This window comes from Lathamus discolor, chromosome 1 (genome assembly GCF_037157495.1).
Source record: "Lathamus discolor isolate bLatDis1 chromosome 1, bLatDis1.hap1, whole genome shotgun sequence".
In the NCBI taxonomy this organism is placed as follows: domain Eukaryota; kingdom Metazoa; phylum Chordata; class Aves; order Psittaciformes; family Psittacidae; genus Lathamus; species Lathamus discolor.
In genome coordinates, this window is record NC_088884.1 from 111,947,899 (window position 1) to 112,019,828 (window position 71,930).

General features: G+C 44.7%; 1 protein-coding gene and 1 long non-coding RNA gene across 2 annotated transcripts; both read left to right on the plus strand.

The window, feature by feature from the left end:
* The first annotated feature begins 21,149 nt into the window (after positions 1-21,149).
* On the plus strand, positions 21,150-35,169 carry LOC136020154 (uncharacterized). Its single transcript, XR_010615227.1, has 3 exons — positions 21,150-21,271; positions 29,069-29,200; positions 31,559-35,169. It is a non-coding gene; the product is annotated as an uncharacterized LOC136020154 (long non-coding RNA).
* Positions 35,170-54,657: 19,488 nt separating this feature from the next.
* CXXC4 (CXXC finger protein 4) lies at positions 54,658-56,028 on the plus strand. The gene has a single exon (XM_065690889.1). The coding sequence runs from the start codon at positions 54,727-54,729 to the stop codon at positions 55,936-55,938; it is 1,212 nt and encodes a 403-aa protein (XP_065546961.1). The 5' UTR covers positions 54,658-54,726; the 3' UTR covers positions 55,939-56,028.
* Positions 56,029-71,930: the final 15,902 nt, after the last annotated feature.

Genomic DNA, 71,930 nt, shown 5'->3' on the forward strand with positions numbered 1-71,930 from the left:
TACCACTTCCATGAGAAATGGGAAGCAGAGAGCTGAAACTAAAGCTATCTATTGATGCACATCAAGGCTTGTCTATATTTACTGAATCCAAGAGGAGGTTCGGAGGGGCAAAAGGGGCAAAGAGAAACCAGTGTCTGGTGTGTAAAGGAGTTATTTATGTTAGCTGCAACGGGCACAGGTATTTATGTTGCACATTATAACGTTCTTTATTGCCTGCTACCCACTCTCTTCACTGAACCTAATAAGTTCCTAGAATCTGTATTCCCCTTTGCTCAGTTTCTGTAAATGCTAAGTAGAATTTTGCCATGTATAATGTTTTCCAGAGAAAACATCATTGCCTTTTGTTATATTATTTTGAAAGAATTTTTGGCCTGTTGGGACTTAGAACTGCTTTTCCCTGTTCCCCATCAAACAGCCTACAATTCAGCTCTCCTTTGTATAATCCTATTTCAAATATGAACAATATGAATCCTTCAGTTTATGCTAGCAAGGAAATTTGGGTGGTTATATTTCATCATTGCCTTAAAGAAGAAGGGCAGGGTGGCTACCAGGCTATCTTTTTACAGCTTTTTCTCTGGTGAAATCTAGTGAAGAAACTAGCCATCTTGGTAACATATTCAAACTTCCCCCCACTTTTTGCTAGCTTACAGTATCAGCAAGTTGTGGCTGAGCATTTTTCACTTGCAGTAGATAGCAACAGCCTGCCCACCTCATCCTCAAAGGGTACAGGTCAGTAAGGTCCTGCTGTCTCTTTCTCTGGCTTCATTCCTGATGTATTTGCCACTATCTTGATGGCCCTCAGATCACTGTAGTGATACCTGTATAACCTGTGGGATTTCTAGTAAAAGCTTTATCGAGCTTTTCAACACAGAAAAGGGGTGTTCAGCTCAAGGATAGCAAAGCCTGGAAGGAGATGTCTGTAACAGCATTGACCAGACAAACCTGTAGGTCGGGAAGAGGCAGAAGCCTTCGTGAGGAGCTGTGGGAGGTTGGGGTGGTTGATCTGCATCTGGCCTCTGCCATAGAGACCCCTCCTTTGCCAGGGAGCCGAACCATGCTCTGCAGGGTTGATGATCAGCAGAGCTTCTCCAGCCCCGCTCTTCATGTACAGCAGGCAGTGCTGGAGCTTGTGTCTCGTTCAGGTTCCCATGCTGCAGCTGGACCTTGTAGTGTGGGAATCCTTGTAGGTGTGGTGTCTTCTGGACTCCAAAGAGCATGCATTGGTACTTTTAGTCAAGAACATAGATCAGTTTTGTTCTTTGGAACTTTCCTCTTTTTTCCTTACATACAGAGTACATTTTCCTTCTATGCTTTGTCAAGTCAGGTAAGAAGAAAATGTCCACTTTGCAATATGTTTTGGCAGACTGACCCTTTTTTCCCAGAAACAATTGTGCCAATATCCAGCTACTCCACCAACTAAATATACATGGCTAATGCATACAAACTTATTCATGCTGATGTCCCCTCCTTGCTGAAAGCATTCTGTTCACATCAGACGCTGCAGCCCTGATTGTACATTTGCGGATTAGCATGCTTGATTAAACATGCATAGAGAACTGGCGATCGCAGCACAAGGGCATGGACTGTCTGAGCCTGTAAACTCTCCCCATGGGTAAGGTAGATGGATTAATATCATCACATGTAATTGTATTTTACCTCTCAGCCCTCTTGGTTGCCCTCACTTTGGGAATCCCCAAAGATCCACAGTCGTGAGGCTGTGGGATGCCTGAATTCACACAAGCAAGGATGCACACTACCTGTAGTGGTTGTTCTTTCCACCAAGGGAGAACTAAGGGGTAACTCAGCTATTTCTTTTTGGGTGCCTGCTTTCAAAATGGTCAAAGGCAGTGGCACTTGGAGTGCCTGACGCCCTGCTGTTTGCCTGTATCTGACATTGTAATTTCTTCTCCAGAGTAAGCTGGCTAAATTAATTTGATTTTAAAGAAGTGAAGCACTGAGACTGTGCCTGACATTTTCAGGATACCAGGACGCTGTGTTCCTAGATCAATATGCTGATTTAGTAACATAACTTATGCTCAGGAAGGCCATGTGACACTTCCAGACCCATCCATCTTAGTCAAGCATTTCTATTAAAGCTGTGCAAATCCTTTCCAGGACAGAAAGCGAGATTTTTACAAGTTTCCCATTAGAAAGAAATAGTGTGGAATTACAAACACCCCGCTTCATCTCTTCTCCCTTTCCCTGACCCTCAGACTTGAATATACCTCTTTTCTCACCTTTGACTCTCAAGCAGGCCCTGACACAAGACTGTCTCTGTATTGCTAGCAGTCAAACAGACAGGCACACATATACATAGATATGTAGATACAATAGCAGTAGCCTACTGTCCATAAAATGTGCACTTGCATATGCAGATAAAGAAGATGCATTTTTAAGCAAGCACTTTTTTGGATTAAAAGATGCACTTGAAAAGGTAAAAGGGCACCTCAAGTACCAAAACATCACGTAGTTAAAACCTAGACGAGAACTGAGTTCTTCACAGACTTAAATAGAGTCAAAATAATGCACAAATATAGTCGAGTTTATCTACATAAAACCAAAAACTAAACAAACAAAGAAAACCCAACAGATATCATTTGGTCATGTAGCTCATTTAATATATATGAAAACTAGTTGCCTTTAGGCCATTCATGTTTACGGTACCCACAGAAACAGCACATTGGAGACAGCAACTATTGTGTCAGTCAAACAGTGACTTTGAGATACAGACAACACGATCAAACTTTTTATTCTGACAAAAGTCATGGTAAAAGTATATCAGAAAAAAAGACTACTCTCATTTTCTGTGTTAAACAGGAGGCATTGTAGCTTTCTTACACGATGCTTAAGAGTTCATGCTTCCATTTACTGATAAGGTGCTGGCAGCTGAATCCCCTAATAATGCTAGAAAAGTCTTCATATTTATTTCAGGGTTCATGGAAACTTTTAAATAATGAGCCAGCTTTCTCTGAACAGAGCAGAAATTAATGTAGTTTGTTGATGGTCACAGTGAAGTTCCCTGTCTTCTAAACCAATACCACTTGTTTCCATATTTGCCCAGCTTTCATTTAGGGTAATTCAGTATCATACTGTTTACCTGTACCTGGACATTTGCCTGACTATGGCTTTTAAAAACAGGTTTAAATTTATGCTGGAGAACATCTGCTCCTTAGCAAAAGATATAATTTTAAAACCTTATAATTTTATAAAATTTATAAATTTAAAACCTTTATAATTTTAAAACCTTAGCAAAAGATATATTTTTTCCTCTAAGTGCCCTTCCTACACCAAGTAGCCCAAGTACTCCTGAAAACATCACATCCTTTATGCCCCACACCCTCGCTGACACAGCTTGCACGTCAGAACCTTTTGTGCTCACCAGGGAACCAGGATTTGAAGGATCACTAAACTTAGCCATTTTGTGTATCAGTCTACACAGCAGCACTTTAATCATTTATTCTCAAGGTTAGAGTGTTCATTTTTGGCCTCATACTTGCTAAGTGGCATAGGGATGTTATGTGTGGTACATGATAATGCTATAATCTATTGCTTTCTAAAAGCCACCCAAAGTACTGCACTGTAATTAAATAGTATTTCTTGATGACATTGCGTGCTCCAGATGTATCCTGAAACAGACTGACACAAATAAGCCATTTAAGGATGCAGAGCCAATCAGGAAATCTTGCTAAATGGAGAACTTGCGTATAAACTATTTTCTATCTTTTTAAATTATGGCTTTGTTTTAATGAAGCATTTGCTAACAATGAATCTATGTACACGCATTTGGTCTGTCCCTGGTATTCTCAACAAGATAACTGATGTAGCCATATTCTGATGTGCAACATGGGACCAGCCTGAGATGAATTTTTCACTATGAGTAAGAAAATAAGCCTGTTACTCCTACTCTTTACTTGACTTTGGTTGCTGATCAAAAAAATCACATTGTTTTTATACTGGGGGAATAAAAATTAAAACAAAAAACTTCAGAACCTACAAATCTTCCAAAATCTAACTGCTTTCTGCCGCGGGTGGTTCTTACAAACATTAGCAGGCTACTTTAGATAGTATGGAGGACATTATCTTTTGTCAGTGTTGTACCACTGAAAATGTCTCCTTTTTCTTTTGTTGTCCTTTAAATGTTACTCATAGGACAGCCTTCCTCCGGAATTCACCTTTTTGGGAGGAGTCTCAAATGACCACTTCCCACCCTATTCCTCCAGGAGTGCTAGCTGAGTGAGCTCAGTTTTTAATGCTTCACCTCTTACCTTTGCTGATGTGCTTCCGACTCCCTGAGTGGCCAGTCTTCTGCCTGTGCTGCCTTCTTGGCTCTGCCAGACACCTCATGCTAAAAATCAGCTTGTCAGCTGGGGCATTGTATGGTCCAATCCAGGTGTCCTTCCTGCCACTCCATCCTATCATTGTCCCACCAGTTCTGGGAGCTGCTTTTCCACACCTCAAGGTACCTTGTTCAGGTACCTTCAGGTATGAAAGCCAGTCTCAGTTTCTTTTGATTGCACGAGAAAGGTAAATCTTGGCACATCTCTTTTCTGAATTTCTGGCTAGTAAAGAGGTGTTTGTATGGGTAGGACAGCCTTTGCCTCTGTGTGCAAGGGGCAGGCCCATTTACAAAGTATCAGGTAGATTTTTAGATCTCTCTGGGACAGGCCTGCCTTTAAGTCTTGTGTCGAATACAAAGCACATACATCATCATTACCTCATTACCAATTACTATTGATAATGAGCAAACAAAGTTCATTATATATTCAATATTACATCTAATTCTCAGTGTAATATTGCTCTGGGTCTCTGTAGAAATGTAACTTGTATCTTGAGAAACAGTGGACCAGTTTGACATTGTGAGTGTGTCCAGCAACGTAAATATTATTGTCGCACATTCATTTGCAGAAATGTAATATTTATGTCTGATATATTTTAAAATGCTTTTCATACTGTTCACTTGATATATTTTGTAAGACAACTTGGCCAATGCTACAATTCTAGGAGTCCCATGTTCTGCAGCATAAAGAGGCACTAGCCTATTTATGCCTTCTGAAGCCAGTGCAAATCTGTCTGTTGACTTTCATGGAGCTCTGGATTAGATCTTTAATGAACATCTCCTGATATCATTATAGGAGCAAATATTGGAACAGCATCATGAAAACTTCAGATTTAGTCGATACGAAGGATTTATTAAATTCTTTTTGAGCATAAAGTAGTTTGAAAATTGCTTCTTGAAAATTGCTTCTTCACCTGCTGCTCTGTTCATGCTTATCCCACAGTGACCTGAGCCACCCAAAAGAATATTCTGTCAGAAAGAAGCTGAGGCCAAAATCAGGACAAAGGAAGAAAGCATGCAGTACAAAATCAAGAAGCTGCTTTGAAAGAAATAGACAAGCTGCAGATTCAGAAATGAAATCTGAATGCACCCAAAGAGATGGGGGGAGAACTTCTTGAACGTGAAGATTTCAGAAGTGTGGTGTGTTGAGTTGGAGAGAACCTCATAGTTTTGAAATGTAAACACACCATATGTAAAACACAAACCACAGAATTAATGAATCATGTTAATTTCACACTGCCCCCGCTTTGGACTAATTAGTGCAAATTAAATGCCGCACTTGTCAGGCAGAGCAGTTTGTGCACCATGTATTGCATTAAGAATTATCTGTGGATCCGTTTGCACAATGTGAAAATAGTGTGAAAATATTTTTATTTCAATTAGTGGTAGTTTTACAGTCATTAAAAGATTTCTTTAATAGGCTTAGACTCCCATGGCCTGCACAGCTGCATGAGTTCTGGTTTGCATTTAAAGGTGGGAAAAGATGTAGTGGGAAGGAAGACATTTAGCTGACTGGATTTACTTAATTAGCCCCCACCCCATTCTAAAATGCCAAACCAGGCTGATCAATTATCTGTCCTTTCATCAGGGGCCAATTGCTTAATTGCAAATTATCCCTAATAATTACACAGTCAAATAACTACCGGATTTATTTTTAATGAATATGGGAGCCCTTAACAAGGATTTAAACGTACCCACCAGGATTACTCAAAATCGACAGCTATCAAAGGGCCAGAATCTGCCACTCTTGCTTACATGGAAGAGAACCTCATTCTGCTTATTTTCTGTTCAGTTTCAGTGAGACTTGGGGAAGTAGAGATGCTGCATCTCTGTGCTCAGTAATGCTTTTAGGGTCTAACGTTTCCATTGTTTCAGTGAGATGGACTGAAAATGAGAACGGGTATCAGAATGTGAGATGCTGTGAAGGCAGGGCAGAATATAGGACAGAGTGTGGAAATACTGCCTTTGCTGAAATGAGATGGAGCTCTGCGAGGCAGCAATGAAAGCTATTGTCAAAACAGCAGCATGCTCATCCTCGGAGGCATTCCGGGTGCAGGGAGTGAGGTCTGCCAGGGTGGGAGGCCTTTCCCCTTGGTGGGAAGCAGTGCTCAGAACTGGCCGGCAGCACAGGGTTGTAATTAGTGCTGACAAAAACACAAGGCAAAGCTTCTGATGCTTGTTTTCCAGTTTTGATGAGGTATGAAATATAAAATGGGGGGGGGGGGGGGGGGTGAACTTTCCTTTTCCCCTTCCCTTCTCTCTCTTCCCCCTTCAATAGCTTTCTCTCTCAAACCACCGTAAGTCACTGGGTATGTGGGCTGTGTTCCATGGTGCTGACCACTTCTCAGCAGACTGTCAGCCTGGAAACAAGAGGCATACTTTGTTAAAGTACTGTGCCCAGTGAGAACAGAAATTTGAATATAATGCTGTGTCTGCTTGAGGCAGGCAGAGAAGATTCAGTAGTTGAGTAAGTAGCAGGTAATTTGGAGTGTGAAGGAGGAAATAAACTGAATGCAAAGGGGAGCTAAACCATATATGCTTTCTGTTGTGGTGCGGGTAAGCTAAAGTGGCTCAACTGTTCTTGAAACAGAAACTCAACATCTGTCTGTTCTTTATCTTTCTTGTACTGACGTCCAGAGGTCCAGTTCAGAAGTCGGGGTCCCACTGTGCTAACCACAGTAACAATACTGTGGCTCAGTGACTCTCTTCACCGTTGCCCAGCATCTAAGCAACAGCACTCTCTCAGTTCTGATTTGCCTTTTCACTCCTATGTTGCCTGCTCTTTGTAGGTCATGTGTAAGCAATTTCTTCTGCAGCTTTTTGTAGGAAGATAAGTAATTAACTTGGAGGAGAATGGAAAGCTGTGATCTCGCCTCACTTTGAAGGGCCTTTTCCTGAGATTTCTGTAGTGTGCCTCTTCCTCCTCGGAAACTTCTTACTCTGGATGCTCACATGGGGAGTTGATATTCTTGACATCAAAGCTCCAGCTGGTACTTTTCTTGATTGTGAAGTATCCTCTGGTATATTACACTCCTAAAGAGATTTTAACACTGACACAGTGAGGCAAGAGGGAATATTGGACAGTTTTGTTCTGTGAGTTGTTTGTGGGTTGCGTTTTAATGCCTGAGCGCTGCCTACTTGTACTGTGCTATCGTGGGTGTCAAAGTTCGCTAATGTGATCACAGCCTGAAAGTTTCAGATTGTGCTTCATGGCTCAGTGCCTTAAGGATACAATCCTGAAGCGGCTGGATCCATGGATGGATCTTCTGGTGGTCACTACATGAAACAGTGACCCCAGGAGTGGTGTAAACTCATCTTGTCATCTAAAATCAGGATTTACTTAGAATGTAGATGATCCCCAAGAGATAAATTCAGTAGTAGTCATCATTTTCACGTATGACTTTGAATATCTTCTGTAGTCTGTATGTGCTGTTGTCAGTCTGTTGGGTTTTTCTTTACAGGGTTAATTTAGAATACACTCTGGTTCATACACATGGAATAAGCACAATGATGTGGATTTCGAGGTACATCCCTTGTTCACATAAAGGAAACCAAGACTTTGCACACTGAAAGCAGTTGCTGTTCTCTGTACCAGATGCCAGCAATGGAGTGGAGGTGAGGGGGAAGAATCATCCACCCATCCTTTTCAACTGAGCAGATCTTTTCTTTCTTATTATTCAAATTGACTTACTTTAGCCTTCAATGTTTTTATTCTTAGTTTCTTATTCCCTCCTTTTTAGTTTCTTTTTCCCTTAAATATACATCCCAGCCTGTTTGCGCTCTTAAGTTGTGGCAGCCTTCACTTTTATTTGCATTAAGAATACCTTTTTCCAGGAATTGCACACCTGAGATAAATGGCCATGATGATTATTGATGCCAGAATCTGGTTCAATATTAATAAGAATATTCCAGGCCTGTTGTTCTTCCTCTACTTTTCTTTTTAATCTGGAATCGGCACGTGTTCCATCTTCCTCAACTCCCTTGTGATCTGTTCAGCGTGATCACTTTTTGAGAGCAACACTTGGTACAGGCACCTTACTTTGTTAAGATCTCTCATTTCCATCCTTTTGCCTGATGTGAATTTTTTGTGCATCAGAAGGGATAGTGCAGAGCAGCTCTTCTTCAGCCTGGTTTGAAGCGTTTCTCAGTAAGTCTTCCCTTCCCGTGGTCTTTGTCCTGTTGCAATAAACAACAGTTGCAAGGAATGTTGAATTAACGTTTCTGCAAGGAATAGTTGCTCTTATGGATACCATTAAGTGTACTGAGAAGCGTAATGGGTTACTGAGAAAGACAATATACTAATATATGGTCTTTTGGCCCGGGGGGCGGAGGAGGGCAGGTGCAGTACAGATGTGCGTTTTATCCCTGTAATGCATCCTGGCTGGAGCACAGGGCGCTGCTGCACCCTTTGGGAAGCGTGTTCCAGCAGCACGGAGCCCGGGTGGCAGGTGGGAAGGGGCGTTGTGCTCTCGCAGTCCCCTAACGGGGGCCCGTGGCTCTGTCCTGGCCGAGAGTGTCTGGGGAGCGTCTCACCCCGCGGCCGCCACGCCGCGCGTCCTCGCCGGAGCCGAGCTGTCCTCCCCAGCCGCGATGCGAGAGGCTGGGCCGCGGCCGAGTGTGAGCTCCCGCGCTGCTGGAGGGAGGCGAGTTACCGGAGCTCACCCGCGGGCCGGCCAACCTTCCTGCTCTCGGTGTCCCGGTCGTCGTCGCTGCGAGCGTCGCAGCGCCGCCTGCGTCGGGCGCCTTTGGCTGCTGATGCGGAGCCCGGAGGGTAGCTGGGCAAGCGCGCTTTGGAACGGCAAGGACACGGTGTCACTTGGGTTTTGCCTGCCGGCACCGCTGACAGCCCCGGGAGGGTCCGGCAGATTAAACAGTACTTTCTGTTTTTCAAGGAGGACAGCACTGTCCTCACTCCATTTCCCTAGCTATAGCTTCAACCACATTTGCCTGTGCTAAACTACGGCTTCTTAGCCACAGATGCATATAAACTTACTTTGCAGCATATTTCTTTTTATAAATATCATTAAAATTTGGCAGAAAATAGCAGGTTTGTTATCTGCTCAGCCATTTAACTCTTTGTATTCTGTTATATCGTTTAAGCCAACCCATCCACTTTGTTGATTTAGTTGCTACCCTGTATTTTTGCTCCTCCCAATTGAAAAGTAAAGGGCAGTGCAGCAGCATTTTCTGCTGTGAATATACATTCAGAGAATCACTTTGCAAGATAGCTAACAGTTCACCCAAGGCAGAGAAGCTTTGCTTCTGCACGCTATTGCAGTGTTAGTGCTGCTGGCCCTATAAAGGGCAGCGATCTGCCCAATGATTATTTAAAATGTATAAAACCAGATTGCAGAGAAGGAAGGAAATGACCCTGGGACATCTTGGGAAGCCCTGGAAAGACCTATAAACAAAAGCAAGAAAAGTCTGGAATGAACTATAAGGAAAGATAAAGCTTGAAAAAACAATTAAAATGGGGAGAGCACAGAATGGTTTCTCAAGTGCTGTGGAGGCCCCTTGTGTTTGAATACCTCATTAGGCAGCTGCATGGGAATTGAGCACCTAAATACCCTAAAATCTGGCCCCAGATAACTGAGATTTTAAGCTGTCTGGAAAGGGAAGTGGTCTTCTCTTTCAGGATATGAAAATACGGGATGAGCGGTTACTTTCCGCCCCATATATTTCAGATTTGTCTCATCAATCATGAGCCCAAGAAACAGTAGTGTATATTTAAATTCTGTATGTCTGTGTGGTGGTTTAGTCTCAGAAATGCAGAATGAGAAGGAATGTAGAGGTTATACCTTATGAATTAAATATCTTGTAAATGGAGGTCATAGCCTGCAAAGCGTTTGGCTCTGAGCATGTGTAGAGCTCTGTGGGACTATCCCTGTGCTCGTTTAGGTGGGTACATGTGTGTCCTGTGTTTGATCAAGGCGCATCTTAGTTCAGCCTCGAGGAGCTCACAGGCTGGCACAAAAGCATTGATGCTCTTACCTGATGGAGATATTTCAGATTTCTGGTCTTTTGAAAAGACAAACCCAACCCTTTTCATTCAGTTCTAGGTATGAGAAATCTGGAGTTTTAGAAGAAAATTGCTTTTGGTGTATGATGCTGAACTGAAGTGGGAAGCGGAGGGGCAGCATTTGAAAGGTACAGTTTGGAGTTAATGCTGAAAAATTTGAGCATATTATATGTAGCTAAAAATAGGAATTTAAAAACTGCAGTGCCCTCTCAGCCATGCCATCAGTGTTGCTACCATAACATAAATATAGTAATTTATTGTTGCAGAACATTCCCTCCTAGAACACTCTAAATATTTTAAGGAATTTCTATTACATATTGCAGGGGAACATCTTTAAAAGCATTCGGGTTTGGTAGTTTTAGGGATCTTAGAGGAATCCATATGCAGACAAGCAGACAAAACCAGTGAGAAATGTACACTATTTCATTAAAATACCAGGTTTTGGCATGTTCTTTTTCTTGCTAATCATGATTTATTAAGGAAAAAACCCTGCATAGAATCCTGTAAGCATACACATAGATTTTTTTATTTCCCTTTTTTCTTCTGAGGTTTGTTCCAGTGGATTGTACTGTCATGAGAAAAAAAGGGGAGGAAAACCCAACAACATAGACTTGGGTTTGGGGTGGGGTTTTTCTGTTCTTTTCATGTTAATAAGTTATGGACTGTTTTGGACTGTTTATGTGATCAAAATTTAAATGCTCATTGTCCTGAGAAATGTTGACTTTGTTATGACAGAGAGAAGTAACAGATTCAGTCTCTTCATCTCTGTAATCGGTTGTTCTGATAGATGTTCCACTACTGTGGATGCAGGCAGGCAGGAGAGCTGCTCACTGAGGAGTATGGCCACCGCTGATGCCAGCCACAAATCACTGGCTCTCACGTTTCATATGGAAACACACAGGTTATTTGCTACATGCAACTAGGAGGTATAGTTTCCAGGTTGTTGCAACAACAGAGTTGTACTTTCAATGCAAAACAACTCTACTCTTTGCACTCTGCATGAATCTTTAATGATTTCAAAGAGTATGATTAAGAAGCGGAGGAAGGCTTGGATGCTTCGGTAAAGTTGTTAGGGACCTTTTGTAGCTTGGTTATGGGTGGCAGTCCTGTATCACCTGTCTCTGCAGTGCAGTGCAAAGTACTTCACAGCAAAGCAGTCCTATGTAAAGCACACTTCAGCCTGGGAGGCAGTAAATAGAGTTTTTGTTCTCTAACTGGTTTTAGTGGGAGCCAAACTTTTCTTGATTTCTGTATGACTTTGGTCTCTAGATTACTGCAACATTCTCAGCTTCCCTTTGACCTTGGACTCCGCTTTTGTCTGCTTTGTGAAGCTGCATAAGATAAGTGATATATCTCAATCTTTAGAAATAAGTGTTTGCTTCCTTTCAAAGTCCAAACTGAGACCGATGCTGTTACATTAAAGTTAAAACGAGTTGTGAGGAGGGTAAGCCTGCTACCATGATGACAGGTAACGGAGGCCTTTTGGAAAATAGTGCAGATACCTTGGTGCATTAGGAAAATGTGCTCATTCCTTGTTGGTTTCTATCTTATCAGGAAACAACGCAGGGTGCAGAAAGGGAGAGCAGGAGGGAAGATCCTGGACACAATTCTGGACCTTGTGGACTTGACCATGCAGCTCAGTGAAGTTCTCCATCTCCGCTTGCACCAATATAGCTTCTCCCTCTGGGTATACCAAGGGATATGCACTGCAGGAGCTGAGGTGTCTACCTCTTATGTATGATAAGTATTAAAAACGTGTTCCAAGTATTGCTCTCGGTGACGCCAGTGTTCTCCTAAAGTCAGCTGGCAAAGAAAATGTAGCTGAAAGCAAAGTGTGGCTATTTTTACATTCCCTTGTGTCTGTGGTCTCAGTGTTGGGACCTGATGCTATCAGTGCCTTAATTCTGAGCACCTATCTCTCTGCAGTTTCCCAGTTCACCAGCCTGGACCAGGCTCTACAATACTAATTAATTCTAAAGAGGGCTAAATGGGTTCTGGGTATGATATTATTAGTACTGAGGTAACTGGGTGACACACCAGAAGAGTTTGAAATTGCTAGCTCAGCTATGAGCATAGGGAATTCTGTCTTATTCTTCCTTAAATACACTCGTTTTGCGTTCCCTTGATTGCAACTAAACTGCAGAATATTTACCTGCCTAATTGTTATTTGTAAATCTAGGCTTCCCCCTCCACTCCCCTTCTAAATCTTCCATAGATGCTGGGAGGAAAAAATAGCATACAAGAAAGTGGCTGTAAAGCAGCTCTTTCCTGCTCTGCCTCCCTGTATAGAGCTTTTTTATGGCACTCGAAGGTTCAGCAGGGCTTGAGCAGTCCAGAGGGTGTGCCAAGGCGTATTCCTGTAGGACATCACTAGAGATCCCTGCTCGTAAACCCTGCCTGAAGAGCTGCGACGGGAGAGAGAAAGAGGGAGAGGGAAAGAGAAAGGGAAAGAAGTGAAGCAGGGAGGATACAGAGGTGTGATGAAGCTCTTCCAGAGAAGGCAGAGAGGGAAAACAGAGAGTGAAAAAATAGTGGAGGGATAGAGACAATGGGAAACGGCAGCATTCAAGGGCCAGGCTGAAGACAAAGGGGTTGAAAACAGAGACTAAAGGGTAAAAAGGTAATTGCAATCCTGGGGTGACATGTTAAGATGAAAAGCTGGGCCAATCACAACCAGCTTGTATGGAAAGTCCACGAGCTGTCTGGGAATTGGCATGCAGAGGCTGTGAGAAAAAGGGAGAGGTGGAAGAAAGAGGTTGGCTGTCAGAGCAAGAAAATATGCTGTGCTTTGTGAGGGACTGAGAATCGTTCAACCGGGTAGGTCTGTTTGGTGGTGGACAAAATGCTCAGGAATCTGCAACAGGCCCTTTCCATCTCTCCCTGTGAAGAGGCAGTATGAAGAGCTTTGCATAGTGATAATTTTTAACAAGGTAAAAAGGGCAGCGATTTCATTAAAAACTGTTGGCTGCTTAGCACAGTCGAATCTCAGGCCACTTACCTGGGTATCTAAATATGGATTTAAGGGCACAACTTTACACATGTGGCAGAATAAGAAGTGAAGCGGTGGCTTAGTCTACCTTCTTTGCTTGTGTAGATGCCTAAAAACCAGAAAGGCAACCGGAAGGCACTGATTACTGCTATTATAATAGATTGCTACCAAATCAGCTTTTCATTCTTAAAACCAGAAGACTCTCAGCTGGTGGAAAGAGAAGCTGGTGGAGCTCTTGCAAGCCTGGCTAGCGTGGAATCTGCCTGGATGTTTTTAATTAGGAATCAGCTTCATCTTAATTTCTAATGAATGATTTGAAACTGTTGCACATTTGTGAGAAGCATTTGTATACTGCTAATATTCTCATCTGTGTTACCTTGCTAGTCGTGTAATTTACTTCTGCATTTGGCTAGTTTTCCTCAGACATGCATAGTCTAAAATGGAACACAAATTCTATACCGCCTATGGTGTTAAATACCAATTTTAATGCAGGCTTTTATTGTATTTGGCTGTGACTGAACAGAAACGTAAGGATTGAGGCAGCATTAAGAGATTCCTGAAAACTTCAGCAGCTCTCGTTCTGACCTCCAACATCATGAAAAATTAGAAGTGGGATGCCTGGGCCTGATTAGGGCAGTTTGAGGGCTGCTGTTCTTCCCTTCTGCACTTCATCACAACTTGGATAAACTGTCAAAAGAGTGAAAGAGTGGCAGCTGAATTTCCAGGTCCTGATGTCCTAAAAATTACCTTAAAGACATAAGGAAACATAAAGGATTGAAATGTATGACTGTAAACATCCAGAGGCACATTATATTGTCTTTTTTTCAGATAGATCCAGGTTCTGATATTCGCATTTGTGAATAGCCCATTTCAGTGACATTGCTGTGATAAGATCCCTGTGGGTATAATTCCTATTACTTCACTAACATCAGTGCAAGTCAGCATCTCTATGTAGATTTGAACTTCCTTGATGAATTTTGTGAAGTTTGTGTTCTGCAGATGAAACAAAATGTGGCTGTTGTCTTAAGGTCCTTTCCAACCCTAGCTATTCTATGATTCTGTGATTCTGTGTTTTCACCAAACGGACATATACTGGAAGCTGGTGGCAAGTACTACCATGATGGCAAGTACTGTCATGCTGGTTGAGCAGGGAGAAGGCTGCAAAGTGCAGGCAGAGTAGTCCTTGACCAAGCAGCAAAGGAACCTGTGAGTCATCCTGTGTGGCAGGGAGTGGGAAGGAAGGTTGTGAGAGGAGAACATCACAGAACAGCAGCTAAGGGCTCCCAGGGAACAGGTACTCCAGAAAAGCAATGAATGCCCAAAAGCAGTTCAACAAACACCTTTTTATGAAGTTGAATGGAGCTTCCAAGAGGGAGCCCAAGCAACAGGCTTTATTAATGCAGCTTGTTCAACAAGCTAACATTGTTTAATATGCTAAATGAGGAAGTAAGAAACTGTTACCAAACAATTGCAGAAACATGAGAAGTATTGTAGTTGGAAAGCATAAAACTCTGAAACTACAATAGTTGTTCCCTGTGAGAGACCAAAGGAAAAGGGAAGAGTTGAAACACAACAGGTTTAAGACTTAGGAGTCGCACAGGTAATTTGGAATCTTTTGTTCAGTAATAGATGGTAATGGATTTCAGAGACCCAAACTGTGAGCAGGGTATTAGAAGATCCTGAATTAACCTTAAGAAACAGTGAGGATGCAGGAGGTCACAGCACAGAGGTAGACCAGACTGCAAGTGCTGGAAGGAAAACCAAGGTAACAGTCCCCTGAACTGGGACTGCAACAATCACAAGCTCACGGGAGTGCTGGAGGCAGAACAAAACTGATGGCTCCAAGGGGAAATCTGCCCAATGTACCCAGAGCTCCCTCTAAACGCTGCCCTGGCACGCTGAGCTATCTACATGAGATGGCTTTCAGCAGGCTGTGTGAAATGGTTTAGTAGTAGCCTTAGTTGACTCCCACCACAGAAATGCCAAGCTTCTTAAGCTGCTTAACAGGCTTGGCGAAGAGGATAATGATTAACCGTTTATTAAAGTCATCCCCTCCAGGTCAGGATGAGAGATATTGGTAGTGAGAAAGCCTGCACGGCTCTTCCTTTCCCAGTGCTTTTTATGCAGATAGGGGACTTCAGCCTTTGGGATACAGTTACTGGTATTAAATTTACTTAAAAGTATGAAGTGGCTTCATTTCTGTTCTGAATACCACTGTGGGCTATTGTAAACTTCCCCTGTGCAGTCTGAATCTCCTTAAAAGCAGACATGCACTGGTTTCTAAGAATAACTCTACAGAGAGCATGCAGTGTGCATGTCAACTTAATTAAATGAATTTGTTTAAAATAAGATCGATGGTGTGTGAAATTATGTAATTATTCCATAAATACACTTTGTTAATTAATTAATATTTTAATTAAAGGGTAATTGGAAACCCTTCACACTGCTACCTTTTTTTGGAGGATGTGAATGTGTCTTTACCTCATACTCACTGATCAGACAAAAAAAATAATGTTAAAATAGGTATTATAGTAGGAGCCCAGGAGATTAAATAAATTAATAAATAAATAAGAAAAGCACAGATGACAGCTATGTCCCAGTTTGCCACAGGAAGGAATTTGGCTGCCCTTTAAAATCTTCCTTCTCAGTCGGCCTTTGGTTTTCCTAATATCCTTCACGTCTCTCATTCTGGGAGCGTGATTGTCTCTCTGGGAGCTTTGCCTTGAAATGTCTCTCTGGAAAAAGAACTTGGAACAAAGTGCTGTGGAGTAGCTGTTGGTTCAGAGAGGTGGTATTAGCAGTTTGTCAGAGCCAGACATAAATCCCTCTTTCCCCCTCATAAGACTTTTCCTCTGGTATCTTTCAGTTTACCTGTTTATTTTGAAGAGTAGCCATATTAACAAGCCCAGACTCCCTATTACTCACTGCCAGAATGGCACTCCAATCCCCAGACCACTTTTTGTGACTGCTGGTGTGGAATAAATGAAATGAAATGACTGGAAACCGAGAAAAGAGAGAAATGACTGTGGCCCTTATCTTGCCCCTGGAAATTCGTATATAATTCACACTGAAGCCAATAGGATAGGAAGGGCAAATTTGAGGCCTGTCTGTGAAAAATTATCAAGAGCTCCCAAATTAAGGCCCTGTGCAAACTTGCATAGTTAAATGCGAATGCCTCTCGTGAAGGCGATGGACAGGATGCTGCTTACAGGTCTAGAGTAAATTCATGCTTCTGTTTGCAGCTTTGGGGTATAGATGAATATGAACCAGGAAATTCTGGACAGTAAATAGTTATCCTGCATGTTTCGATCTGCTGTTTTTATGGCAAAATTAAACTGATGACTTTCTGCAGCTCTTCTGCAACTACTCTTCAACTGCTTGCTACTCCTGAATGCATTGAGCTGGTAAGTGTGGTTTAACTGTGACTTATCTAAAATGTCAGTGCTTTTGGATTTCTAACCTGTCCTGCAGTACCATACCCAGTGTAGGCCTAGAAGGTCCTAAGAGAAATCATAGTTCATTGCAGTGACAGCATTTTAGCGTGTGACATAAGAGGATTATATGAGACTAGCACAGAAAGAACAAGGAGCACCGTAACTAGCATGGGGACAAGTAAAAGCTTAGTCAGTCAAGAGTAGGTTACAGCACATCTAAGACAGGCAAACCACCCAGTATACATATATTTGCACAGAAAAAGTTACACAGATACAGGGGTTTACGGAAAACAGTTTGCCAGGGAATATTCTAAAAACAAAATCTAATCTGAGATTTAGAATATTTATTCCTAATTGCAAAACTGAGCTCACTGTGTTGTATCCTCACAGAAAGCTACTCTGATTTATCTTTGAATTCAACAGTGAATCACAAGCCATGCCTGACTTATTCATGTGTGAGATGTCAGGTGCATGAGAGCTTACATCACATGCCATGCCAGTGCATAAAATTTTTAAACTGCCCTTGACAACTGAACAGTTCAGCAACCTGGACGCAAGCTGCAAGGATCCAAAAGTAGGACGAAAATTACAACTGTTTATACAGCTTTGCACAATGCCATGGCAATGCTTTTTGCAAGAAGAAATATTTACTGACGGTAAACACAGTTTAGAACGAGATTTAGTGTCTGTGTCTTCTCTGTGGGGATCCGCACACAGCGCACTGGGTTTAATGCTGCTTGAAAAGCCTGAGCTTTTACCTTGGTGAGTGCTCTGTTTTTCAGTGGTACAGGGACAACTAGGGTAAAAAAAAGTGTCCATAACGTAAAGAAAAATTTGCACAGGCAAAAGGGAAATTATTGTAAGTGCTGCTTCTGGGGTATTGTGCTGTGCTGCAGGTTGTTTGACAAGGATGATACCAGTTATTGCCAACCGTAGCATAGTTTATGATACTGACATCTGTCCAGCAGAAATTGGCCGGAAAACATCAAACTTATTTGGCAGATGTCCCTGAATAACCATTAGGTGGTGATAACTTTCGGTTGCCCCATGGGGAGAGGTTCTAGCGTATTAGATGGATGAAAAGTTTCTGAATTTCAGAAATACCATAGTGCGATTTTCACTCGAGACACCAGGCTGAGGATCTGCAATCCATCTTTCACTTCCTTGCAAAGCGTAAGCGCAGAAGGAACGGTCCTTTCAGCAAGGCTGGAGAAAGTCTGAAATATTTGTGGGGATCTGTGTCCTGACTGGATTTACACATCCAAATTTATCTTGGGGCTAACTCCGCTGGCATCTCTGAAGTCATGCCTGTTTATCACCAAGCTGAATTTGCACCAGCAGAAAACCGATCGCTGTCAGGGGCATTTCATTGCATTCAGGAACTATCTAAATGTTGAGGTGATTTTAGTTGATACCTGTTCCACATCTCTTTATATCACCTACAAACATTCAGACTTGCAAAACTGAAATTACAAACCTCCATCTATAGGAAGTCACCTAATAAATGGCTTGATATTTCTCCTCCCAGGAGTGCCATAAAGAGAGAGCTCAGGGAAAACCGTAGCCACACAACAGCTCTGATCATTGACCTTCCCATTTAGGTGAATAAAAATGAAGTTAGGTCACAGTGGACATTCATGTGGCTTGAATTTAGATATCTGGATATGTCCTCAGTTATACTGGGAAGAGTATATCTCTATATATTCTTTATGTTTCTTTGTTTAACTCTAGAGTCATCTCCATAAGAAAGAACCTCTCCCATTATTTCAGACAAGGCCTTAAATTTGGAAGGGACAAGTCTAAGCAATACTTACATCAGGCCCAAACTAAGAGATGAGTCTGAATAAGTCTAAGCTGCTATGTTGTGTACTTCTAGATTCCTCAGCCCCTTCCTGACAATGATAAAGGGATTGGGATTCCTTTCTGTGTAAATCTAGGAGGACAGCCAAAGCCTGCAGGGAAAATCTTGTCCCTTCTCATACCCTAGTGTAGAATTTACACCTTCTTACGCATCAGCCCTGAAATTAATCTGCTTGGTCTAACTGACTCTGAAGGAGTCTAACATGGAATAATTTACATGATGAGGGGCTGAAAGAGATGTATAGCAGGAATGACAGCAATCAGAAGGACGTAAGAAGATAGAAATTAAAGTAAGTGGTAGCTTACTTATAAGAGCTAGCTTGCTATACGTGGAATACTTCAGATCCGCTTAGATTTGTATGTGGATCATACAAAGGTCCTTACTGTCTGAGGGAGAAGGCAAGACCGATCATTATTTCTTGTTCCTAGGTGCGAGAGATGTGACAATATCAACATTTTTTTAATTCTGATATATGTGACTTTAGTAGGAATATGGAATGGGTATGAGTCTTGTTTTATTTCGAGCTATATGCCAGGAAAACAAAGCACTCATAGCTATGAATAGAAATCATTGCAGCCTGTTAAATTAGGAAATGTGCTTTCAAATCTTTATGTAATTTCTAGAGGAAGGAGCCTCTTGACTTGAATGGTAAAGGTCTGAAAATGGTCAGAGAGTCATAGAGCTAAGTGGGGATCCCAATTACAGATTAGCAGTAATGCAAATGTTGCTGCAGAGGGACCACTCAGCTTGTGCAGCTCAGGAGCTCTGGCTACAGCACAGGCATTAAAAACCTTCCCTTTCATTATTGTTTTTAATTATCTGTACAATGACAGAGCTGGAATACCTGCTGCACACTGAGGCCCTTTGTGCGAGCCCAGCAGCAGAGGCTGTGCAGGCCAAAGCACATATTTTTTGCCTTCCGGAGGTTTTTCAGATGACTTTTGCTTTCATGCAGATGTCTGTCTTTACTATTTACTCCTTATCTTCACTGGCTATTTCCCCTTCTTCACTGAACATAAGCAGCAGATGCAGCCTTATTTGACAGCACCAGGGTTCAGCTATCCAGCTGCAGACCTGAAGTTCTCATGTGCAAGCATAGGACTCTTGCTTTTCCACAAGGAAGTGGGGGTGCACTGTGCATGGCTGCCCTCAGAGCACAGACCTCTTGGAGCTGAGCAGTGAGTGTCCAGCCTCCTCCTTCTTTCATAAGGGAGCTTGCAGGCTTGGACAGAAGAGCAGGAAGCTGACAAGCTCTGCATCAAACTTGGGAATGAGGCATTAGTCTATGCTCTGGTCTTCTCGTATAACATGTGAGATTGATGTTCAGTATGCCCTCGTTCTTGTACCTCCTCCCTGTGTTTTTCCCACATACTTAGCGGCCTCAGTATACTTTCATGGGATAAAGGAACCAGGAAAACTAGGAGAAAGAGACAAGAGCTGGCTAAGGGAGGTTCACTTTCTCGCACTCACTGAAACTAATCCCCTCTGAGAAAATCTTGCCAAGGTTATATTGTAGGTTGTGCTTCCAGCTGGAGGCTGCATATTCTGAGACTTAAAATACTACTGGTGTGCCTTTGGCTTGGACCTACTTGATTGTGTGCTGGAGATGCTGTGCCTGTAGCACTGGGAGACACACTGGGTGGTCTGTGTGTCGCAGGGCAGGAGGGTCCAGGCCAGGACATGTGAATGGGTGAGCACAGGCAATACGAATACCCGCTGAACACGGGTGAGGAGTGATAACTGGAACCATTCAGAAACAGGAAAGTGCAAGGAAACCTGGCCTGGGTTTTTAGCCCCCTGGCAGTACTGAGCCACTCTCAGAGGATAGGAAAGGGAGAGAAACAAAGCAGCTGAGCCACTCTCCACAATGAGCACCTTCTTGCTCATTGCAGAGCCTTTGCCTCCAACTCAGTCTTGTAGTGAGGAGTCTGAGAAATGATTAATAGCAAAGGATACAGACAACAACGTTGCTTAGGTTATCAGGGCTTGTGATAATGCAGATATTCCTTGTTCACCTTACCTGTTTTCCTGACAGCTCTCTGCCATGGCAGCAAATTTCTACTTATTGTAGGCACGTGAAGGATAACTTGTATATACGAGGGCAGAAGGTACCCTTTTGTCAACAGAGAAGCAAGCAGACGAAAGCAAGAGTATCCTGAAAAAAGCTGTGTGTATGGGGTGGGGAGGAAGTAGCAAAGTTGGCTAAAGATGGTTTGGAAGAACTGACTGTACATCAGCACCAACCAGGACCGACTCTATGAAGAGTGCGTCCGTTAACTAAGGGAGCAAGAGGAAAGGAGTGATGAGTAAAGTCATAATGACACTAAACTTCTTTAAAAATAAGGACACTAGGAAGATAGACACTTGGGAAGATAGCTCTTAGAAAGCAGAGAGGGGATAGCAGGAATAAATGCAGATCAGCTGGCCTACATCATGCATATCCACATGAAGGCAATAAAGTGACCAACTTAGTGAAGCGCTAATCACTGTTTCTCAGAAACCACTGAAAGCTGCAGCAGCTCCAGAGAGCAGGGAGGGGTGAGAAAAGAAGGTGGAATTCCATCCTGAGCCTGGCAGGGCTGAGCAATTAAAGCCCAGTCAATCCAGCAGCAGTCCTCTGGGAAATAACGCAGTGAGTGAATGCAGGGAAGAAAAATCTTTAAGGAAAGAGGAAATGATGAATAGTGGGGGGCAGGCTTGTGCAGCTCTCCTCAGGGTGATAGGAGCGGTGCAAAGTGAATTCCTGAAAGTTAAGATCTGAACCCTGGGCTGTGCTTTGGGGCTCTGTGTTGTGCTCTGGGCAATTACAAAGTGCAGGGTACGGGGAAGCTTTGCATGGCTATATCTACAAGACATGGCTAGTGTTTGTGGTGAGAAAGGAATCCTGTGCAGTGATGGGGGGGGCAAATTCTACTTTGACTGTTAATAATACGTTTAAACATTAATAGTAATAAATATTATAGTCATATATACTGTATAAAACCATACCAATAGCACTGTGCCATTTAGGATCTAAATGAATACAGAAAAAAAGGAACAGATAATTCAGGGGACAAAGTAAGTGGTAAAGGTTTGAAATGTCTTTTAATTTCCTACTGTAGCTAGCCCATTTTTCAAATGTTTTCTTGATGTTATTTCATATCAAAATATCTGCTTTACACAGCAAGGGCTAGGTTTGCAATTAGTCTTCCTCTAAGTAACCCAAGGATCTGCCCTGAACCTTAGAAACATTCCCAGTTTAAACACTGCCAAAATCTGGGATGTCTGCAGAGTGTTTAGGCTTTGTCAGGGCTTTGCCAGAATCCTTTTATTGAAATAGTGAGTTCAGGTTATCTATGACTGAGGATACATTCATAGTTAGATCTGGATATGGCTGGAAATAGGTGTCCTCTTTGGTCAGGTTTGATTTGAAGCTGGATCAGGTTTTAGGTCAGGATTTGGAGGGTTTTTTGTGCTATTGTATGGCTGCTGCTTCCAGCAGGAGGGTCAAGTGGGAACAAAGACCTTGGAGGAGGCAGGGTGCTATTACCTGGGTGGCAGCAGCAAGGATCCCTGTAAGCGTAAGGTGATGGTCTAGTCATGAGTCTGGTTACTATTGTGTGTAAGTGCTTTCAGGGTTCATTGTGCTGATGAGTCAGACCAGCCAGACAACAATTTTGGTTGGCAGGGAAAAGGGAAGGGAAGCTCGGATTTTTTGGGGGTTGGTAGGGATTTTTATTTATTTTTTATTTTTTATTTTTGTCCATTAATGTGTCTCTGGGTGCAATTCAAATACAGCACAACCTGAGTGATACAGCAAATACAACAAAGGAAGAAATACCAAGAAATACACTGGGATAACTGGAAAATAAGAGTAGGGAAAAGTAACAAAAAATTAGAGTCTGATTGGAAAAAGAGTGCAAAATAGTTGATGTGAGGACAGAATGCTTGGGAAAAGAGGAAAGGCACAGAGAGCTCAGAGATTTCTAGCAGGTGTTGAGGCTGATGCACACATCCTTTGCACAACAGCAAGTGGCTAAGCAGGGAGAATACAAAGAAGCATGACTGACATAAGCACAGTCACCATGCCAATGAGCGCAAGTGCCTGTATATATTAATAGGCCAGAGGGAGGCTGTGAATGCAACAGGAACGCTAGCCACTGAAAGTGAGCTCTATCATCAGCAATATGTGGACGTAGGGTGAGAATTTGACATCTGATTGTTCTTCTTGCTCTCTCTGGGGGAAAAATGGCTGCTCAGGCATCTGGGAAATGTGCCTCCCAAAGACAGCGCAGGTACTCTGAGACTGGAGCAGGGGATGGTGGTGGTAGGACTAGGTGATGTGCAGCCAACATAGCAAAAATACCCAGTGCTCCTGAGCCTCTGCAGCAGCTGGGGGATCGATGTTAGAGCATATCCTCGGATTGGCCTTCATTGGCTGGGGTTAGAGAGCAGCCTGCACCCAGAAGCCTCCCAGAGCTCCAGCTGCTGTCCAGGGCATCAGAGCAGGGAGCTACCCCTTGCCTCTGCTAAACAAACCTGGGCTGCTGTGGCTCCTGGAGGGGCTGAGCCCAGCCAGACCTGCTCAGCTTACATGACACAGCTCAGACTTCAGGTTTTAAACTCCATGCTTTGCGCTTTCCCTTATTTCTAAAGTGTAGGGACAGATGGGAATGCACTTCCCTTTTCCTGTCCTTTGTCTGAACACCTGGGTACCTGTTTCTCTTGCAGTGTAGATGATCTCTTGCTGTGGGTTATCCTGGCCCTGCGACCCTTGTGGTGTGTTAATCACTGGGCACAATAAACATGCAAATGGCCTGGGATATTTTAGCGCTGGGGACAGCTGCTGATTGGCAGCTGGGCCTCCTCTGGCACATTGGTTTTCATAGTGCGAGGGTGAATGGATATGTAGATAAACAGTTGAGCTTTCCTAAACGTTTCGGAAGCTATTGTTTGTCTCTGTACATGTACCCGCACATAGACTTCTGCTGCACTCCACGTGGGAGACTGCTCGCGGAATGTATATGGTTTCCTCTTTAACCACAGCTCTTCAGTTGTTGCTGTAGCTTTGAATCCTTCCCTCTGGTGCTAAAGCCACCTTCTGCAGAATTTGCTGTCACTCAGTAAGCGGATCCCCAGTTTTGTCCTGCATGCCTGTGCCATTTCTTTGCTTTGCAGAATATTGTCAGAGCTGTTTGTCTCTTGAAATTGTAGTTGAAGTGCCTCACCTCATTTCTTCTTTTTGTTTGGTCCTTCTACCTGCCTATGCCTGCTCCCGGTTGAGAAATATCTGCCTCTTGACTTCCCCCCTCCCCAGTCAGGCTTCCAGCCCTTCTATTCCCTTGCAAAGTGCTCTCCACTGTGTTTGCACATGCATTAGATAGCACCCAGTGGCTGGAACAAATCTGACAGATGCAAATGTGAAAAGTAGGTAGTTTCTGAGATATATAGGGGCAAACCCAGTAGCTTCATCCTCTTCTAATATTTGTGTTTCTGGGGAAATATCTGTTTTAATATTTGTTTTGTGGGAAATTCCTGGCTTTGGTTACAAACACCTGAAGAAGTAAGTCCTTGTCCGAATTGTCATTCCCTTTTTAGCAGGTTTCTGCAGATCTTTGTGATTCCTGTCTTAATTCTCTTTTCCTCTTAGATAACAAAAACTTGCAGGAATTTTGTTTCTAAAGTGCACTGCCAAAAAAAATGGTGGGATATATGCTGGCATAACAGCAAGTAGTGAAGAGGGAATTTAGTAGGCTGGAGGAGTTGTCTAAAGCCCTACTCAACATTTCATTTTATGATTCTTAATGACAAATGGTGATTGTGAATATTCATGAATTTTTCCCTGGGTTAATGTCATAACCTTTGCAGTAAAAAGGCTGTTTTCACCGGTAATAACTACCTTTCAGTTTATTTATGCTTGTGGTTTTTTTTTTACAGAGATAGACCTCACATTAACATTCAAAGTGCAAGAAAGTGATTTTGCTTGTTTGTTTGATGGGGGAGGGGAAAATATGTATTAAAAGTCTTGCCATGTTGTGTCTCTATTGAGACAATGCAGCTCTTTACTTTCAAGCTCTTGGGGTTTTATCTTTCAGTATTTTTTGAGTGTTGGAAGAGGTGTTTCAGCTCAACTTTAGTGAAGAGACAACTCTGAATGTAATATGAGGAATTTGTCTTTTTGAGCAAGAAGTATTCTCTTGTCTTTGTTTTTCCCACTTACTCTAATTATTAATCTAGTATTTTATCGGTAATGATCTGTTATTCTTTCCTGTGGTCAGTATTCCCTCCTCTCCTTTCTTTTTCCTGACTATGATTATATTTGGTGCCTTGCAGTCATTATGTCTGACTTTGCCACACTGAAATGGATGTGCCCTTTATCTGTCCATAAGCCTAATTTATTCAAATCATTTTAAATTTGCTTGCTCTGTGCACCATTTTACACTTATATGCTATCAGCAAAAAATTCCACTTTAAAAATTATATCCCCTACGGTCCATTTATGTAAAAGTTGAACAAGAATTGGGTATAGTGCTGAAATTGGGGAGTATTGCCTTGTTCCTGTCCCTCTAGTCACCCTGAACCGTGCCGTTTTGCTGACACCTTGCTTCTTGTCCCATGGATAATTTTGAAGCCATTTGCTATTGCACTTTTTCTATACAGTGCTTTACTGATTCCACAGATCAATCTCTTTGTGGGGTGCGACACCAGATGAATCTCTTCCATCTGGATAAATTATGCCCATCATTTCACTTTTGCCTCTCTGTTGAGAAAAGTATTGAAAGGACTTAAGGCATGTTTGACAGACTTGACATGAATCCAGCTGCCTTTCCTTCTGCGGGTTGGCTGTTTCTACATGTTGCATAACCCCATCCCATATTAACGTTTCCAATATCCGTCCTGTGGCTGCGGTTGGGATTAATGGTGAGTGGATTCCTAAATCCTCCCTTGATTTAAAAAGCAAACAAACAAAAGTGGTTTTAAATACTAGTATTTTTAAAAAGTAAAGCTGGAATAGCTGCTTTCGAGGCATCTCCAGATACACCTTGCTCAGGAAGCTATCAAGCAGTATTACTAAAGGTTTGCCAATTTCCCTTGCTATTTCCTTCCAACTTCAGAGATGCAGTTAATCTCAGTCTTGGGTCCTGTCAACTTTTAATAGTTCTAATTAACTAACTACCTGTCCAGATTGGATCATAAAGCCTTTTAACATTTCATTTTTTCCCCCTCAAGAAAATGGATCCTTGTTTCCGGGATGTGACCTTCAGCTTCTTCTGTAAATACTCAGGCGAAGGATATTAATTCAGGCTCAGCACAGCATCAGTCTCATCTGTCACTGACTTCTCACTCATTCCCTTTCGCGGCCCCACCGATTCCTTTCCCGGTCCTCTGCTTTTCATATATCAGATGAAAGATCTCCATTGAATTTCTTCACATCCTTGCCGTTTTTTAAAAAGCATTTGCTGCTCCAGCGTTTCCTGCCAGTGTTTGTAATTGCTCCATTTTGAAAGCAATGTCATCAGCAGACCTGCTAAGTAATACAATAATAATGCAATAGAGGAAACTGAAACCATGAGGTAGTGAACTTGTCTGGATCTGACTGTATTGAGGTGGAAGTGGTTCTAGTTTTACAGCGTGTGGTGTGAGACCAGAATCTGGCCTTGGACGTGAAATAGCTCATAAATCACCTGAGGCTTTTTAGCAGGGTGTAGCGGCAATAGTGCCTGGTGTTAAGACCCCTAAACAATGTTTTGTAGGGCATTCACAAGGAAACCTGAAACTTGCCAGAACACCTTTTGGAAGAAAGCTCAGGAAATATTTCTTCAGGAAAAAAAAGCATCTGACCTGGTTCTGAAATCAATCCCTTTTTCTTCCTAGAAGGTTACTCCTGCTGCATTTCTATGCTAGATTTTTGGTGGCACCTCCGAGTTTTTGTGTTTGATTACATGGCTGTGTTTAATTTACTGTGCCATGCTCCATCCAACTGTCGTTACGAGCTCGAGTCCCCATCTCATAAACTTCTGCCCTCTATGCATGAAGATGTTACACTTCAGAGACCTGCTGTAAGGCTCTCCCTATATAGGGAGAGCATGGGGGAAGTTGCTTTGGGAGGGATATTTCTGGCGTGCAAGCGAGGCGCCTCCTGACAGCTCTGTGACCCGGAAAGCACCTTCAAGAGGTAACTGGAACATAAACAGGCCCTTAAGCCTGCAGGCATTGCTCGCCTGTTTTTGCAGGTTATTAAGCCGATCATGAGAGGGCAGAGGTGATACAAAACTACCACACTTTGTCTGGGAGGTCTCTGTAAGCCTGCTCGAAAGACGGTCTGTACGCAGGTTTGCCAGCTGGCTGCAGAGCACACACCGCCTGCACCCCACGGGAGCAGAGCTGTGTGCGTGTGGGTGAGAGGTTTCAAGGGCTCAGCTGTTGTTCCAGCACAGACCCATAGACAGGCAGCTCGTATCTCTGCTCTCCTGTTTGGAGGCTGTATCAGCCTTTTAGCTGGAGTTGAGAACGTGGCTGTTTTAGCTTAGCAGTCACTGCTCCTTCTACCTTTTCTAATTTTTTTTTCCTCATACCTTAATGTCCTAAATCACATTCTCTGTGTTGCTTAATGCCACATCTGGCATTCTTCCCTTCGTTGCCGGTTTAGGTACACATTAAATTAGAAAGCAGTCCTGTACCAGATCAAGCCTTGCTTCCTCTGCTTAACGTAATCCACTCTGAGGTCTAGATAATTAAACTCTCCCACTGTTGCTGCCATGGTCTTTTATATGTTTTCCTCCATATATGCTGTCCTTCATACCTCCTTCATGGTCAGGTTGTGCACAACACGTTCCTTTTAGTACATTTCCAGTGTAAAATCTGTATCGCTCAGCTACAGCCTAGTTTATTCCAGGCTTCATTTTCAATATGGGCCAGATTTCTTTTGGAAACATGACTAAGACTCTGCAGCTGTGTTGCTGCCTGCTTCTCTTAAGCAACCATTTAGATATGGGGGTTGCTCTAGGGGAGGTTGGATTCACTGAAGATCAAGACAGTATGCAGAAAGTGGCCCATGGAAATTGTCTTCTTCTCCTCTTCCTCTTCCACTTCCCAGCTTCACTTCTGATCCCAAAAGACCCTGCAGCTAGGATGTTTTAAAAGGAGAGGCCTAAGTTTGAGTTCGACCTTAGGCTCAGACTGAAGGGCAGCTCTTCTGGGTTTTTTTAAGTATTGGATTGTCAGGTGAAAGGCTCTGAACCAAACCAGTACTCCCTCGTTTGGCACTGGTTGAGCAACGTCACCATCAAAGCAGAATCGGATAGATGGACAGAGAGTGGTCTGTGCTATTTAAACAGCTGTCACTTTTCAATAGCATCCATAAAGAAAATTTTGAACACTGTGGAGTCAGGGTGTAGACATTCACCTGTGTAGAGCTGTCCTTTCATATGTTTCAAGTCCTGGTAAATGGTCATCTCACAGTATGTCCTAAAGACATTTAGAACAATCTGTGAGGGTGGGTGTGCTCTATTAGAAGGCTCAGGAAATGAAGAAGGAAGGAAGGGAAAACCAGAAATATATTGCTGACTCGTGCACAAAGCATGCTCTGCTCCAGCCAAGGCTTTTTCAACTTAAATTCAAGATTGCTCCAATTTAATTTCAAAGTAGAAATAAGGTGTTGTACTACTGCACACAGTTGTTTTTCCAGCTAAGCTTTTTCAGTCAGCAAAAGCGTAAATAATGTAAAATGTGATGTCACTTGAGGGAAGAATAATTGCTGATGCTCTTTGTTATGTTCTGTAGTGGAAATACCACTAAGCAGCATTAGAGATTTAAATACATTAGTATATCTCTGGACACGACTTGCTTCTAACTTACTCTGAAAAAGAAATACAGAAATTTTCATTTCAGTTGGTTTTGGTTTTGCTGTCTGTGAATAAGGCTTTCTGTCACCCAGTGCTGGTGGGGTTTAATGCCTACAGGGTACTAAATATTGGTATTTATGTTAAAGTGCAAGCATTACATGCTTGTACTTCTGTGCAGCACTTGCTGTTTCTTTCCTGCATAGGAAGATGTACTGTTTCATTGTTGGTTTAGTTTATGAGGGTGGCTAGGGGCCTGTTTAAGCAATAGCAGCATTTTGCCTCAAGAACTGATACTATTTAGAGGCCAAAATAACAAGCAAAATTCCCTGGGATTTGAGCATATTGTGTTGGGTCAGGATTCCCAAGGAAGGGAGTACTTTGAATGTTGTTTCTGTAGAAATGACATTACAGGTCCTCTCTGTGCAGCTGGCTTGCACTGGAACCCTAGGTAGACGAAGTATCTGCTCTTCTGCCAGCCTGTTCTCCTGCCCCAGCCTTCTACCACTACAGCCAGAAAGACTCATGAGGGTCTTGGTTGTCTCCTACTACTCAGCTCAACACTGGGGTTGGAAGAATCATTGTGTTTGTTTGTGTATTTTTTCCAGCTAATGGGCCTTCTCGAGGATTCCCCTGTGTCCTTCTTCCCCAGCAACATCTAGCCCATCAAATCATGGGCTGCATCCTTCCACCCCTGTTTGGGTGCAGAGCTGCCTCAATACCTTTTCCTCGCTGAGCAGGTAAGTGACTGTCACACTTCCCAGCCCCTCTGGGAGGCTGACAAAGGATGCCGTGCTCCTGAGACCTGAACATGTAATTTGCAACATGCAATTTGTGTCACATCATACCTAGCTGGAGCTCTAGTTCCTGGAGTACCCAAAATATATCTAGAAATAGATCGTGTCATGTAAAGAATGAAGTGGAAGGTGATAGTAATTGCGGACTATATAATTAGAAAGCAAGAATCAGAATGTCTAACTAATGGCAACACCTGGAATACCTGCACAAAAAGCAATCAAGTCAACTTGAAATTCAGGGAAGCCTGTATGCGGCTGTTTCTGCCCCTTTAAAACCTGCTCACAATATTGCAAATTACACTTTGATCACACTTCTGCTGGTGTAAACCACATAGAAATCAAGCATAAGACAATAATCTGACTTTTTAAGAAGGTCACATCCACTTAAATGTACAAAGTTGCACACAGTAGGTTTTTCTAAATGTAGACACCTGCCTATAAAATCATGGTGAATCCAAGTCTAATAAAGTTTGCTTGATGTTACAGAGCCTAAAAGTCTGTCAGAAGTACTGGGGAGGAGGGAGAAGCAGCTTTAGAGGCCGCATAAAAACAAAGCCTTTCTTCTCTCCTTTTAAATATTTCTGCTGAGCCCTGATTGAACATAGGATGAAAAGCCGCTGTCTTGAGATTTGAGAAAAGCAAAGGATTTCTGTTTCCACTAGTACATTGAAAAGTTCTTTACTGCATGAAAGGTTGTCCCTTCTAAACTTCCTCAGACTCGTGGCTTAGGTTTCGGGGGAACACAGCTACTGGCACCACAGAAATTTGTTGTCAATGGGATGTGGTGTCTCTGAGGAGTCCATGTGGTCAGGAACATTAGCTCTCTGTTCTTCATATCAATTTTACACTGTATCTTGGGTGAAATATTTTGAGAATGAGGTTTTGGCTTTTAAAGGTACTGTGATGGCATGGAAGAGTGGTATGTGTTGACCCAAACTCTCTGCCATTACGTGGTTAAAATGGCAGAGTAATCATCTGAGGCAGCGTACTGATGCTGGCAGTCTCAGTGTCAATATGAGCAATGGGCCTTTCCAGAATCAGGAGCTAAGATTTGATGTTGCTTTTGAGCTGATATTTCTGTTATCTGGATTGTCAAAAACACCCGTAGCATCCATTAGAGATTGTCATGACAGTTGTTGGGGGCGGGGGGTGGAATCTAGAAAACATTCTTATGTCAAAATACAGCATTTTACAAAGATACAAAATGCTTCATAGGAGTGTGTTGGTTTCAATGAGAAATTTTCAGGAACTTCTAGGAAAAAAAGAAAAGAGAGAATGACTGTCTGGGAAATAGCGTGACCATCCAGGGCACTGGTGACCCCATATACTGTCCAGCGTGGGTGCAGAGATGATTTATACTGCACATCTGCCTATCTGCGTGCCTCTTCCACTTTTCTCTGTCAGAGGGATTTTGTTTTGTGGACAGTTTACCGTTCTCCAGTCCAAAAAGTTACTCTTCAGACCAGTGGTTAGATTCCTGGTATACACCATAGGGTACAGAGGCCAAACTTCCAGTAGGGATAAAGGCAGGACAATTAATTTAAACTTAGCTTTTGCACTTCTAAGCAAGCAAGTTGGACACCTAGCTATGAGTGGGCCTGAGGTGGATATGCCCAAATGTCCCTCTTAACTTTTAATGAAAGTCAACTCTGAAACCGGGCTTTCATTCCTGTCTTTGAAACAAAATTGTTGCATTCCTGACATGACTTCTCAAGTGCACTGTCCATCAGGTAAAACAAAAATGAAACAGGCTGTCGTCCAGATGCTAGACTCAGTCTTGCAGGATTTATATAGTGATCAGGGGTTTATTTGTCTGGGTGAGCAGAGGGGGAAATCATGCCTACAAAGGAGTATCTTCATTTGTGCTCTTCTCCACAGTTGAAGATGGCACAGGCTTTTCTATGGACAGTAGCTGCTAATGTGGTGTAGTAAAAGCCAAAAGTTTGCTTCATTTCAAAGACAGGAAAGGCTGATGTCAGTGCCAGGTTCTGGCTGCTGCTATGTTTGAGTTGCCTAGTATGCTAACAAAAATAATGTTATAATAAACAATGCATAGTTGTGCTGTCACCCACATTTTCAGGTCAGGAACACCCTCTTGCACTCTCACTCCACTATATATCAAAGCGGAGAGGAGCAGGGCTGTGGTCTACTTCCTTCTTGCCTCTTTTCATGCTATTTGTTCTTTAACACAGGTGGGAACAGACGAGCAGGCACTTCTTGGGTCCTGCTGTTGTAGGAGGCTGCTCCATGGACAGCTCATGCAGGAGCTGTGATCTCTGCTTTTTCTTTTCCTTCCCTTAGTACCCTTCGTGGCCAACTGCAGCCTATCCTGCACAAGTATTTCCAAGAGAATGGGGTATCACTGACGTCTTCATGATAAACCACTTAAACACAGAATCAAAGACTCACCTTTAGATGTTTCCATTGAAGTTGTTTTCAAAGAAAAATATGAAGAGGCAAACTGCTCTCCCTGATACATGTATAAATTTGGTACAACTCTGCTGGAGTCAAGAGCTGAAACCAAAATAAGCCCTGGAAATTTTATCTTCTAGCTCAGAAAACAAGAGTCTACAAAGGACCTGATGCATTGTCGAGGGCAGCCAAGTCAACGCCAAAGGTACATATTAATTTGCTAATTTGATTTAGGACTTGACTATTGAGGCAAGGTGACCCCCTAAGGCATCGACTTCAGTCAGCTTGAGCTATTCTTCAAATGATATAAAATATTATTGAAGACAGGCATTGCTCTACCTGCAGAAGGGAACAGCTCTGAAATGTATTATCGCTGCAGTGACTGGGCAGCCTAGTCCCAGACTGTGATGCAAGTATGATGAGTGCTGAAAAAACAGAGGATTAGGACAGGTTTCATTCCATATACTTTTCCATGTGCAGGGGAGCCATATGATATTCAGGTATTAGTTCATAATTATAGTAGTCATAGGATATCTTTATGCTGTGTCCAGTTGTCCAAGCCTAGCAACATGCAGACCTTCCAGGCGTCTCTAGTCTTGGGAAGCTTAGCCATCAGATAAAGTCATGTTTCCAAATGTCCTGCTGTGAATGACAGCCTGGCTCCTGCTCGACCCCTGTGATGAAGGTGGAATGGTTTGCACAGGCAAGTTGTTCGAATGGCTTTGGAACGGAAATGAAAAACTGCTGTCTTGCACATTGGGTGGTTGAAGCTGTGGGTGAACTAATATGCCAGATTTCCTATTGTAACTCCACCTGGCAGATACAACCCAGTTTTGTGGTATAATGAAGGAGGGAGGCTTTTTTTTATTTACAGGTTATTTCTTTGTAGTAACTATGAATTTGAACGCAATGACATAAGATTTGTATTTATTTGAAACAAGCAAAAGAAGATCAATAGGATTAATGTGTTCCAACTAAAAATCTCCAATAATCTAGTATATCATTAAAATATTTGAAACTAAATTGGTTATAACACTGTTGTGAAAGGCTAGCTTGTGAAGGCAGTAGTTTCCTACCACATGCAATAAAAAGCATTTCACATGCATGAAAAACTAGTATACCAAATTTCAGGCAATAAATAAGGCAATTGTAAAATGTAAATGCTTAGGAACACTAGCAAAATTCAGCCAACAAAACAGGGATCAGAAATTTATACCCTCGTTACTGGTAATTACAGCCGCATTCTTTACTGAACTGTATTCCCAGCCAACACATAAAAGTGTCCTGATGCATTACCTGCTTAGAACTAAGTCACCCCTAGCACACATGTGCCAGAGAGCGGATCTGCAGCTATGTGGCCATGTTAGCACACGGAACTCTGCATGCACTGCTGTATATGTGTCTGTCTACCTTCTAAGCAAAGTAGCTGAAAGCCCCTCAGGGTGTTCTTACGAAATGTAAATTCACTGACTTGGAGACCTCAGCATAAAATCGCTGCTTTTAGTGGATGACAGTTTAACACTCCCCTTTCCATAAGGAAATGAGTAAAAAAGAGATGCAGTCCCATGGTTGTTTTTACATACATTCAGCATTTGTCTTTTTTCTTCTTCTTTGACAAAATAAAAGCAGTTCAGGCAGCTATAAAAGTAGGTTCCTCCCCCCAGAAATAAGCAATAAATTCTTCATGCCCTTATGACAGATCAATCTCAACCTGTCAATAATGCATATTTGATACTTCCACTATTTAATTTTAAGGAGGAATTGTGAGGAAAGATGAGCTGCCTTTTGAGTTCAGATTGACACCTCCTGACAAGACTGTTAATGTACCTAAGGAAAAAAACAAAAAAGCAGCACACGTGTGAGAGCTTAAATTTATTACTACTCGTCTTGCAAGTATTTTGACAATACTGCATATATCACATGCTTTTTCTTCCGATGATGTGCACACACACTTGATTAGTGGGTCTTAATAAGTTCAACGAACTGGATTCAGACACATAAAAATATCCCTCCAAAGTGGCAAACACTCACATATTTGACTTCAGTGGAACTGTTGCAGTTCCTTCATATCTGGAAATCAGGCCCTTTTCAATGATGAGTAGGGTGCCGTGTGCAGTCTGTCCAGTTCTAAGGCCACTAGGCTGTAGCCATGAAGCAAGACCAAAACACAGATGCCCTCAGGAAGGAGCTTGTAGCCTGGAAGACTGCTGTGACTTAAGCACCTTCTTCAAGAGTCAGTCGTTCAAGTCTTCAATTATTTTGGGAGTAAGGTTGCATTCTTGACAGGACAGCAAGCCCAGAACATTACAGAAGACAGCTAGGAAGAAGAACCTACCTACCCCAGAGCAGTCAGATGAGCTGAAGTCCTTGCTACCGCTAGCCAAATTCTCTCAATTTGGAAAACAGGGTATCTAAGATAAATCACAGAAGTCAGGACCCAAAAGTTTCACTCATGATTTTTCTAAGCAATTCAAAGCTTAAAAAAGTAAGCATTAAGAACATTTAATGCATTTAAAGACCTCTGCATGCCTTTCTCGGGTCAATAGGTGTACTGTCCTAGGAGTGTTTTTCAACTTTGTCCGGTTTGAATGTACCTAAACATTCGCCAGTGGATGGGCAGACCCCTGGGTAGCAGGTGTAAGTTTCCTTACAAAAGGCTTCCTTTTCTCAGTTACTTTTTTCATCGTGTTGGAAGTAGTTAATGGAAAACCACCAGTTTTAATGCATTTCAATGAGCTGATTCTCTTTGGGATCTTTAAAGGGCAATGCTAAAACAACCTTGAGTTTTAAAGCATAGTAACGCTCTATGTAAAAACGTTCTCTGGGTTTCTTGTATATGTTGCTAGTGCTGCTTGCTTCCACTTAGAAGTTAAAATGCTGCTTGCCCTTGTCCAGTACTCCGAATTTTGCTGGGTTCTGGTGGTCACATCTCTGTTCTTTTCATTTTTCATCACCATCTTTAGTTTTTTAAATGAACTATTTCATAGACTTGCCAGTTAATGTTGGTTGCTTGCTCTCTTAAGTGATGTACAAACATAGCAGAAGAAATGGTCCCTTCCCTGACAATACTCTTTGATGATCTAAAACCAGAGAGAGATGACTGAGTTGTACTAAAACAAGTCTTGCAGGTCATTGATGTGTCAGTAGATTTTAACTGGTGGGGCTGATTGAACAAGCTATCATAAAACGTCATTGATAACGCACAAATTGAAGAAGTCTATTTAGCACTGCATCAGAGGTGTGTACAGAGGCTGGGAGACTTTCCTCGCCAAAAGCTAAGGGAGCAGGTCGCACATATCCTCTTCTCACAGCTGTGTATGAACTGCTCCACAAAGCTTAAAGGGTATATCATAAAGCTAGAGAAAGGGTACAGTCCCACTCACCCCCAGGGAATGGGTAAGAGGAAAGCCACCTGAGCCCTCCAGTTATATCATGCGGTCTTCCTCATGTGCAGTAGTGTGGTCCTGCAGCTATCTTCTGTGAATAAATCACAGCTGATTTCTCAACCCAAGCAAACTCTTATGGAAACTTGCTTTTCATGTGAATGCATGCAAGAGAGTGCTATTTATTTTTTTTTTATTATTATATAGACACATTTCAGATTATAACTAGATGATATAAGCACAAGACACATCATTATCTAGGGGAATCTGTTAATACCTGTAATCAATAAATGGGTACAGGGCTGTTTCTTGTGTTACAATCACAAAATGATGCATAGCGTTTGCTAACTGCTGTACACTTCTAAATACTGCATGTTGCTTGCTCATTAATTACTGCCACAGTTTGCAGGAATTATTCCATAATTAATTGGCCTCTAAAACACTCTGCTGTATCTCTTTCACATTTGGGAAGTGCTACTCAACATTGTATTTTTTAATGCAAATTTTTCGTACAAGCTTTGCCAAAGCTCTTTGAATGTGTCATCTTGGCAGATAAAAACATGACTTGGGAATGGCTACAAGAAATGAGATAGTGTGAAAAGTTTCAGAAGCAATGAACTATCACTATAAATGTAATTTTAATGTGGCATTCCTACCAAACTATGAACCAGGCAGTACTCTAAAAAGTTTGAATGCAGACTACTCAATAATTTATGTCGTCGTTCAGAGATCGGTTCGAGTCTTAGAAAGACTAATTTATTTGAATCCATTTGAACAATACAGATGACATAATGGCATAAATAATAACCTATACAAACCCAGCATCCTTCACTATCGTGGATCCCAAAGTAAAACACTGGTTGTGGAAATGAAGCCGCCACTTCAGGCACCTGTGCCAACTATATTATAGATCTGGTCCTCCCCACTGCCTCTGGTGAGGCATTTATGAACCATAGGGATCCAGTGTCACAGATGAGTGGGCCAGTCTCTGCTAGGAAAGAAATACGTTCTCTGCAGAGAGAAAGAGGCAGGCAGAGATGTAATTATTTATGTAGCATATAGCTCTTTATGATCTCCGATGACTAAAAATACTGGGAATGATTTTAAGTCTCATTTGAAAAAGCATCACAAATGGTAAATAGCACAGTCTCCACTTCACAGGGCTCAGTTTTCAAGAGCCATTCTCGTAGTGCCAGTCCACTCAGCCCTCAACATGCAGGGCTCCTGGAAAATCCTGACATTTATTCAGGTGCTTACATGGGAGCAGAAATCTGAAAATCTAGTCCTAGCTGTGGGGGCTGCAAGGCCTTTGGGAAATTCCAACCAGTAGCTGGGTCGTAAAGCAAGAGATCACACAACAGCCTTGGAGTAAATCAGTATTATGCACTTAATCCACACCCACTCTGCAGCCAAAATAAATAAAGTAAGAGCTCGTAGTGTGTTGCACTAATGCAAAGCCCAAGATAATACAGGGGACGTTCTCGCATGAGCCAGAATGCCTGTTTGGCTTAGTTTGCGAGGGCTGATGATCAGGGCACGACCAAGCACACTGAGGAATAAGTGTCAGGGGCAAAAAGGGAGGCAGAATAGGAAAAGTTTCCTACAGGCCAGAGGATGGTGTCACTCCATCTGTCAGAAGTACACATGCCACAGACAATAACTCCTGCCTGCTCTGTGCTGGTAGTGACATCCATGACAGCCTCCCTATTGCCTGCTTTGGCAAATAGTGTCTCTCCCAGTCAAAACAACTAAATTGTGTTTCATTTTGCTGTACTTCTCCCTAAAAATCCTGTAATGAAGCTTTCGAACTGCTCCTCTTTGGCTTTGGTTAGGCCTAATGGCAAGTTGAGACTTTGCTTTTCTACTAAGCCTTTATGGGTTTATGGCTTCTGGTCCCCTGCTGCTGTCTGTTTTGTCTATGTGTTGAAGCCATACTCAGAAGACACTCTTCAAGGAGAACAAAATCTTCCCAGTCACAAATCTCTGCAGTGCGTAGTGATGAGGGTTGCAAAGCGCTCCTGTGAAAATGAGCTCCTAAGTCATCCCTGCTATGTAGTAGGCACAGCTGTGGCTTTTTATTAGAGAAAATGATTCTGATCTATATGTCATTTAAAAAAACAGATGGTGGTTGTGGAGATGGAGGAGATCAGTATTGTGGTGGCCTCGTTTACTAGTAACTGAAGATTGATAAAATTTGATGTGGTTTGGGTGCCTTGGTTAAAGTCAAAGATAAATAGATATGTACAAAGCAAAATCATAACCTTAGCTAGCATGTCATCTGCTTTCTGGACTCAGGACAAAATGGGTACTGGAACTGAACAACTGACCTGTAAAGGTGGCCTCCCAGAATAAAAAGCAATACACATTACAGAGCTAAATATGGTAGAAGATTGTACAGTTTCATGTTTGGCTCCTGTAAATACATTCGTGTACTTTGATCTCCAGGGTTGCCAGGCCAGCTTCCACTTTGTTAAATCAGATGCTTTTTTTGATGAATTTGCAGTGGATGTGGTGGCTTGTTGAGCATTACACTGAGCTAAAACTACTGAGACAAGCAATTGTGGACCATCTAAGCTAAAGAGCATTAACAATTACACTTTGGTGGCAGTATTTGATAAAAGAAAGATGCATTATTCTAACTTTGCTGGAAGGACTGCTAATGTACAGTATTGGACATGACTCTGAGGACGGTATGAATATGAACTCAAATTAAATGAGCAAAATGTGAAGGAAATTAGTACTGAATTAAATATGAAAATGGTTGGACTGTAGATTTAGCCTGGAAGTTAGAGATCTGAATTTTTGCATAGTAACGAAATTTTAACAGCTATTTGATGAATGTGTCATTGCATATGAACATGTTTGATTAGAAACCAGTGGCTAACAGTGCTTCAGAGCACAAGAGAGAACACAGAAATGTACTGACGAATGCAGATTCAACTGGCCCTTATTAATACTGTGACAGTAAATACAGCTAAGCTATCAAGATAGTAGAAAAGGCTTTCTAGCTCTAATACAAATTCCCAAATTGTTTTGGCACTGAACTCAGAATTGCACAGGCAGATGCATAGGATGACTCTGAACATGATAGGAAGGCAAATAGCTGCTTTTGCTGAAACATGGAAATGCTATCCTTAGTACTAAATGGAAAAAACATAATTTGGGAGACATCAGTAAAAAAGCCAAGTGTTGTCAGGTGAGAAAATGAGGTCAAAGAAAAAGAAATGTACTTTCTTGTAATGTTTAAGGAGGCAGAACCAAAGCTAAGTTTCAAACTGGCAGAAAAAATCGAGGGAGATAAAATGATGCAGGAATCTGACTGAAACTGCAGCTAAATCAAAGAGGTAGGGATTAATGATCTACCCTGAGGTGTAATACACATGGCGTAGTTTAGGTGGCCCAGCACAAGCAGCAAATCAAGGTGAGTGAGAGGCTTGGAATCAGGAAAAAGAAAAAAAAAAGGATCAATTTATGCAGAGGGAGAAAAGTTAATAATAAATGGGAAGCAAGGTATAATGCAAAGTGAATATGTGGGATTAGGCAGATGTGTTGTTTTCTTCTTGAGCAGTATGACTGAACACTAATATAGCTTCTGTATATGGAAAAAGTAACAGGGCTTCGCAGGAGGAGCTTTGAATGTCTTACCAAAATACAGTTCTCAATGTATTTCTTGAGGTAAAGCACTGCAGTTGTCACCCCCGCCTCACCAAAACGATACTGGGGAGACTGAGTTACACCAGCTGAAACACTGTATTTCCCTACCGCCACACGAACTTCTAAACAAAAATCTTTATCTGTCTAATTATCTGCTACAGCTAGCCTAAACGGTACCCTACACCATGCAATTAATGTCACTTGATCCTTTTTGTCCTTAGTCTGCCATGTGTGTGTGGCACTTGAGGACAAAAATGAGTTAGATTGAATAGGGAACTAATCCATTCCCTTCACTGATGCATGTTAACGCTGTTAGAGCGTACACAGATGATACCATATTCTATTTGACGTACCTGACTTCATCTTGAGTGTTTTAAAGGATGGTCATGGTCAGGGGAGGAAAATGTCAAACAAGAAGCTTTAAATGAGATGAGAGTACGACTGAAGGGAAAATGCAGGTTAAAATTGTTGATGCTTTTTACAAATTATAGGAACTGAATCATCTATTCCCTTTCCTCCTACTGCCAAACCAAACAATGTACAGCTAGAACAGAGAGAACTGTCTCTGAGAAAAGGAATGAGATCATTAATATATAGCTTATGTTTTCTATGCTGTATCAAGCAGGCCATGTATCCACTTTTTCCTGGTCATAACCAGCCACAACCAGGAGACAGATAGCTTCCTAATGAAATGGGAGCATTATGATATTTGACTTTTATCACTATTATTGAGCCAGCAGACTTCCCTGCTTGCTGGGTCTATTTCAGAGGCTATGAGATAAATCCTTTTGGGTAAAAAGCACTGGAGGAATTAAGTGGTATTAGAGACATATGTGTATATGCAGATCCCCATGTATTCCAAGGCTCTACTTAAAAAAAACCCTTTTAAAAGATACACTCAGTGTACAAAAGGTATCTCCAGAAATCCCTTTTTGAGCAGCCTTTTATGGCAATTCATCTTCCAAGACAGGGACTGCACAAGATGTTAGAAACTTGGTTGCCTTTGACTTAAATGCGTTTAGACTTTCCAGCAATGCAAGTGGTAATGCTCTTTCCTTAGTACAACACACGAACAGTACTAGGCACTTCTGTTTGGAGAGATCTGAATACATTGTCCTTAACGAGGACAGAAAAGTTGAAAGTTTCAGCCCTTTTACACCTTTACACTGGATAAAAAGAAAAGAAAAAATTAAATCCACCCTCAGTATCCCGTATCTGGCTGACAGAGATTGCTGGAAGCATGGCAAAGGCCAGCTATGAAGGTCCTGTTTTTCCTGTGGCAGGTATTGGCAGGGACAGAGCATGGAATGTCAAGGAAAGGAAAAAGACAGGTCTGGGGAGATGTTGATGAAGACTGGGAGACTTTCTTAACTACATCATTGACTTCTCCAGTGCCCTAAATCAAGGTGACTTAAAGCTCTAGGGCAGCTTCTCACTCTGGAGTACCACTCATTTTTGTCTTGTTAATTGCCTTATTGGCATAATGGATAATCAATTAGAATGGCATAAAATAGGGAGGAAACATTCAGGAATTCAAGTTACTTAGGGGAAAGAGAGATTACATAAATATAACAATAAACATGAACTTTGAAATGTATTTTTTTAGTTCAGTAAGTGGAAGCATAGAAAGGGGAAGCAAGTGTGGGAAATGTAATCCTGAAAACTCTTGACTTTGTTGAATGATATATTAATTAATCGTGAAAGCCTAAAAACCAACAGAGAAAATAAACAGTAAACAGAGAACGTTCAATTAAAGCAGAGAAAAAGTAGTCCTTGAAATAGGAAAAATAGTTCTTCAGGGTATTTTTTCTGGAATCCACCTACTTTCTCTGACCAGCATATATCTCTGTCTCTTTCACTGCCTTGCCCCCTCCTAATGTTATGAGGAATGCATCAGGGTCAGTAGAGAACACGCTGTGGTTGTACATGAATGGGTTGTGAAACTTACTGGAGAGCTGGGGTACAGGCTGGGCTAGAGCAATTGCTATAATTGTACATTACTATTAGCGTATCTATTCTTCTTGGTGACAAGATTTACTTTGAGGGAAATGTTAACAGGCATTTGAGGGAGGAAGAAAGTAAGACTTGCATACTAGAGGTTCCTGGAGACGGGTAATACAGTTGATCTTTCTTACAACTAGAACAGACTGTTCCTCAGGGACAGACAGAATGATCTTATGTGTGCACCAGACAGAAGGAACACCAATGAGTCAAGTCATGCCTGCCTTTCCCTCCCATGACAATAGTAGTTTTCCTCTCTTCCCATAAGGATCTCTAATCCATCCCAGTTGCATCTGCCTTTTAAATCCTTCTCCAAAATCCAGTTTTTACTGTGATGCTTGAAGAAGTCGCCTTTGCAAAGGTACCTAGCTTGATTGGTAATTGAGGAGCTATGATTTTATTTATAGTTAAAGAGATCGTACATAAACCACACTCAGTAATAACTAAAACTACTTTGATTCACAACTGCTCCATTGCGCATAGTTGCTATGAACATAGGACTGTAGTACTATTACTCCCTTCTTCTCCCTTCATCTCCCCTTTTTTCTCCCCTTTTCCCCTTTTCATTTCTTCCCACCCTTGCTAATTGTACTGCTTCTTAAATTAAATCTTCTGTAAATCTGATCAGTGTTTGAGTTTTGAGTCTTTTCTGGATCAGTCTTGGATTGCACTTTGGAAACCTGTCCTTTCCCTGCACACTCTGTCTTACAGCATTTGATGCATCAGCCTTCTCATTGCAAATGGATCATTTGGACACTCTGAGTTGGACTCATATCATCTGACTTTACCTTCTAACATACAAATCTGAGTGAAGGGAGGTAGATAAGAATGTTTAAGATGCCACTGAGACATGCCTGTGACTTCTACTCTGAAGCAGGTTGCTACTGACAGCTCAAGTTTGGTCTCCCCGAGGACCACTGTGCAAGCAAACAGCCATCGTACGTATGTAAATGTACATGTGTATATGTATATATTCATTTCAAAGTCTACCCTGGGAGGCAGAAATCATTTGGAAACTTCCAGTGTTTTGTTAGGAAAAATGAATAGGTTTGTTGAATCAGATCAAACGCAGAGGAAGGTCAGGAGAACCGACTGTGCTGAAGTGATTGCTGTGAGATGCAGTGGTCAAGGAAGAATATCAGCCAAAGTGAACAATGAACTCACTTGTGGAGGCATAGCATGGGTGTTTTTGAGCATGGGGTGCATGTATTATCTGTAGACTCATATATCACACTGGAACAAGAAGGATGCAGACAGGTATTTGAAATACAGATTTGATAACAGAAATGAAAGCTGAGTAACCCTAAAATCCCTAAATGTAAAAGGACATTTATCACAGGAATGTAGATAGAATTATATGCAGTGATGAAATTCATATGGTAAGGAAATGTGTGAACTTAGGTACGCCTGTTACTGTGTGAAAACGTACATTCCATATAGGTCCATTTCTTTTACATACTCTATAAGTCTGCTGCAACTCCATTGTTTTATAGTCGCAGCATGGCACAAATGGGAGTTTTGAGTGTTCCGTTTTATTAAACTTTCTCTTTTGCCCACAGTGCAGGAGATTTGGCAGTGGTGGGGTTTAGCAGCTGAGATTCTCCAGACAGGAGAAGGAATGATGAGGGGAGGAACAAAAAGCTGACTTTAACAAAAAGAAAGGCAAAATAGATCCAGTCATGAAAGTCAAAATATTTAGGAGCATTCCCAAAGGATACATTTAATTTCTGATTCCAAACAAGACTAAAATACCATTTAACATACAAGTTTACATGAGACTTAAATGATACATAGTAGGAATTCTCTCCAAAGAGATACAAAGCTCTAAAACTTGCAGTGTGATTGAGTGGTACATGAAGACAGCCATATTTTTGAGGTAAACATATTATTGATGTTCTCAGTACCCTGCTTTTAAAGATGCAAAATCAATACCTATTTTCGGCAACTATTTATTCACTCATACTAGTGCTTTTACAATAACAGACATTTAAAGAATCATAAGATAACACCTGCAATTTGTCGAGAAGTACAAAAAGAAAATAATGTATTGTTAAACAAAATGATCAGTGTCTGAGGTCTGTGGCAACAGTAAAAACAACACCCTTTCACAGGCAGCACTATTAAATAATTTTTAATTTGCAGTAATAGTGGGGTTCAGGTTCTCTAGCCATGCTGTGAAAACAGCCACAAAAATACTGAGAGGACGTTTATTGTGGCAATACTAATCCTAGGTGACAGACAGTGTTCTCAAGGCTTTTTCTGTTGTTGTTGACAAAGACAACAATAACACTTCCTCATAAATAGCTGTTATAATGACTACAATCTGCAAAATCCAAAGTCATTAAAAACATCTACATTCAGAGAACACAGTCCTCCCTTTTTTTGAAAGACAGTTTCCTTATTATGACTTTTCCCATTTTGATTGAGCCAGATGCCAACAGATTTCTTTTGGGGTCTATTCTTTAAAAACTGAGTGCCAATTATTAGCAGAAGCCAGCACCAAAATAACAACAGAGTGCAGTTTGCTAGAGCAAATAAATTACCAGAGCCCTTATACATCTTTACTTTCTCTGTGGTTTTGCTACTGAAGAGCAGGATCATCATTTCCATGCAGATGCCTTACTCATAGTAGGACTTGGTTCAGCAGAGCTGTGGTGGGGAGCGTCACACCATCTTGATATGCCACGAAGCAATCCCCAGGGCTGCAGAAGGCTGGCACAGCCTCTGATCCATTACCCTGGATCTTGAATAACATCGTTTTGCCCTTAGGATGTCAAATTCTGCTGACCTCTCGTAAGTCTGACCCATGTCTTGTGATCAGGGCCAAGAAATAAGTATCAGTCTCAAATTAGCGTTCTTCAGTGTCACAACCCCATTAGAACTGGCATAAACAAAAGCAAGAAGCAATACTTTCCCCTTCCTACCTCCTAGCTTCTTCCTAGGAAGAAGCTGTGGCCATAAAATAACAATCATTAAAGAGGACTTTTGTATTAATGATTGAGTGTACCTTACAGTAATCAGTTAATGGCTATATCAGCTTTCATTAGAAGTCTCAAGAAACCTATCTTTGCTGTGCATGATAAACTAATTTCTTCTAAATACTTTGACAGCATTGTTGATTAAAGCCTTAATATTCACTTTATCTATGAGGGCAATTGTTTTTTGGTCAGTTTATTGCTTTGTGTAACAGCAGACCTGAATATTAAATGAGCTTGAGAAGTGTTAAGGAAAACTCTGCACACTGAGGTATCTCTACCCTAAAGTATTTGCATAGCTTTTATTAAAAAATAAATAAAATAAAATAAAATAAAATAAAATAAAATAAAATAAAATAAAATAAAATAAAATAAAATAAATAATACACTTACATACAGTCCAGGTACAAAAGAAATAATCCTGTTACTCGATATCAATTATAAGCTAAAATGTCTTGGGCCATTAAGTAGCAAGAATAATAAAACAATAACATTAATTAACAATGGGCATTTCTGGCATTCTGCGTAGGGTAACACTTTGCAACTTGGAATCAAACAGATCCAGTGGAGCAGGGGTAACAAGACAGAATTTCAAGACCAAGGGTATATCGGTCCTTGTTCAGTTGCTTGATAGTATCTGCTGGCTGGCGTGTAGCATGTTTTAACAAGATCTCTGTACTCAGGGCCTTGTTTCTTCTGTTCTGCAGATGAGGTGTAAAGCAGGTGTGTGTCTGCTCAAGGGGGGTAAAGTTACACCCAGAAAGGTTTGAAGCACAAACTGAAATGTAGCCGCCATTCAGAGCACGTAGTAAGGTGTGCAGGGAATTGGCTGGCATGCCAGTGAGTGAGTGAGAGGTGAGAGGGATTTCTCTGGGGGCTCATCTAGGTGGCACAGCACTGGCTGCCGTAATAACAACTCTCTTGCTGGCAGGAGAACGCTGCTGGAAACATTTATGCGACTGCACATTTGGACGGGACTGCGCACACGTCAGAATGGATAGTTATCTTGTTGAAACAAGAAAGTTTCCTCATGTCCTTTGTGTGCCTACTGCGTTTTGTTCTGCCTGGTTTTCCTGCTAAATCCTCACAATACAGTTTATCCATATTTCTTTCACTACTCTCATCAGCTTTTTTTGTTTCTTTATTTGCTTTTCAATGTTTTCTTTTCCCTCCCGAGTCCAGTAGCTCACATCTTGTTGCCGTTCATAATGTATTCTTCTGACCATGCATCGGCATCGGGGGTATCATTTCTTTTCCCAGCATCCTCTTTCTTGAATGTCTGGGGCCACAGTTATAAGTGGGTGAGACTGAAAATCAGTCAGGGAACTGGGGCAACAGTCATAAACTGATGGAAACTGGTATTGTCTAAACCAGATACCTTTTCTGTGAGACAGTACCAGCTGCTGAATGTCCTGCCTTACAAAGGACGTGCTTAGTTGCAGTCATCTAGATGACGCAATGTGCTGTCCACATCCAGCTGCTGGTTGACATCTTTTAAACCATCTGATGTGTGGAGCAGCCAGCTGGCCTCTGCACCCCTATTCATCCATGGATACCTCTGAAATCAGAGAAGGAAACAAGTTCTAGCGACATTGATAGAGGATCAACAGTACTTCTCTGGGATCATCAGTCAGTCCTACACTGCGCAGCATGTAGAGTCCCATTTTTATGTCTTCTGACAGTACTGCTGAGGGCTGATTAACACGGCCTCAGGGGACAGTAAGGGAATGACCATTCACTGCCTGCTGGTGCTTATTCCAAGTCAGAATGATGGCCTGTGGGAGGATACGAGTGCTTCTGGCACTGAAGACATTTTTGAGTCATGATTGATTGTCACTCTTCCCAATGAGGCCTTAACCATAAATAATGGTATTGTGTGAAATCAAGTATTTGAAAAACATAAGCCTGATGAGCCTGAATCTTTAATAGTGAAAATGTGACAACAGATAGAGGAGCAAAGCATTTACAGAACTGCATGGAAAAATATACATGTGCCTTTTGTCAAGAGTGTGAGAATAGTGATGATAACAGAATTTCTGGCTATTTCAATGAGAAGGTGACCAAAGCTATGCAACAAACGTTATAACTATAGAGGAAGGACTTTTCTCTGGGAAAAAATCTCACTCAAATTCCCATCCTATAGAAATCACATGAAGCAGGTATTTTTTCTTTTCTTGTTTTATGATGTAAAAGTTGGGTTTAGTTACTATTTTGGTTTCAGATGCTCTTCCAATCCAAAAAAGCCTGGAACAGCTTGATGTATCTGTCCTGGGCATTCCAGGGCCAAAGTCAGGGCTCAGTCAATAGTGGTATGAGCTTGATTTTTCATTACTATAAGCTACTAGAGGTTCTTGATCACAGTGATACGCACATGATGTGAAATGAAAATCTCGTGCAAGATGACTGTCATTCATCTGAACATCATGTTAACTTGGCAAACCTTCTTGCCAAGTACCAAAACTCGGAGAGCAGCCAAGCCAAAGGGGTAGAAACCTCCAGAATCTTTGCAAAGGTCACAAACTAAAGTGCTCAAAAGCTAAGAGATTCCTGAGATGAGTTTACCCGTGCAGTCCTTACTTTACCAGCTTGATACATGTGCCTGATGAGAGTCTTTGTTGTCCGATTGCATACTAGTCTTCCTGCAGGATTGTCCTCATTTAGTCAGTGGTCACTTTCCAGCATCAGTCGTCTCTTGGTTCACAAAGCTGCCCCAATTCTACACATCCATATTCCAGAAAGCAGTTCTTTCTGTGGTACCTGTGTGCTTCTTGAACACCAGCGAGTCTGTCTCCACACTCTGGAACTGGGATGATCCTTGTTTTGACAACCTGATAAGTAGAATCATAGGCTCATAGAATGGTTTGGATTGGAAAGGGACCCTAAAAATCATCCAGTTCCAATCCCCCTGCCACAGGCAGGGACACCTTCCACTACACCAGGTTGCTCAAAGCCCCATCCAACCTGGATTTGAACTCTTCCAGGGATGGGGCAAGCACAACTTCCTGTAGGATAACTTCCTATACTGTTGATACCCCCTCATTCACACATCTGAACTTGTTCTAGAGATCACTAGATTTGAATGCTCTGTGGCAGATGTTTGCCTTTTGCTATTGTCAGACCACTTTGCATTTCCAGTTTAGGGAATGCATTTACAGAGGGAATCTTTTCCAAAGATCAGCCAAAAAGGGACACTTTGGAGAATTTTCCCCTGCTGCACTGCTGTCAATTCTCTTACATGGGAACTAAGAGGTTCTTGTTATAGCTCAGAAGTTTGTGCAGTTTGGCTGAATGAGCCATGTATGTTCATGAGGGCCAGATTTCAAACTTTTCCTTCTAAGTGCAAAGGCATTAGAGCTCCTTAGAAAAGTAGTTCTTAAATAGATATTAGCACAGAAAACATGCTTGTGAAGAACGAAGCGTGGAAATCAGCTCAACGGTTTTAGAGACCGCATACGTCTCAAGCAGGGAACTTTTAGTCCAAAGAGGTGAAACTTGACAAACCAATACATATCTGAAGATATGGCCTGAAAGAAGAACTACAAACAAGCTGTCAGTCATCCTGAACTAGCAGCAGTGATACAGACCTTTCTTACCATTTTGGGGGGACATGCAAGCCCCAAAGGAACAAATACACTTGCCGAGTAGCTGCCCTAGAGGAGTGTTTGTGTGATGCTGTTTGATGAAACCAGAATACAACCCCCTTAGCACCAAGGAGCCCTGAAGCTGATTAGGTGAACAAGCCCACTCTTGCTGTGCACTGGCCAGCGAGTACTTATTGTGAACACCCTTGTTAGCTGCTGGCACGACATTACTGGCACGTTGTTCAGGTTCATACAGCATTCACAGGGTAAAAGCCACTCTAGCCCCCTTCCAATAAAGGGCAGTTTTAAAAGAACCGGAAAGAAATGAAACTCTGGCACTGATGCGTGGGCCATCATTCACAGAGGAGAGACATCTGAAGATACTGAGGTGGTCTGAACAAACCCATGTGGTTTTAGTAGCCAGCTCTTTGGACCCAGGTTTCGTAGCTCTTGGATTGTGCCCCCTGAGGATCCAGCCATCGAGGGTATGAGAATTGCTGCGGGCTTTCTTCTTCCTGGGCACTGCTGTTTCTCAGCTGGCGGCATCCCACTGAATGCAATGCCGCAACACTGACTTGCATCAGTGACGGATCAAGCCCTCTGGGAGCTGGCATAATTGGAGATCAGCAACCTGGACTCCTGCCTAGGAAGCAGCAGGAAAGCAACTGTACTTGAAGCAGAATCTAACCAGATTCAAAGTAATGTGAATATTAAAGCTATGACAACTTTTTTAAAAATTGCTCTGCTACATTATTTTAGTAAATATTTGTAGGTGTCTGTAATAGGAGGGTAATCACTGCATTTCCTTTCAAACAAAAGCAAGGAGAGCAGTTTTCAGTTACACTGGATAAGCAAGGCATTCTAGTGGATGGTTTTAACCTTACTTTTGCTGGCAGATTATGTGTTACAGCACTTCTCTGATATCTTTTCTTGCAGCACACAAAACCTAGTTTGTGCCTGGTGTTTTCCTTCACTGATGCAAAAACTCCACAGTCACTGGCAAGCAGCAAGGTGTCCTTTGGCAGGGAACTGGGGTGGGCTGTGTGTGTGGAAAGCAGTGGGGGCAGGCGTGACGGAGGTGTTCAGGAGGTGCCTGGCCACAGCTGTGAGGAGGAGGGATGGTACATATGCGCCAGAAGAGAGGTGGTCATCAACTGAGGAAGGAAGGAGAGTGCCTAGCACTGCTGGAAGTCACAAAGATGAACTGTAGCGCAGAGGGGCCAGGTTTGAGATCATGCCAGTGCAAACAGACAGCTTCCAGGTTAGATTGGAGCCCAGGTCCCAGAGAGTCCATGGAATACTTTGTAGCTCAAAGGATGTTAAAGAGCTATGAGGGATTCCAGGTAAAGGGATGCAGGTGTGCTGTTACTGTTGTGGATGCTGTACAAGACATTTCCATAGGTTTCCATGGGTTTCTTGCACCAAAGAAATGAAAAATAAATTTGTTTGGAAATGTGGAGGAAACTTGTGTGTTTCTTCTTCAATTTACCCTGCCTCAGAAGGGGAGGACCATACATTCAGAATGCTCACAAGACTGCTACCAGAAGAAAGACTGTGCCATAAATGTGTCTCTTCTCAAGGACAGAAAACAGCTGAACCACCAGTTCCATTTTCATTGAGGGGTGAAGCGCAGAGCTGGGGGTGGATAGAAGAATGTGGTCCTCAATGAAAGCCTACCTTTTCCAGTGCAAGGTGGGCGATCTCCCAGTGAGACGGAAGCAGAGGGGAGCCAAGGCAGCTGCTTTTCCAGTCCCCATCCACAGCGCTTGTGTAGGAGAGGTCCATGCCCCAAGGGTAGCCTGCTCAGGGTGTGTGCTGGGAGCACCCAGGGGAGAGCCAGAGCTGCAGGGCCTGCAGTCAGGGACATTTCAGAGCTCTTGGCCCCAGGGGAAGGGAACCCAAATGCAGCAGCTGAGCAAGAGTCTGGCCCTGACAGTGGCTCCATGGACTTTAGGAGCCCTGGAAAAACAGCTTACAGAAGGAAAAGAGTAATAATATTAGAAAAAGAGACCCAGCTAGCAGTCTGTAATGAACTGCTGCATTCCCCAAGGGCTTACTTCACCTCCTTTTTCTAATTCTGGTGGATGCATGTAATACTGATGGATCAGGGTAGGTCTACAACAGCCGAGTTGCAGATACACAGTAGAGTCAGTAACATAACAAACAAGAACAGAAAGTGTATTTTAAGTTTGTTTCCTCTTTTTTTTGCAACTTTCTTTCAGAACAACCTTAGTATTTATAAAGGCAAGGCAGCTCCCATGGTGACAATGTTGCAACATACTGCTCTCTCTGGATTCCTGATAAAAGCAAAATAGGAATGATTTCTGGATGAAAAACAAAGCCTGTGATTTTTAACTCTCCACCCCTCCCATCAAAGCATGGATTATGGTGAAAAGGACAATCTGGAACTGCATTCTTAAGACTCGTCAAAGGTAAGTTGTAGCTGGAAGGTTGGCTGCCTTACCGATAAACACCTGTACATTTTCCACTCTTCCAGTCCTCCTTGGCTCCCAGGCTTAGGGCAGACTGCAGGATAAAACAGATTCATATCTGAGGACAAACAAGGAAAACCTCTACTGAGCAAAAGGTTTCAGAGAAAACCCACCTGAACTGGATTCCACACTTCTTCCCCAACACCAGAAAAGTGTTTCCAGGCCAGAGCAGAAAGGTTATATATAGTGCTGCAATTTAATTCACATGACAATTAAAAAGTACATGAAATGGCCTTCTTCATGCATGAGAAAAGATTATCAGCATTTTCCCCTTTTCCTCTTTTAGGTTATTAAAAATGTAACCCCTTCAAGAGTAATAAATGAACTGAGAAAGGATTGCTTAAGTGAGACCTGGGTTGTGATTAAAGGAAGTTTGGAGTTCAGGAGAAGTCTGTTTGAAAAACATCCTTAGTATTTGGAGCATCATGTGTGGTTTTTGACAACTAATTTGGGATAAAAGTGGTAGGGGATGAACCTCAACAGGAAAAGCGCTTGTTTTTTGTCACTTTGTGACATTAGCAAAACATTTTCCCCTCATTTGTATTTTCCCCCATAAGTTCATCTTAAAATGTATCAAAACAGAAAAGACTTTGAAAAAGGCAGCAGAACTGTCACAAGGGACAATGCTAGCTAGTTGGGAGGTTATGCTTTATTATGTAAATACATGCTTTGGGAGATTTTAAAATGCATGTCGAGTGGTTAGAGCCAGATTATTAGTTGGATAAATGGCACTGGTTCCAAATAAAGCATACCAGTCCATAATGTGCCAGTGGTGAGACTTCTCAGAGATCTGCTAGCTAGCCACTGGACCGTAACTGTCCCTCTTCTGTACCAGTTGTGACAGCAGTAACCACGAGGCTGCTGGTTGTAGCCAAACCCCACTGCTGAAATCCACTTCTCCTTACCACTCCCGGGAGACAGTCCCTGCAGCACCTTACTGTGGGTAATTCCCTAGCGTTGAGCACCCCGAGCTTGAATTCAGGAGTGAAACTTCAATCTGTGAGTAAAGCCTTCATTTCCTTAACATATAAAGCCAATAAAACAGTATGATTTCCCCTTCTTTTCCTGTAATTTATAAATGGCTAAAATGATTTCCCTGGCAGAGATACCCCATTCTTAACTGCTTAGTGCCTGCGCTGGCTGCAGTAAGGTCTCTTGTGAGTGCCAGCGCTCGCTCTGGAGGTACTAAGAGGAACTGGATGGAGAACTTGAGATTCATAATTTATTCAGTGAATACAGGCCCTTTTCTGTGCTGGCAAGGACTCCAGGGAAGGCAGGTGGGTTTGGTTGGGGATTTTTTTATACTCTCAGTTGATGAAATTCTTTAAGAACTGCTGAGTTTGCATGCAATACCGGTATGTCAGCAGCTTGTTGAGAGAATTGGTTGAACGGTGGGTGCTTGGGTGCAGGGTCCATGTGGCCTGCATGTACAGGTGCTGCGGCCTCCTGGTTACTGGCACAAACATCCTCAGGGGAAAGACTCGGGAAGTGCTTCCAGTGATGCCTGAGACGCTTGCAAACATCCACGGTTCACCTGGCTCCGTTTCATCTAAGTATGCCCCAAACCTGCAACGCGCCTGCAAAGGTAATAATAACAGCGGCGGCGGGGGGGGGGGGTGGTGGCTGTTGGGGCTACGCAAACGCTGCGTGGCCGTGCGCTCGCCTGCGCACCGACCTCCTGCTGCGGGAGCCGCTCCGGGCCGGACGAGGCGGGGGAAACTTACCGGGGCACAAACTTTGCGGGCGGAGCGGGGAGGCAGGAGGAGTGATGCAGGAGTGAGGAAGGGGCGAAGCGGGCGGCGCGGCGCGGCGCGTCCGCCCGCTGCTCCCGCACCCCCCTTCCCCTCTGCGGCGCGACGCGGCCACGCCCCCGCCGGCAGCCCCGCACCGGGCGGCCGCCGTCCGCAGCGCCCCGCCGCGCCGGCCCCCCGCGCTGCCCTGCGCTGCGCCGCGGCCCGTGCGCGCCGCTCGGCGGCGGCGGTCCCGGCGGCAGTTGTCCGCGTCCCTGCGCCCGCCCCGCGCTCGCTCGCTCCCTCACCTCGGCGGCGATCGCCCCGCCGCCGCCGCCCGCCCGCCCTCCTCCCCCCCCGCCCGTCCTGTCCCCTCCCCTCCCCCGCTCCGCCACACGCACACGCGCTCCCGGCGCTGTGTGCGAGGGCGGGCGCCGGGAGACGGGCGGCGAGCAGCGCGGCGGCGGCGAGGAGACCACCGCGCACACGCACTCACACACTCGCACACACACACACACACGCACGCACGCACACATCCCGCCCTCCCTCTGTGCCTGCTCCTTCCTCGCCCCCCGCCGCCTCCCCTGCTCTCTCTCCCCCCTCCTCCTCCTCCTCCTCCTCCTTTCTCTGCAACGAGCGAGAGAGGGAGAGGGGGGAAGAAAAGCCACTCACAGGTATTTGTTTAGTGGATCGGCGGCTTAATTTATCCCCCCCGCACACCCACCCCCCCAACGCCCCTCGCAGTTTGTTTACAAGTATCAAAGTTGTAATTGAGGAGCTGCCAAGGCACATCTGGATATTTTTCTTCTTCTTCTTTGTGTTAGGGACTGATGTGCAACTAATTAAAGGCAGGCAGGCTGGTAGCGTCTGCACACTCAAGCCCCCCCAAATAACGAGCCTGGTAAGTGACTGGTTTGCTTTTTCCCCCCCCCCCATCCTTCTTTCCCCCTTCTCCGTCGTGGGTTCTTGTTTTGGGTTTTATTATTATAATTTTTTTTTTAATCTATTTTTTACCGGGTGGGTTTTCTGTTTTTTTTTAATTTTGTGCTTTTGTCGGGGGCTTTTTTTTCCTTTCTTATTCTTGTCCTCTGGGATCGTAAAAGTAGATTAATGCCAGACTTGGGCAATAAAAGGCGCCGCTATATTAATTTATTAATTAATCTGCACCCGCCCCTCCTCCTGAATGTTAAATATGACCTTTGATCTCTCTGTCTTTGGCAGAGCAGACGTGCAATATTGAACATGTACGGTCACATTTAGCTCAAGCAGGGACAGAACCGCGAAGCCCGGCTGGCGATTTCTGTTTATTCCTTTCATGCGCGGAAAAGAGGGCGATAGTTAAGGGGGTGGTGGTGGGGAGAAATCCGTAACTGCGTCTCGGGTGCCCTTTTCATGCTCAGGAGCTGCATCGATTAAACAATAATGACCCGGCTGGTGGGCACCATCATTTTCTCGCTCCTGGTGGCAATAAACCTTTGGAGGGAGGCGGTCGCAGGGAGGGGAGCTTTGTGGAGAGAAGCCACTTTGACGCTGGGGGTTGGCGGGGGGGGGAGACGGGAGACGACAGGGCAGATAATGCGAATGTTTCGCGACTTCTGGCATAAAGGGCTGAACGCCAACGCTTCGTTCCTTAGCAGATGCGTGGCTTTCCTACACATGTCTGGCACAACTAGTTTTATTGAGGACTTGTTACCGAGGACGTGCGGCTAGGTTTTCCTTTCTGGAAACGGGAGAGGGGATTTTCTCTCTCCCCCCCCCCCCCCCCCCCTTTTTTTTTTTCCTATATGCAAATCCTTCGCATCCCTCCAGAAGACGCAGCTTAGCCTAGAGCTTTCCGGGGCAGCCTTTGTATTGCCACCAGAGCTCTGGAGGCAACGAGAGCCCGGGTTTGTCCCTGACGTGGGAACGCGGCGGTGGCTCCTGCGGGCTCGGGGTCTGTCTTTTTCCCGACGGGAAGACGCCCGCCGGCCCCTAATGCAGCCGAGGGCGAGGTTTCCTCTGTAGGTTGACGCTCCCCTCATCTGGATTTGTTTACATAAAGCCCGCTTTTAGTGCACGACGTCGGGGGAAGGCGAAGTTTTTTGCACTCGGTAGGTCGGGCTGCCAACGGTTCATTAATCTAATTATGATCGTAATTACCGTAATTGATAACCGTTTTGAACTAAACATACCGGAGTCTGGAAACTAGACGCAGCCCCACGAGTGCCTCCCAAGTGAACATTTCTGATCTGTAGCCCCGCATCAGAAAAGATGCTGGAAATATCTATAAACTATTCAGGTAGAGCATCTGGAAAACAAAGAGGCAGTGTTCACAAACTGAGGGCTTTTTAAGTTATGTTTGTATTTTGCTTTAGTTCAGGCAAGCTGCTATAATGTCCCTTTCTCATTGCCATCAACTAAAATACCCCCCTTCACCTCCGGGGGTGGGAGAGCGGGGGTAAAACCAGCACTGTCTCCTTGCCCCCTCCTAAACTTTCCTGGCCCAGAAGCGGAAAACTGCCTTACTCCGAGAGGGCCGGGCGGCAGGTACAGCGCCGTGCCCGCCGGCTGCCCCCCCCCCCCGGGGCGGGGGAACCCTCCCCGGAGGCTGGGATGGGGATGAGCACTCCGCCTTCAGCACAGCTGCGGGCGCCGGGATCACAGGCTGTGAAATTGTCGCCTTAAGTATTTCATTTTATTACTATTATTTCGGGTTTTAACCTTCCCCCCCCCCCCCGGAGCATCGAACGGCGGTGCCGGCAGGCAGCTCACGGCCGCCGGGCGCAGAAGGACACGGTAGCAGCTGGCGGATCCCCCCTACCCCCCTCCTTTTCCTCTTTATTTCTGTAATTCCCTTTATTTATCCTTTCCTTCCCTTTCCCTGCCTTTTCACACCCCCCGGTGGAGATGGTATGTGGGCAGCCCCCGGTCCCCGTGTCCCATCCCCGTCCCCTCCGAGGTTCCCCCCCCCGCGGCCTCGTGTCGAGTGTGTCGGTGTCCCCCCCTTCCCCCGGGGTGGCCGTTATCGCCCCCCCCCCGCGCGCGGACCCCCTCGGAAATGACTTTCTGTGTTTCAGCTGCGGCAGCTCCCGTGAGGATGCAGGAGGAGCGGCTGCCCGGCCAGGCACCGACGGCGGGAATGCGCCCGGAGCAGGAGGAGGAGGATTAAGCGACAGGCTCCCCAGCCCCCCTCGCCCCGTCCCTCTCCCCTCGGGCCCTCACCCTCCAGCCCCGACCCTCCCCGCCGCCCTCCCCGGCCACCATGAACACCAACGTGTGCGTGGAGAGCGGCCCCAACCCCGAGGCGCCGGGGCTGCCCAAGGACAGCCACCTGCCCGAGGGGGCCCTCAACAGCCTTGTGGATTACAACTCGGAGATGGAGAGGTACCGCTCCTTCGCCACCTTCTACAAGACCAACGGCGGCGCCTTCCCGCAGGCGGCCAAGATCGCCCGCATCACCACCCCCATCTTCCCCAGCGCCGCCGCCGCCGCCGCCGCCCGCATCGGCATGTCCCCTTGGAACTGCGACACCGCCACGGCCGCCGCCGCCACCGCCATGCTCTGGGGCAGCAGCGGCGGCGGCGGCGGCGGCGGCGCGGCGGGCGGCGCGAGGAAGCCCTCCTCTGCCGCCGCCGCCGCCTCCGCCTCCGCGGCCGCCGCCGCCGCCGCCTCCTCGCTGCACGCCGGCAGGGGCGGCATGCACCACCGGAGCGACTCGCAGCGGCTGGGCAAGCCCGGCTGCCCGCCGGCCGAGCAGCCCGCCCTGCCCATGGCCAACGGCAACTTCCTCTCCACCCTCTCCCCCGAGCACTGCCGGCCGCTGGCCGGCGAGTGCATGAACAAGCTCAAGTGCGGCGCCGCCGAAGCCGAGATCATGAACCTCCCCGAGCGCGTCGGCACCTTCTCGGCCATCCCGGCGCTGGGCGGCCTCTCCCTGCCGCCCGGGGTCATCGTCATGACGGCCCTGCACTCCCCCGCCGCGGCCTCGGCCGCCGTCACAGACAGCGCCTTCCAGATCGCCAACCTGGCGGACTGCCCGCAGAGCCACGCCTCGGCCTCGCCCGCCTCCGCCCTGGGCGCCGCCGCCGGCGCGGGGGGCGGCGGAGGCAGCGGCGGCGGCGGCGGCGGCGGCGGAGGGGGGGCCGGCGGCGGCAGCGGGGCCGGGGCCGGGGCGGGCAACCCCGCCAAGAAGAAGCGGAAACGCTGCGGGGTGTGCGTGCCCTGCAAGCGGCTCATCAACTGTGGAGTCTGCAGCAGTTGCAGGAACCGCAAAACGGGACACCAGATCTGCAAATTTAGGAAATGTGAAGAGCTTAAGAAAAAACCGGGCACTTCGCTAGAGGTCAGAGGAGATGATTTCTTTTTCCCCAGCCTCCCGCCGTCCCTCCTCAACCCCCTGCCCCCGCCCCTCCAGTGCTTCTTGTCTAGCTTCAAGATGCAGCATCCCTTTTCCGAGGCCTCCTTCAGGCTCTGAGGGTGCCCCCGCCGCGGGCGCGGCCCCCCGCGGCGCTGCCCCGCCGCCCGCCGCCCGCCCCTTCTCCGCCCCGCAGGGATGAGAAACGCCGCCCCCCGTGGCGCCCCGCCGCCGAGCGCGGCGCCCCCCGGCAGCCGGCCCCGCCGAGGAGGGACCGAGAGCCGCCCCCGAGGGCGACCCGGCCCTGCGGAGCCGGGGGGCGGCCGCGGGGCGCCGGCCCCTCCCCGCCAGCCCGTGGCCGTGACGAGACGCCGCTCGCCTGGTGTACCTGCCGTGCTGTTCCCATAAGACTGCTGGTTCTCTCTGGTTCCTTTTCTTCTCATCTTCATTCTCATGGTTTAATGGCGGTTCGTGGCGGTCTGTGGGGACAGGGAGGTGGGAAAGGGAAAGTTTTAGCTGAACGCCGTCGGAAGTTCAGGGAAGAGCAGTGGCGAGTTCATCTCCAGGTTGGCTGGTAGCAGTTTGGCCCTAGAGCCTGGTTGTCTGTGAAATGTGCCCACGTTAATCCCTTTGGCAGTGTCTTTTACGAAATAACCCGCTCACGGTGTATAAAACACAATGGAAAAATTAGCACAGGGATGACCAAACTGATTCGTACATACGGTTATTTTGACGACGCGTCCTCAGCACTGACGACGTATTATGTTTCCCAAAGCTGTAAGGACCGGTTTCAGGTTCGCTGGATGTAGGAGAGACAGGCAGCTACCATCTCACAGACATTCCAGTTCATGTAGTGGATACAACAGACAATGGGAACCCAAATACACAAAACGGCAATGGGCTGATACCGTTTGGCAAAGGAAACAAGCGAGAGGAAAGACCAGTAATCATCCTTAATCCCTTGTCATTATTAAAATTATAGTGTTGCTGGTAAGACACACAGATGCATCTGACGGTGTCGGGGATGATGCGTTTAGTACAAAGGAGCAATGTATGCTGGGTGACATGGAGGTTTGTAGTCACAGAAATTAGCAACTAAGTGAGAAATTGCAACTTCCCTCTGTGTGTGTTAGTGTGAGCGGGGCTGTTACTCCCGTACTCGCTGTTTGTAGGAGTTCTCTTCAAGAAGAAGGAGGTGGGGTAAAGGATTCCAGGGAAAAAGCAAGGCCAGGAGCCCCTTTAATTTGATCAGCATTGAATAAATGGAATAACGGGGTTTGGAGCAATTCTACCATGGGACAAAAGCAACATTGTGGGGTTTAACTGACATTTGGCTGATGCCGTTAACTCTTTCCTAACCAGCCCCATCAAACCAACCGATGAATTCCTCCTCACAGGAGTGAACTGTCCTTGCTGAAAGTTCCATTTGTAGCCAAGCATCCTCCTAGTTCGTTCTTATGAGCCTGTGGTGACCCACCATCACCTATGCAGAAACCAGGATGGACTCCCTAGGTGCCAGAAACTAGGACTGGGTTTTCAGCCCTTGTTTTTCCCAGTGATATGCCTTTGTGGGCTTTGTAGCAAGTTCGCAAAGAAGATACTTTATACCCCGGTCTGTTAAGGATGGATTATAATGAGTACAGCCCAAAAGAGACTTCCCCCAACCAGAGATGTAGAGAATCCCTCCCACACCACCCCGCAGCAGGGGTGTCTTTGTACGCCAGGTCTCTCATTGGGCTTGCAGACCAGGGCGCTGCTGGGATTTAGCGTTTGTGATAAATGGTGGGTTCTGATGGCTTATCGATTTGTGCAGAGAGTGAGCTATCTCTGGAAGAAACGAATTTGTGCGTTATCAGATCTTCCTATGGGTTTGTGTGCATCTCTGAGCACATTTCCAGAACTTCCTCGCTCCTGACAGAGGTTTTCGACAGCCTTAAAAACTGCTCAGGCGTGTTATGAGAATGCCGCCTGTTAAAACTGTTTAACCACTGTGACTAGTAAAACCCGTGGTTTAATTAGCCACTTGTGTACCCTCATAACCACCTGTCTTCGTTTCTTTTCTTCACTCTTTCTCCCCCACTCACTCTCTCCTCTTTGTGCTCTGACGGATAACTAAACACAAAACCTCCTCTGCTGCTGTACTGTGAGTGGAAGGAAACAGGTTTCTCATTCCAGCTGTGGAGGTGTCAGTAAGGCATTGCTTCTCTGCAGGTTGTGGCCCATCACAAACTTCTGTCACAGGATGTGGCTAATTTCCATGCGGAAACATGATTTGTCAGTAGGAGAGGCAGAGTAACTTTCTTACGTGGTAGTTTTCCTTGTATCTTCTTCCTTTTATTTAAATTAACTGATGAAGAGTGACAGCAGGGCTGCCTGAAGCACGTGTGCAGCTGCAGTGCGCTGGCTGCGAGGCCACCAGATGGAAGGGTGTTGGAGAGTGGCAGGGCCTACCTGAGGGCTTGGCAGCGAGGGCAGCTCTGCTCCTGGAGAGGCAGCAGCTCCATGTGGGTAATCCCCGGTCACCCCTGCAGGCACGGTCCCAGGGCTCACATTCCACTATGTACTCGGGAGATTTGTGAATCAGGCTCAACAGTGGCAGCAAGTTGTGGAGATGATTCAAGGCAGGGGGGCGGAACTGTGCTTAAAACTGAAATAAACGAAGAATGAGGATGATACCAGTAAACAGTAAGCTGGCTGATCCCACGGAAACCATTTCTCTCTTTTTCCTTTAAATCTCCTACTCGTGCAATGAAAGCGTAGGATATAACTCTCAAGGTTAATACATGGAATCAAAGAAAGATTCACATGAATGCTTTCCAGTCCCTGACCCTTGCATTTTTAATGGAATGCTTCCCTCCCAGCATTTTTTTTTTTTGAACACTTGAATTATTTTTTTCTCTATTTTTCTTGTACCATTTTCACGTTAAAAGTGTCCCTATGCTCTAGTATTTTTCATAGAATGTTATTATTACTAGGAAATTTTATGTACAGTAATAATAAATCTATAAAAATAAGATTGACGTCACGTTGCACGCTGCCTACTTGTGTATGTATATTCTGTGTTCATTCAGATTTACAGTCGGTTTAAAGAGACATAATCTTTATTTACCCGTAGAGACTACTTATTTTCCTCTGATTGGTATACATGTCTGTAACTTCTGCTGCAGGTTATGAAGATTAGGAGCCTCATGTTACTTTATGTCCCCCTCCCTTTGAAGGAAACCGTCCTGATCCAGCGTATGAATCTCAGTTGCCCCTCTCCTCGTTTTCATCAGTGTGGCAGCAAAGTCAGGCAGAGTGGCTGACTCGCATTGGCAGGTCTGAAGGGTTCAGCCCAAATGTGAACTCTCTGCTGTTTAGGCATGTTGTCACCATAGCTGGTGCCACTTGCTTTGTTTGTAACAGCCCTGCTAATTGATATGTGCGCTATTAACATTTGCGTACTGACCTGAAATAGTAAATGCAAGCATCCAAGTCCGAGGCATCTCACCTCATTTCAAGCCAGTGAGAGTCTGAGATGGACTTTGCTGGGGATAGGGTTGTGATGATTGATTCCAGCAGGAACGGCGGCTGATCCTGAAAATCTTAACACCATATGGCATTGCCACAGGGGAGAGAGGCTGCGCTGGCAACCTCCGAACTTGCACTTCGTGTTGTGGTAGCGCATGTGAGTGCTGTTAAGGGAAGACTGCTGAGCTCTGTGGATAGGGGTCAATTAGTAGGGGCCTCAGAGGAAGCAATTTCCCCGCTGCCTATCCAACTTTAAATTACATGCATAAGTTAAGCGACAGCATGATGGAATTGAGTAACATGAGGGGGAACTGAAGAGCTTGATAAGGAGCAGGCAGCTAATGCGATCCAAGTGGCTGGCTGGAAGGTGGAAAGAAAGACCACCCTGTAGCCTGTGTGGCTGCTCTTCACTGCAGTGTTGCTGTATGGCAGTGTTTCTCTTCTTGCTGCCGCTGCCTCGTAGCCCTCCATCTGGCCAAGCCTCCACATGTTAAAACACCATGCAAGCGAGCAAAAAAGCAGTCCTTGTCCCAGGGAGTTTACAGGCTGGAGTAAGAGCCACAGCCTGTCCTGAGCACTGTTCGCATTGGCTATCGACTGTAAAGCCCTCATCAGCATTGAATGCTGGCTTTTTTTTTAACTCTATCCTCCATGTGCGTGCCTGTTGTGCCCTGCGAGGATGCTTTTGTTTATCTGTTCCCAGGCCTGAACATGCAGGGAGGGTGCCTGGTGCTGCAGCTGGCTGCTGGCACCACACAAGAGCCCTCACCAGGTGACTGCAGTGCTCTGAGTCGGGGCTTCCAACACGGTCGTGATGTTGACAGGGAGCAGGGGAGTCAAAAGGCAGGGTGAGGTTTGACCTTTGTTAAGTGTTTTGCAATGGGTTTTGTCATCTTCATCCAGATTTCATGTGTCTGGGATACACATACATTCGGTGATGAATTTTCCTTGTGACCTCTGGAGGTTCTTGGGGACAGCACAAGGCCCCCTACCACCACCTCCAGCAGTGTGCAGAGCAGCTGCAGGCACCTTTGCTCTCTGGTGCCTGATTTCTGTCACCTGGAAGTCTTGTTGAATCTATTTGACCTTCTGTGTTAGGATCACATTTGCAAGGCAGGAATGCATCGCATTTGGTGGGAGACATGGGGTTGAGGAAGATGTTGAGAACCTAGAGGAGTTCGGCCTTTGGTCTCCTTAGTGGAGAGTTCTGCCAAATTATGGAACTTCCAAGGGATAGCCTCAGAGATGGAGTTGGGTGTCATTTGGGTTACTGTTTCATATGCTGTTGTTTCCCTTTCCTGGTGTGATACTTATAAAGCAAGGAAAGCACTCAAATCCTGTGACATTAACATTCAATTTACAATACACATTATCTAAACTGCTGTTTGATATAGTGCATTTTTGGAGCAAAAATGGAGTTTCTCCTGCCTAAGGAACCTCTTAGTGGTGGGATTTGGCACTAAAGAGAATTTCAAGGGACTCAGCAAACTGTAAGACCATTCAGGGGCTTCACAGCCTCTTTCATACAAACACTGCTTTCTACTTGTATTGGAAATTTCTTGCTTGAAATCATGGAACTATGATTGTTTGCAGTGAAACTGTCCGTACGGTAAGAGAGGTTAACTGGTTGTGGCGATTCTGCATTTTGATTGCACTGAGTATTTCTTTGCTCGTTTCTAAGTACTCGTATAGGTTATGCAGTTGGGGTGTCAGGGTTCTGCGCCAGACTTCGGATTTCAGTGTCATGACCAGTTAGTCTACTTTTATAAGCTGACATAATGAAATCTTTATGTGTTGTTTAGGCTGGACAAGGTACCTGTGTCATGAGAAAGATGATGAATGAAGCCAGTTTTTTTTCCTAGAGCAGTAATTACCATAATAAGTACTTGTTTCCTCCCTTCCCTCCCCCCCAATTGTCTAAGTCACTTTGGACTATGTATTTCACTTAGAGGTGCCTAGAACTGTCATGACTTGGACTCCTCTGCCAGCTACAGGACTTTTGGAAGATCGTACCATATCTGTGTCCATACAAAATGTTGTCAACTATACCCATCATGCCTCATTCATATAGGGAAACTCAGTTAAGCTGGTAGATTTGTCAGTATCATGTTATGTAGTGCTGATTTGGGGTGGGTAACAGTAAGCAGCTGTATCAATTTTTGTCTGCCTGATTATGTATGTTCATATTACTGGGGTTTTTGGCCACTTCGCATGCAGTTCCATTTGCTAGGTGGACACCTAACAGCTTCACTGAAGTCAGGGAAGACCTTGCTCACTTGGAGAATGAATTAGGATTGTCAGAAAGCAGTCCCGTTTGAAGAGCAACATCTTGCTTACTGTGTTTTTGGGTTTAAAACAAATGTGCTCTAAGGGAGTTAAACAAAAGGTAGATGTTAATTTCTGTATGCCGTGTCATGCATTTGATGCATAGCAATGACTTAAGAACAGGTTCTTTCCGAATACCCTAAAAAACCGTATCTGTAGAAAGAAAACTGGCTTAACATGCATGTATTTTAGGGGTTAGGCTTGGTGAAATATTTCTAAGCAGGCAAACATAGAATGTACACCTTAAAGTCTCATCAAATACAGTGTAATCCTTTCGATCGCTGGTTGCAATGGGAAGCAGCTGCCGATTGTGTAGGGAAAGGCTTTAAGATAAGCTTTTCACATGTACCCAAGTGAGCTAGGAGCAATAAGAAAGTAACTTATGTCCCTGTAAGAAAGTCCTTGGGACTTGGCCTCGGTTGCTACAATTCTCGAGTCACTTGATTATGTGCTAAAAAAATTATGTGCCAGCAGATGCCATGTCTTCTGAGGAGTACCGCCATCCGAAGGAAGCGCTTCTCAGCTTCTGTAGTGTCTAGTTTTTGATAGCTCATCTGCTTTGAGTGATTGTACTGAACCACAGCGTCTTGAAGCATGTGGTTTCCTGTGACACTTTTTTTGCTGTTTGGGAGCCCAGCCTGCTGTGTCTGTCTTCTCCCTTCTTTTGCGCACCTTTATTGTTTTTGCACAGCCGTATCTTGTTCAGTCACATGCAAACACCTGTCCTGAAATTGAATTGCTCTGCGGTGTAATCTAAAGTCATCCCCCATTTCAGCATCCGCTGCGCTTTCTGTTGTGTGCTGAGTTATGCTGCACCATACTTTGGATGTGACTGCCATTTAATAATGTTGAAGCCTTAGCTCTGCAGGGGCTAAAAAGATCCCGGCAGGCTTGTTAACTTCTACTGTCAGACATTATGGGAAATATTTTCTCCTCCCTGGAACTCCTAGGCATCCTCTTAATTAACACCATAAAAATCCAGAGCCAGGTATGCATGGAGCCTGTTTTCTTTGCAGTTTTCCAGAGTTTCTCTATTCCTTTCTATTTAACCAGACACTCCAGTGTCAAATGAGATATGAGAACATAAAAGGAATAAAGGGTTGTGCTGGATACTGCATTCTTGGTGGGCAGCAAACCCATCAAATGCCCTTCCCTTACTCACCATAGGATTTTATTCTTTCCGGTGTTCTACTCAGTATTTTCCTTTATCTCAGTCTCTGAAGAGTTAGACGTATTAAAACGTTGCGCCTCTCCTGTCTCAGGACAGTATTCCTTTCAGTTCCAAACTGCTGTGGTCTGGGTACAGTGGTAGTGCTGAAGATGGCAGTGAGATCTCCCTGGTGAAAAGAGCATGAAATGCTGCTATGAGCCAGAGATTTGCCATTAGTAATTCAGGTGAGGCAGTTGAAGAGCTTATTGCTAGCCTTCTTCCCAGCACTTCTTCAGGGGAGGGCCAAGACTTCATACAGCAGAAGAGGCTTTCCATGTGCCCTTGTTGATAAAGTAATCCAGTTGCTTTAATTAATTTTTTTAATTGACTAGAATTTCTGGAGACAGTTCGGGTATCGGGGTGAGCAAGGGATATAGGAGGAGTTGCATGATCCGAACAAGTTCTTCAAGACCTAAGGAAATGATAAAAGCAGGCAGACAGACAGGCTGACAAACGTGAAAGGGGGAGAGGATGCTTGAAAACGAGTGGCTGAAAATAATGATTTGTTGCATGAGGACTTAGGGGTTTCTTCAGTGGTGTGTACTGCGTGTCCTAGGGAGGCTGGAGCATGCTGACAGCACTTCAGTCTGCACTATGTTAACACAAAGAATTTGCTCCATCGCCATGAAAGAAATATCCCAAACCAATTGTGGTGCGTTAGCATGCATCCTTCTGCACATCCTAACAGCTGAGGATTGCAAAGGTGGTGCAGCCACCTTGGCAGTTACAGGCTTGGCAGAGGGCTGAAGAGCTTTAGCTGTCTGTGTAGAAGGGACAAAGAGGGCAGAGCGTGATTGTCATGGTACAGTTAGAGAGGTCAGTAATAGAGAAGGAGAGGCAAGGAGTGTATGTTGTTAAATATGTGATCTTCAAAGTGAGCGGCGTCAGTCAAACAAAGGCTCTTGGTTTTGGAATGAACAGAAGAGGAGAAAAATATATTTAGAAGGGTCGTGGGTTTGAGTAGCTAACCACCAGGGAGTGGGTGGGTGCGGACTCAATGACACAAGCTTAGTAATGATGTAAAAGCTCTTCTCTCTAAGTCACCCGTTCATCTGAGCTCTGGGAGGCACTGATCACAGTTGGCTGGTTGTTTGGAAGCTGATGTAAAGTAAATTGGAGGTCAAAGTCCAGCAGAGGTGACAGTGTCATGAAAATAATCACTGATATGGGTCTTAATTGTCATCCTTGAAAATTTCAGAAGACATACCCAACAATGAATGAGGTTCAGAGCCGTTAATAATCTTTTAATGTTTCCCTCTCCGGTCAGGAGTTGTGGTGACCTGATGTATTAGAGTTTGTATTGCCGATCCTCTCCCTGCATCTAATGGGACAGTACGTGGTGCTCTCAGGCCCTGAGGAAGTCAGCCAGGCTGGCACCTGTAATTAGCCTTGGGCATTGGATGAAAATACTCCCTCAGCCCAGGTCCGAGTATTGCATTTGGGTGAATTTACGTATTATTTTCTCACCCGTTTTGTTCTCCTCCTCATCCCCCCTTCCCTCCCCCTCCCTCCCCCCCCCCCCCCCCAAAATTTTGCAGTAAAAGAAACAAGCAGAGTCCCGGCATTTATTGGATATATTTTTCACTGGCTGTTTTATCAACAGTGTATGAAAAATCCCAAAGGACAGAAGCAGTTAGCTAACCAATGAGGCATCATAGCCGGTTTTAGGTTCCGTGCAGGAGAAAAAGATGCTGAAGCCCCAGCAGCTCTAGGGGAAAGAGATTTAAATTTAGGTTTGGTACTGAGAAACGTGCCTCCCTTCTGCTTGGAGACCAGTCTGTGAGAGATTACTGAACCCCAGAGCAGCAGTTTGGATGATGATAGAGATGTCAGCCCGTGAGTGCAAAGACTTGTACCACTGGATGATGAACCAGCAGGGATTTCTCATTAATGGAATGAATGTTAACAAGAATAATTCTGTTTTGTGAGCTTGTGTGTGTGGGAAGGGTAAATGATAGGGACTGATGGATGGTCTTCACAGAGATTTGATTAGGGAGAAGGTGAATGGCTGTGTGTGTGTGAGAGAGAGAGGGGGAGATGTATGCACGTGGTACATCCATTGCAGAAGGCAGGCACACTTCTAGTTGATAATATCTGACAGAAGAGAGTCAGCAGAAGTAACCAGGCAGGTCCTAGGTGAAAGCAGAAGCTAAGCGGTGCTGTGGATGTTCCATTTTCTACTGTCTTTGGCGTTGTAGGGTTTGGGGTTTCATGTTGCATGGTGGCAACAAGCCTGCATCCAAGAATTGCTCTGTAAAAGTTTTCTCGGTAACAGGGGTTTCTGCTTTATGCTGATAAAACGTTTGTCTGTTTGATACTGATTCCCACAGTCAGTATGGGAGCGCTGAGTGACAGATTTTCAGACCTGTTTAGCATCAGTCTTGGCTCTGAAGTAACACTGTGTTAGAGCTAGTACAAGCCCGTCCCCATCCCTGAAAAAGCAGGAGACAGGCCAGACCTACTGGTTGAGAGGCTGGACAAGCAGAACCGACAGAAACAGTCCCTTACCCTGCCTGGGGCCTTCGGATCCTGCCGGAATGCAAATGATAAATAAAAAAAAGCAAAATAGCCACATAAGCTCAACAGGCACTCTAACAGGCTTAGCAGCTCCATCCTCAGGTACAGGGATAGCCGAAAACCCAGAGGAGCTGCACAAACTAGCCAAGACGGATGTAGGAATAGGGAAAGAAACGTGAATCCCCTTTGGCAGTGAGATACAAGAGACCCCGTAACCTGAAAACCCAAACCTCTGATGTCTTCCCTGCTGCCTTTGCCAGAAAGCTGTTAGGAGCTCCCATGTGAGGCCAGAGTGTGGCCAGCTGGAACACGGCTGCAGGGTAGCAGATGGCAGGAGTTCCCGACCCTGGCTCGCCCGGTGCTGCCAGCCCCACGTGCGGGATGCCAGGCACGGGGAAGCTGGCGGCCAAGCTGGCTGCTCCCCTTGGGAGCAAGTGGAACAGCAGAGGTGGAGACTTGGCTCCATCCCTCATCTTGCTGGCCAAAAGAGCTGTGCTGGCACAGGGGAGGGAGTGTGCTGGAAGGCGACCACAGCCAATTACTGCCAGCCCAGGAGAGAAAGGGGAGAGGAAATGTGTTCCTTTCCAGGGCTCTTTCTCCATCCTGGGGTGATGCTTGTGCCTGCCAGCCTCAGTGCAAGCAATGCTTAGCAGCTAGAGCTGCCCCCTGGGGATTTCAAGGCCAATGGTGGAGTGCGTGAGCTGCTCCACTGAAAGCTAGCATGTCTGATCTTAGCTGTAGGTGAGAAGGGTTCCATCACTAGCATTTCCTGGGACTGAGTTGCTTCTCTTTGACAGCGTTAGTCTGGATTCCTTATGATTTCTGATCTGTATTTGCCATCTGTTTTCCCCAGTGGTGTTATGCATTTTCTCAGATCAGAAAAGTGAAATTGTTTACCGATTCCCTAAATTTAATCTCATATATAAAGTGAAAAAAAAATTAATGTATAAAATAAACGATGGTGTGTACTGAATGTAAATGAGGGACACGTTTGCTTGTTCTTTCTCCTGTGGAGAAACACATTACTCCTCAGACTAATCCTATTGATTTAGTTGGGGAGCTACTGCCTGCTGCTGGTGCTGAGTCTAAGTGGCAGGATCTGGCCCTACACTGGCAGGTTTCTGTGCCCGTGGACATAAATCCTTTATTCCTCAGCTATCCCCACTGAAGCCCCCTGAGGTTACCTCTGAGTGAGCTGTTTGAGAGGAGCTGGGTTTTCAAAACGCAGCCCCGACTCAGGAGTACGTTTTTTAGGTTTCAGTTTGCAGTGTCCTGTGGTAGAAGTTTACTTTTCACTTGCCGGAGCTGGCGGCAGAGAAAGTCAAATGAGTTTCCTAATCTGGTATGTTCTAAATCTGGTTTGTCTCAAATGCGGTCTGAGAGATACGCAGCACAAGTGAAAAAATAACTGCCAGCACGCAGATGCACGTCCTCTCGGAGCAAATAAAGCTGACTTTTAAAATAAATGTTAAATCTCATCCTTGCTGTGCAGGGAACAGGCCCCTCGCTCAGGTGTGGGGAGAGATATTTTAAGGGGGGGCTACAGAAGCAAACTCACAACCGAGCTTCTGACCCGGCATACGTGTCCTTTTTTATCTGCTAAGTCCAATAATAAGCTTGTTATTAGAGGACATCTGTTACTGCCTGATAACACGCACAGCGAGCAGGAGCGCAGCGTTGGTGGGCAGCCAGGGATTTGGGCAGCTGCGGGGAGCGCAGCTTTGTGGGCTGTTTCACACCTCACCCAGAGCCGGCGTGTCCCTCCCGTGGGCCTGTGGCTGGGTGGGAGGATGCCAGGGGTTTGAGGTGTGAGCTGTTCGTATGCAGAGCCAGCGTGCACATGTGCCCAAGCTGTGGCGTGCGCAGGAGCAGCATCTTGTCCCTCTGCAGCCATAGCCAGCCCCCTCCATGTCGACATGGTGGGGTTCTCAGTGTACATCCAGGGCTGGGAGAACCCTTCCGAGCACTGGGCTCTGCCTTTTCCTTCCTCCCACATTTCCAGGAGATGCAACTCACACGTTTTCTTGCCCCCGAGCCTCCTTGCCTGAAGAAAAGCATTCAAGGAGACTTTTGTGTGAGCTGAATCTGAGCATCGAGAGGTTTTCCCCAAAGTCATTGCTGTAGGTAATGTATATTTATGAGTGGAACAAAGTAGGCCATAGATACTTTCAAAGGCCGCTTTCCTGTCAGGGTAGCTCTGTATTTAGGCGGGTAAGGAGGAGAGATGCTGTCCGGACCACACTCACCAGTGGCAGAGCAGGCTGGCACAGGAGAGGCGGCAGGCATCCACCCGCCAGGCAGTGGGCTGCCTTTGCCACTGGGACAGTGCCTGCCAGCGGGTCAGGACACGGTGCTGCTCTGTGTGCCGGGAGATCACATTGCTCTGCTGGGTGCTGGTGTGTGTCAGTGAGACACAGCCCCATGCCCGCCCTGAGGCTGGGTCCGTGCCACCACGTGCGCCCTGCAGCCTGGCGGTTGGCTGGGTAAAGGGTCTTTCCAGAGGGAATCTGGGTGTGGAAAGTGAGTTTTGGAGCACATGGATTTGCACCAGATTCTGCGCTGTTTATGTGAGAGCAATGCTGTGTGTATGTTTGATGTCATTTCCAGCATGATCAGCCTGATACTGAAATTAGCTTGCAGTGCTGGAAATACAAGGTGGCTACATGCGAAAGGACAGTTTGCTTTCTTGTGGGCAGAGGTGTGAGGTTTGGGGGACTGGTTAGGTACGTACCCCACATTTGCACAGGTGTAAGGAAAGCACACGGTCCCTGGTTTGTGGCCAGTGGTGCTCAGTGTTTGCTGTGCAGGGCTGCTGAGCGATCCAAATTGCATTTTGTGTAGGGGCTGTGACTTTCCCGCTGAACCTTTTGGCCACCATGGAGCACCAGACTTCCTCATCTCTGATCATAGATCTGTATATGTACATGTGTATTGAGATACACAAACGCTCATAGATACGTATGTAACTTAGCGGGACAAATTGCATGCTATACATCCACTGCTCCTCTCGTGGAAGGTATTTCAAGAAGGAATTGTCCTCCAGGGTGGGAAGCTCGTGCGGGGTTCTGCGCAAACCTTGGCGAGGTCATTTCTTCCTGTGTGCCCAGCACCAGTCCCACCGCTTTGGGAAATCCACTGGTTTATTTGCCTTGCCATGTGAATTTAAGATTTCATTAAGGGCAAAGTTCCTTCACCGCTGTCTATTTGTGTGGTTGTGCAGGTCTCTATAAAGACTGTCAGGTAGCCCAGATCTTGTTAAATGTACCTCAGCTGCCATATACTGTCCGAAAGGCCTCTGTTGAGCTGGAGCATTTCAGCCAGGGCTCCTCAAGAGGAATAAGGAAAGCCAATAATTTGCTGTAGCCATCATGTGAGTTTGCTTCAACGAGGGCAGGATTTTTGCTCATGGATCAAACATCAAAGGATTCTTACTTAAAGCAACATCTTTTAACATCGGTAAAGTATTAGGTCATAACCATGTAGCGCTCGGATATGTTTTATTATTCTATTTTATTTCTGAATGTGGTTCACCTCAACACATCTGGCAGAAAATAATAATACAGGTGACTTGCAGTGAGTCTTGGTTATGCAGCTGTGAATTTGGGACATCCTGAGCAGCCACAGATAACTTTCCTGATCTCTTTAAGGTGGCTGTGGGCTGCAAGACCCAGAGAGGCAAGGAGGCAGGCATCTCTGGCAGGTTTTGTAGGCATGAGCTTGCCAAGGGATGGGGCTGGCACCCCTTGCCTTACGCCATCAGTTTGTTGGTCACCTGGAGGGGCGATGTGGGAAGCATCATTCTTTAAGGAATGCTTTTGCAGTGAAGATGCAGAGCTCAGCTGTCAAATTGGAGAATCTGGTGAGGAATTCACGGCACCTGCCAGTGCATGCACGCACACACATCTGGCAAGGGTCTGCTTTTACCTTTCTGCGAGGGGCAACCAGGATAGATGAATAGGTATCTTTTTTCTGTTGCTGCTTAACTGGAGGGATTTTTAACTATTCTGTTGGTTTAGGTTGCCCTTTTTACCTCCTCCTCCAAAAATGTAGTGCCCTTGTGAAGCTGGTATTTCAAGGCAACAATTAAAATCTCAAATTTCAGATGTTCGGGCTACATCTTTTGCAGTGAAAGCGCGCCAGAAGGGAACAGAATAGGGAGTTTGAAAGCGTGGAGGTCATTTCATCCTGGGTTTGCACAGGGATAAATGCTCTGGAGCACCACGCTTTATGGCATTACCTGCTCAGAGGAGCTGGGGCTACGGGTTTCTGAGCATCCTCCAGGGAGCGAGTCTGCCGTTTGTCAGCATTTGCACCGGCACGAGCAGTGAAGGCTTTTACAGCAAAACCACGCTGATCAGCTCGGGTTCTGCTCCTCACCACCCCTCCCCAGGCTTCCGGGGGAATCTGTCTTTCCTGTCACTCAGGATAACGATTCGCTGCTGGCAGCGTAGAGATCCAGAAATGTGCTGTAATCTTGCCAAGAATTCGATTCCCCAGCTGGGACTCCCGGATTTATACAGCCAGGCGGTAGATGGTCATTGCACTTAAGCTTGTATGTTGGTGTGCTGAACCACTAAATGGGCTGAAGGGTCTCTTTCTGTCTGGAAATAACCTTGATCCTTGGAGCGGTAAAATCTATGGGTTTCATCACATAAATTGGTTTAGATTTAATGCGATCCACCTCCTCAATTTTAAAAGCTTGCTTTTTTGTTTAAGCGTGGATTAATAATTCATTCCAAAAATAGGGAGTTAGCGCAATGGATATTTAATTGTAAATGTGTATCTTTAATTAGAACTTGGTATGCAGATGCAAAATTCCTTATCTGGTAGCTTTTCAAAAGCACACATATTAAACCACAGCTTTGCCCTTCAAAAGTATTATTCTGCGTATTTAAAGGTCTGAATGACCTTTTAATCAGACGTTGCACCTTTACTTCCAGCTGATATGACAATGTCTGACCGTGACTCAACCTGATGCTGCAAGAAAATAAATAAAGGCCACCTCAGTCACTATGTCTTTAAATCTCTGTGTCTAGCTGTGGGTTTGTGTTTAGCCAGGTGGACCCACAGTGGAGTATTACGTTTAGTTTTCAGGTGAAGACAATCTATTGAGTTTAATACGTTTGCATGTTTGGCTGTTCTTTTGAGATCAGTTTATCTGTGTGATTGTTTCCTGTCATTCCGAACTCCAGCCTCTTCTGCAGTTCAACCTCCTCATAAATTATAAATCTGTATACCTCACTCTCAGCAGCCATCTTACAGCCCACACAGACTGGTGCGGATGGTCTAGCAATTGCATTAGCTCTCCTCAGTGTACTCGGGGAGCAGGGCTGCTGTGCTTCGTCACTACCTGTGCTTATGCTAAACACCCTTAATGGGGCAGAACAGGGACTGGTAAAGACGGGTGTGAGCCATTCCTGCTTTTGGACCACTGACACATAGAAAACTCATACTGGTCAGGGCAGCTGTATTGAGCAACCCTCAAAACAAAGCTCATTGTCCTTGCAAATTAATCTTTGGATGATTTATTAAAGCTTAGCATTTGTTGAGGGGAAGCGGGTATTGAATTGACCACAGGTCAAACTTCTGGTGGCACAGCAGAAGTATGTTTGTCTCTGGTATTTCCATGGGCATGAGTGATAAACACGACAATAACAGCTCCCCTTTTATATGGCTTTTACAAAAAGAGGAGCCATGTACTGCTTGAGCCTGATTATCACAAAATGGGCTAATTGTTCAGCAAAAAATACTTGCCATACTGATGAGCAGTTCCTGCACTTCAGAAAGAAATATTCTGACATCAAGTACAATGCACACTGTAGGCTCCACGATTTCTTGGGTTTTTATTTAAAACCTAGGGAAACATTTTAAAGGTTCTCTCTGAAACAAAAATGACAGAATTCCTTCAAAGGGAGACATAGTATTTATATGTGACACCAGCAAAATCAGGGAAAACTCTTTCCTTACAAATATTTATTGGCAAATTCCCGGAGTTCTGCTTTCAGGGGGATGTCGTCAGGTGTGATGCTGCTATCTGTGGACAGTTCTTAGTGAAAAGTACTTGTGAGCTGGGACTGACTGATACACAGTCATCTCAGGGCTTGCTCTTGCCTCCCTGGTCAGTGCCTAGTCATGAGTTCTGCAGAAGAGACATGAGGGTGGATGGTTTCAAGAGCACTTTCAGCATCTTCTGATTCTGAAGGAAACTGAGGGCCAGAAGGACCTCACAGGGGTGACATAGCCCTTGCGGGCTCAGCGCTTCAATGTCTCGTGTATGTTGTACTTTAAAGTTGGGAAAGGAACTTGCCTGTACTCAAACGTGCATGAAGGCACCTGAATGCAAGTGGATATCCTCTGGGGGGGGAACAGCAGATGGAGAGAAGCAGGGGTAGCAACTCTGCAAATAGACTATTTCTATGTAAGCCAGGGTCCAGCATGTGTGTGAAAGAAAGTACTTGGTCAGTCTGGGCAGTCCCCCCTTGCCCCCCACCCCACCCCAAGTCAGTTAGGATGTTTCTTTCTCTGAAATTAAGCCAAGGATGTGCTTAAG

Coding starts and splice junctions, on each gene's coding strand:
- CXXC4 (XM_065690889.1), top strand. CDS start 54,727: ATGAACACCAACGTGTGCGTGGAGAGCGGCCCCAACCCCGAGGCGCCG.